Raw genomic sequence first — 72089 nt, 5'->3', positions numbered from 1 at the left:
ATACAAGTAATAAGAGCTTTTAGATATCGACTGAAAACACGGTAGAGATTTTTTATGTACCAAACACCGAAAACAATTCCATCTTGACACCTAATGGGCGTCCCTCTTGACACCTACTTGTTACAAATCTTTTCAAATTAAAATGTTGGGCAAATGAAATATTTCAATATATGAAAAATAAATGATGCGTTTTGGATACATATCATATTAAATTATCACAAAACGAGCCAATTTTTAATTCAAGGAGACCCTCATAGGAAGCGGAAACACAATAAGCTCCCTTTCGAAATTTAATGTTTTCTAGCAGTTTTCAGTTCTCTACTTTTGGCAAACTTGAACAATGTGGGTTATGAAAGCATATTCGGCATCATTTTTGATGAGAAAGTCCAAAGTTCGAAAAAAAATGGCAACAATTTACCAACAAAAACTCGAATCAAAGCATTCAGCAACCCTCCTCTATCCTCAGAGGTAAAACTAATAACACTATTGCTGAGAATTTGAAACAAATTGTAACAAAATTAACGAGAATTTGGGCAAAAGTTGCGGAAAATGTGAAAAAAGCAACGGAAATTGGTCTATTATTCACGAAAATTTAAACCTTAATGTCTTTCAAGAAAACGCCAAATTCAAAAAGAATTATTTAAGATCCAAATTCTACGCCGGACGGTCTTTTTAAGCAGGATATTGGGGTAGATCTCTTTGGTGGGACCGCTAGTATAAGTTCTTGCCCTTCAACCCTTCCGAAGTTCAGGAGCGACCCCTAGTTTCATGCGAGTACAAGTTTCCTCGAGACAACTATTTCCTGATACAATGATAGGACATATAGTTTCACGAGTTGTTACTTTATCTTACCATATCAAAAGACTGCGTTGACATCAATTCTAACACCTAGGGCGATTTAGAGCAGTATCCTATAACTTTCGAATTAATAAAAACACAAATAAACACTCGCATGGAATTGAAGTGCAATTTTATTCCAGAGACACCTGAGTCCAGATTTTTGGTGGTGCAGTTATGTTTCACACATCTTTCAACTGAGGGGAAGATCATTATTCTTTTTTGTTTATACAAGTAAATTGAAAATATAACCCAGGGGTTAAATATTACAAGTTTAAAAATATACATATAGAATTTTGTATATATCCTCAACTATTTTGTAGTTCAAAATGTAAATTGAGGAGGAAAACAAATCGTGCCTAATGGAACGAGGTAGAATTCTGTGCAACGCGTTGTGCAGAATTCTACAAATGTTGATAAAACTCGAGCTGCTCTTTCAGTCAATGGTCAATAACTTTGTGTTAATATTTTCTGCACTTGTTCTCAGCTTTCATTAAATAATTTCTATTCTGCACGTGTCGTTTATGTCTAGCGAAACGTTTCACGTTATTCAAAAACTTAGCTGTCGCGACATATTGTGACCTGACTGTCTAGACATAGCTATCTTAAATCTAACGCAAGTTGCGACTCGCGCTTTTCATTGTCGGCCGTATTCATTCAGCGCAGGTCGTGAAATATTTATGGCTTCAGTTTGCTCCCAAATGTGATAGCTAAACCCGGAGGCCCATCGAGGTAAATTGGCGTTGTGTTCCGGTTTTCCAAGCTCATGAATTTTACTCAGGGGTTCACCTACTTCTTTGTCAACTAATTCTGAGTACAGCACGGCTTATGGTTGACAGTTCGAGGGATACACATGGATCTCGAATAGCTCGTAACCAGTCACCCATTGAGGAAATTCCTACCGCAGTGAGAATCTAGTAGTTCATAAATTTTGACAGGTTCTCATATTTTTTTTCTGAGAAAACATAGATAATGATTTTAGGATGCCATCCCAGATGATGTTCCGTAACATTGCCACAAAAATCTGTGCAGAAGACAAAAAACAAAAAACATTGCCACAGTCGCCAGTTTTTATCCGGATTTGTGAGCTCCTTGCCACTCAATGATAACTATTACATCGTAGTCAAGCCACAATGGTGGTAGCAGAGGTGTGAACGCTCCCAAATTGGTCATGGTACAAACTGTTCAACGTTAAGCATTACCTGAGCCAAATAAACAGGACAATCTCAAATATGGATAGGTACGTATTACGTGATGTTGAAAACAATAATTTCGTATATGTCATACTTTGAAGATTATACAACCGCACGAAATATGCATGGGCCTTCGCGAGCAGCAGTAAAAAAAATCAAGCTGTTAAATTGATACTGGCCATGAACACTTTTTGCACATTCATGTCCATTCGCTCGACGTGGAAACGGCTTACAGCCCATTAGCTTGCCACGAGAGCAACGGATGTTATCCAAATTGACCATTGAGACGAATTGGACAAGCAATTCTCTTGCATTAATTTTCGTCGATTACCATCCAGGAGAAAACTGCTGTTGTCATTGTTCTATTCATCACTGGCTGCTTTTTAACATTCTTCTTTCAACTCATTATTCTAAGATGCTTAAAAATACAACCATCTTTTTGCCATCGATTACAAAAAAGTTTATCCACGGAACTTTTCTATTGTAGATATTTAGAATTTAGATATTTAGAGTTAGTTATAAAAAAGAGAGTTAAGAGTTAGTTAAATATCACTAAAAAATTTTTGAAGTCAAAGGGTGTCAGGCAGAACGGCAGATACCTGCCCAGGTTGAGGTGCCAGACTGAAAGTCGATATGTCCAGACCGTCCCAGACGGAAAGTGTCTATGTCCAGACCCTCCCAGACGGAAAGTGCCTATGTCCAGACTTTCGTGCGTTCAAAATTTTTCGTGCGTTCGTCTTGCGTTCAAAACTCCCTATGTCCAGACTTTCGTGCGTTCAAAATCTTATATGACCAGACTTTAGTGCGTTCCAAATTAAAATTCGTGCGCTCATTTGTGCGTTCGAAAACACCATGTGTTTTGAGGATTAGAGAAGTTCTATTCAAGAAAAAGTGTTCAGCTATAAAAAAAACTTGTTCAGTTATAATAAAGTTTTGTTTTTGAAAACCAATTCTCCGTGATACAATCAAAACCATTTGTCAACACCAGATAACAATATTTGTGAACAGAGACTGCTTCTCAATCTGAAAATTAACCAAGGGAAATTGCGATGTGTTAGCTTTTATTCCACTTACCTTTTAAATTGCAATGAAGAATTGTAAAATTGTTCAAATGCAAAATAATGTCTCTTTACAGACGCTTCATGGGCAGGAAAGAAATCTTCCCAGTCAACTCTCGTGTCATGGAGAAAATAACCACTGATGATAAAATAGTTTGAGTTTTCCAGATTCTGTTATAAATAAGACATTAATCGCCCTCTCTTCGTTTGTCTCAAGTTATTTGTCAATAATCTAGCGCTCAATTTGGGAACAATGGCACCCATGGTCGATTACTATTCTTTTCATGGAGGCAAGAATAAATAAATTAAGCCTGATTTTGATATAATTGTTCTCTGTTTGAGAACCAGAAGTAGAGTTTTGGAAGGAAATCAATTAATCTTTCGGATCTAAGCCGAAAATGTATTCCGCCCGTAAAATAGGGGAGTGCACAAGTTCTCAAGCAAGCTGAGAAAAACCTTCCTTTTCTAAAAATAATTATCGAGCTGCTGGTTGACGGCGCCGCTCAAAAGAATTTTCGAGAACTTTCAGAACAGGTTACCTATCCATTCAAAAAAATTTGCTTGTTAAAAATTATTTTGAGCTTCAGGTATTACACTGGGCGTAGAACCTGGAGAGACATGGTACTAAATATTCTCGTACTATATCAGAATATACGAACCACCCGTGCCGAATTCACAGAGCTCACCAGGCCTGATTCAGAAAAAAAAATCAGACAAGGTCCCAGGCCTGATTCAGAGTCTGCTCATGTCAAATACAAGGCTGCTAAGAGAACACTCCAGAGCCGATCTCTGAGGTTTCTATTGACAGAGAAAAATCAAGACATGGGGATCTCTGCCCAGAGTCGCAAGTCTTGGGCCTCTCTGCCAAAAGAAGGTCCAAGTCTTGGGTCACTCTGAGCTGCGTACAATCAAAACTTGGTGACCTCTTGGCAAGCAAGACGCAAAACTTGGGATTTCTCTCGGCAGAAAGGATCCCAGACTTGATTTTTTCTGGACAAGGCTAGAATGGTGCAATTTTCTAGGTTTGTGGGCACTCTTAACATAAGTTTGAGTACCCTATTGTACAAATAAAGCACCAATTACGATAATGAATGCTATTAACACTATGTTCGTGGATCTTGGTAAGGTATGGACACCTTTTCAAGGCCTAAGAGGTCCTCAAAAATACAAATTTGGTTCTCACTATTGAAGAGAAATGAAGAGCTATAGCTAACAAAACCATTACAATACCAAACATATTCATAAACATAAATAGTCATAAAACAACACCCCGAAGCGAAAACAAAATTGATTTTGATTTTGAGGATATAGGTGAATTTTGATTTGAAGTAACGCTCGATATAAATAATTCCATGACCAGCTTGAAATAAAAATATTTTAAAAATACATTTGGCAAAACAAAGAACAAACCGTTCGAAAATCTAAGTTTTTCCTGTGCAAGCTTGGTTGAAAACAAAATGTGGTTCTCTTTATATCAAGAACCAATGAAAACTCAGCTCAACTGTAAACAATTAATTGAACCGACCGCAAATCAATTACACTAATCTCTTCCTTACTTTTTCTTATCAGGTTAGGGCTTTTTTGGGATCTAACCGCCAGTTGTGTTTCTGGTACCGACAGTTTTATGTGTGAAACAGTCAAAACCTTTTTTGATCCACTCAAACCGCAAACGTTTCCTTTTTCTATTGATCTTCAATTTGTAGCTAATTAGTTTTTGAGACATAATACATAGGCATGGGTCTTATTTGGAAATAAAACACTCAGTTTTCACTTCTTATGGGGATATCTGTAAATCAATTATCGTGAAAAGAAGAAACTGATTCTAAGACTTGCCAGAGAAACCCACGACTTGGATTTTCTCTGCCCAGAGAGGCCCTTTGTCTTGGGGTGAAGTTCACGAATTTCATCGCAAATGATTTTTTTTACAGAAAACGTGTAATTGAATGCCAAATTTATAAGAAAGTTGCCCTCATAAAAAGAAAAACATAGGATCTTCATGATGTCAACCTTAACTCTGCTCAGAGAACCCAAGAATTGGGTTCTGCGCTACCCAGAAAAACCCAAGTCTTGGCTTCTCTCTGCCCAGAGAGGGCCCAAGTCTGGGCTCTGCTACCCAAGTCTTGGCATCTCTCTGCCAAGACTTTCTCTCTGGAAAATCTCTGAATCACGCCTGAGGAGCTCTGGAGGTTCGGTACGGACAATTAATTCAAATACAAAAAAAATCACGAAATTCACTTTTTTTAAATGTTTAATTTTGAAGATTGTTTTCATTTGACAAATAATCCCCTGAAAATTGTCGGGACATTTTCAAATAAATCTGTTGAGGAAGAACTTTGCTAATTTACTAAATCCTCTTTGCGAAGGAGAAATTCGACCCAGTAAAATTACTGTTGAGAAAACTTAAGAAAGATACATTCAGGTATTTCGGTATATGGAAGAATTTTCAAGGCAAATGGTTACTCATTATCATCCTAACTGAACTACAAAGTTTTCCATGGCGTACTTAATGTTTCGCACCATCAAAGGATTAATAAAATGTTAAACAAAAGTTGAATACTAACAATGGTGACAGCTAAAAATATATTTATTTTTGAAAGGCTCCTAGACTTCAAAATGACTGTTACAGCCTGTATATGAAAAAGGCAAAGTTTTCACACCAAATTAGAAAAGTAGTCCTATAAAAAAGGCTAGAATTTGTTTCCTTATTTTTGAGACCTCCCTAGTGGGGGGAGGAAATATATACTCAACTAGGTTTTTTGTTCAGACAACTTTGACTGATCGATATATTCATCAAAAATAGTTGTGAGTGGTATGATTAAAAAGCACTTACAACCTAGAATATATAAAGAAAAAGCTTTCTTGATTTTTGTTTTGGTACAGGAAGTTAACGAGGTTTAAATTTTTGTGAAAATTTGACAATTTGTGTTCAAATTTTGAGTAATTTTTGCTAAAATTTGGTAAAGTTTCTCTAATATAATTCAAAATAAGTAATTTTAAAGGTAGAGTTTTCTTCTTACCCGTAGAGACAGGGGAGCGTTGCTGAATTGTTTGATTGAAATGTTTTTGGCTAAAAACTTTGATAAAAATTTCAAAATTCTAAATTTGTTCATCAAAAATGGCACAAAATATGCTTTTTTGGTCCACTTTGTAAAGATTTGCCAGACGTAGTGCCCTAGAAACTTTGACACAGACTCATTAATCTCCAAAAGAGCGCTAGTTGCAATTAGGCGCCCTATGAAAGTCTTCTTGATTCAAATTTTCGCCGTTTCCTGCAGATTTAACTTGATAATTGTACGAAAAGCAACGTTGTTTTTTTGAATAGTTGAAGAATTTCACTTAGCAACTGTACTAATTCGTAAACACCTGGAACACTTTGGTGGTTTATTGGGCGCTTGGCAAAATCAGAGATAGTTCTGATATTATCATGGACTCTTACAATCTGAATTTTTTAAATTTTTATTTGCCGCTGCCTTTCTTCAAAATATTTTGTTTTTGTTTTTTCAATGTTAATTTCTGAAAAAAATTTTTATTCATGGCTCCATTACTGATAGCTCCAATTTACAATTTACGTAGAAAGGAGGTCGAATAAAGATTTAGTTTGTTTTTAGAGAACTTAAGGGTATTTATGGCTTCGAGGAAGTGTTTTAGTAAATTTTAACTAAAATCTCGTGTTTTGCCTTCAATGGTTATACTTTTATGGGCAGTCTGATTACTAAGTCTAACATTCAAAGATTCAGATGGCTTCCTCAGTTGTTACCTAATGTCTCCTATTTCAGTGAATGTATGTGTTTCAAGGAACCTTCAGTTATTTTTTGAACGTGTCAATTTTTTAAATTATTTTAATTAGCCTCGTGCTTATTCTCAGTAAATACAGATCAAACCTTCTTTATTGAATACAAAATAATTTTGCGGTGAATTGTTTTCAAAGAACGTTTTCTCGCTTTTGGTAATACGAGTTTGCAAACAATTTTTTTTTATTTCTGGCATAATTGCCCATTTTTGCTAATGTTTTTGGTAACCAAGCTTTAAGATTCCTGTTAATTAAACGTTTTGTCTGATATCTTCAGTGCTTAGACAATTTGTTTTAGAAGAATTTTGTGGAATATAGATACTTTTCAATTTTTGTGGTTCTTTTTGCTGTCATTTCGTGATAGTAGTTTTACATAAGGACTTTATGATAATGAAAAGAGACCCAAATGAACATTTTATGTACTCGCGGTTAATATTTTATAAGTTAAATGGCTGAAACACTGGCTTTGTAAAGTTGTTTGTAAAATTTTTTCAGCTTGTATTAAATTTTATTTTATAATCTTATGACTTAGTCTCACTAACAAGAGTCGGAATTAGTTTTGCAAGAAGTTACAAGATAAATCATGATATGGTTAATACTGGTTTTCAAAAATAGAAAACGAGTTTTGGTCGTAATTTCTTTTTTGTAATTATTGTTCCGACCCCAATTGTAGGTAAAGGAACTATATACTCAAATGGGTATTTTTTGTTCAGACAATTTCGGCCGATCGATATATTCATCGTCGAGAAATGTCAGTGGTATCATTTAAAAGCTCGTCTTTTATAGAATTCAAAACTAGAAAGATTCCTTTTAATTTCGATTTTTTCGAGGAGTTATCGAGGATTGAATTTTCGAGTGAACACTGGATATTTGGCATGACTTTGTTCACTCTAAGTGAAACTTTTCTTCAAATTAAGATTTTTGTTGGAACATAAATGACACAAAATTAAACTTCACGCCACAAAATGAATCAATTTAAAGTTTCTAATAGACAAAAAGGCGATAGAAAACACTAGTTCTGGTCTCATTGGGAAGTATACTATCAAAAAAGTTCGAATTTTTTATTTGAGAGCTCTTTTTTATAGAAATTTATCTTTTTTTTATCTAAAGTGACGTAGAGACTACTCCTCTTTCATATCGAAATTCCATTAATGACAAACCTGAATGAAGTCCAATGAACAAAGAGTTCGTTTTCAAGGAATCGCTCGTGTTTTGTTTTGATTTCAACTCTGAGTTTTCGTAATTCTAAATGGAATTTTGATTTTCTTTTAGAGGTTTTACTATTTTCTTGGAGAACTATAGCATAGATTTGATTAAACGGTCAATAGGTTTTATAATGAGCGTGAAGTGAACCTATCTAGGGTCTTGAGTGGAAAGCTAATGGCTGTTAACTATTTAAAAATGATTTTTCGAGAAATTTTTTTCAACATTAACCGATAATAAACTTACTTTTGTGAATTGCAAGTCAGTCTCAGTAATGACAGGACCCATTCTTTTCTACCGCAACCAAATTTAACTTGGTTAGCGGTTTTATCTGCTAACTATTTGGAATATGACTTCAATGCCACAAGATTTCAAAGTTTTCTTTCTGAAATTTTTTGGATATATTCGTATTTTTGGTTCATCTTGAAATCTTATCACATTATCCTAATACTGATATCTCCTGTTGGCCAAGAGAAGGCTTAAATGGATCATCAAAAAAAATTTGAGAGAAAAGCTTACGGTTTAAATTGCTTCGACACTTTCTTCTCGCACCTTTCTACTGAATTTTTGGTTTTTGCCTGTATTTGTTGTTGTTTTTATAGTCATAAGACTTTTTCTGATGTCTTATTGATTGCCTACGCGTGGAAAAAATCCTTGTTCTTCAGTCAAGGCATAGTTGAGTGTATAGATTGAATTCCGAGAAAGCTATGGAGTTTAATGGTTGTTCAGACTTAAAAAATTTTCGCAATTTTTTTTGAGAAATAATCAATATTAAACTTATTTTCATGTACTGTAAGTCGGTCTCAGTAAAGACCGGACTTCTTCCTTTTCTATTCCAACCAAATATATTCTAGTTAAGATTTTCATCTTCTAATTATTAGTGTTATGACTCCGATGCACGAATTTTCACATTTTTTAAAAAAATTTTTTAAATTTTTTTTCCGTAATTTTGGTTCCTTTGGGAATTCGAATACATTATCCCAATATTGGTTTATCCATTGGCATAATAAATACATTCAATTGATCTTTCATAATATTTACAGTGCAAAGCTTATGGTTTACATGTCTTCGACGACACTTTCTTCTCCGACATTTCTACCTATTTTTTGGATTTATCTTGTACTTGTTGTTGTTTTTATAGTCAATGGCTTATTGTAATGTCCTATTGATTAGCTAATTATGGCAATTATTCATATCTTCCAAATAAGATATAACTGAGCCGTATTTAATCACTTCCGTTTCAGGCTTTTGGTTTTAATGGCTGTTAAGACTTAATAAAAAGAAATTTCGAAATCCTTTTTTGAAAATTAATCAATCTTAAAACCTTTTTTCGTTAACTGTAAGTCAGTCCCAGTAACTGCCGGATCCACTTCTTTTTCTACTTCAAGCAGATTTATTCTAGTAAGTGGTTTCATCTTCTAACTATTGGTGTTATGTCTTCGATACGCGAGATTTCATCATTTTTCAAAAGAATGTTGGTTTTTTTGTAATTTGTTTACTTTCAGAAACTGCACATATTATCCTAACATTGATTGTTGTATTGGTACAGAGAACACGCTCAATGGTTCATATTTAAGATCTCATTGAAATGCTTATGATTTAAATGGCTTCGACACTTCTCGCAGTTTTCTACTTAATTTTTTGGTTTTTCCCTGTAATTGTTGTTATTTTCTTAGTCAATGACTTATTGTAATGTCTTCTCGATAACTTGTGAATGACAAACATCATTTTTGTAATATCGAGGCACACTTTAATGCATTTATTCGCTTGCATTGAAAGCTATTGAATTTAGTTGCAATGATATTACTGGTTTTCTCAAAAATTTCCTTGTTTTAATGTATTTTTCGTTTTGTTGATTTTTTGCAGTCAAATTGTCAAAGTAAAGAATCCCATTGCTGTTAAAAGTTAATTGAAAGCGGAAAAATTCACCAAAAAATTCTTTTTTTATGGCCTCAACACTTCTCGCTCACTTCATTTTTCAATTTGCTGTTTTTTATTATTTCTCTTATTCTTTAGGAAGCCAAAAAATGGTGAACGATCCTATAAGCCTGTAATTGATGATTGAATGATTGATTTTACCCAAAGCAGTCAGTTAAAAATAGCTAGCAGTCTGAGAGTTTTATGATATTATACTTTTTTAAGATTTTAAGGATAATTAAATTTTTCAGTTTTTGTTGTTCTTTTCGTCAACTTATATCTTTTCCTCATCATTGAGAGGTCCCATACAATTCTTTGCATTTTAAAAACTAGCATGTTTTTTGATATTATGACGTAACTGTTGTTTTTTGGAGGACAAAAAGCGTTTCCATTAAAAGTCATGTGAGTTGTGTATTTGTGTTTCTTTAGCACAATCGCGTAATAACAGATCCCAAGGATTTTCAAATGTTGCCCAATTGAATTTTGTCTTCATTCAGTATAATTTTAGCCGAATTAGTATATACAGAAAGTGAAATAAAAATATATGATATTCAGATAACAGCTAAAGACTTTAGTGGCTTTACTAATTTGTGTTTTTGCAATGTTTGTAATTTGATGTTCGTAATTTTTTTGAGTTTTTCTGCATCTTTAGTCTGTTCCTAATGGTTTCATTTTGACTTTTTATTAAATTTATCAAGAAATAATTTGTTAAAGGCTGATGATTTTTTAGACTAAATTGATTTGGTTTGAACAATGTTGATTGGTTTTTGAATTTCGCCTAATTATTTCTCATTTTTGTCGACATATTTCCCAGTCTCATTAAGGAAAAATTTCATCTGCTGCTTAGTTAAAAAGAGGTAAATTTGTGCCCTTAGGATTTTGGTCTGATTTTAATATGACGTTGTTACTAGGTGCTTTTAACTTTAGATATTGAGTTTTCGCCGTGAAATTTTTGAATTTTCTTTTTTTTTGTTGTTGTCGATTCTTTCTCGTATTCTTTTAATGGCAGATCTCGTTTTAATGAGGCAGAGCCTTATTTATTTAAATATTTAATTTGTTTGTGTTAGGATTTTTTTCAAACTCTTTGTCAAACTCTTTTTTCAAACTCAAATCTCTTTGTCAAAAATTTGAGTCAAAAGACAGTTAAGTCAAAAATGTAGGTGAGCGCGGGTCGGAAAATTATGTGCAAACGCACATTAACAAGCCTCTTTGTTTGATTTTTATCGCCATCTTTTCTTGCTGTGATATTATGATTGTCAAAGGTATCAAAGACCCTTTAAGGTAGATTGTTTTTTTCATTTAGTAGTTTGTAGTTTGTTGAACGATATGTTGATATGTTAATTTTTTTAATCTTTTCCTCATTTGGTTGACAAATAAGTGAAAAATCTAGATGAGCGGGATTGGAACTTTATGTAACGCACATTAACGAGCCTCCTTGTTTGATATCAAATTCATTGAAAAATGATAATGGTAATCCCACTGTTAAGAATGAGGATATTCAAAAAAAGCAGTTCAGATATCAAAAAAACATTGTGCAAGTTTGTACCATATAATGAATTGTATAATTGCCTAATGAAACCTGATGCATGTTTCAAACTCGTGGAAAACCGAACTGTCCGTTTTTTTTCAAAATTTCCAATTATTTTGAAAGGATATATTTGAGTTCTAATTGAAAGATGTACCCCAATTTTTGCAGAAATTGTCTTAAAAAGACAAATTCAGCTTCAAACTGTGTAGAATTTTTTAAGATTCTGATAGAGCCGAACTTTGAGAAAAACGTTGTTGCAAGTGGTTCAATTATTCAATTTGTCAATCTAAATGACAAGGTAGTCAAAATTTATCGAATCAAACGATTGAAGATTTTATGGTCGCTTACAATTTTGTAAAACTTTGTAACAATTTCCCACATAGTTCAAGGTTGCCATTGTTTTTGCACAACAACTTCAAGAAAAATAAAAATTCCAGGAGAATTGATTTACGCATATTGACTGCACTTAATAGCGTGAACATAGAAAAAACCTTACTTCGTTGGTTTTGAAAAACATTCAGAAAATCAGTGGTCTCGTTGTTCTTTTAAACTCATTAGGTTGCTGAACTACTGGGGGGTTTTATCAAGTTTTCAAGTTTTTTGTTTGAGTTGGCAGTTTTATGTCAAACTGTATATGATGATATGTAAAATAATTGTTGAAAATGCTTTTAATCTGAAATCAAGGCCACAGAATTTTGCGTTACTGTTCCGTCGTTGCACTTTTACTTAATTATTAGAAGTATTTTCATAGAATTTATCAATGAAACTACATTTCGAGGTATATCAAATTTCTGCCAACACCAATTTATTTGAATCGATTTAAATTGCTTGTTTTTTCAAAATTAATAGCCTGATTAAATTGACTCTTCGTTGGTAAATTTCTGAAGTTCAGCAAGCAGGTGGAAGAGCTATGTACTGAAGTACAAGTTAATTCTTATATAGAATACTTAGCTTAACTAAGCTAAGTATTCAAATTACATCATTCCAAAATAGAATGATGCAATTAGCTGAACCATTCACATTGCGTAAAATGTCCAACGGACATTTTACCGTCCAGCCAGCAGCACGGGAATTATCCCGTTCTGAAAATTATAAATAGCAAAGCAAAAAGTACAACATAGAGAAATTAAGAATTAACAACTCGGAGAAACTGAGAATTTAATATCTCCAAATTGAGAAAGAAATCTCAAACGAAAAGCAATTAAAAGAAGAATTGCTAAACATTTTCTCAGCTATTACAACAAAGATTAGTTAGAGGTGTTCTTCAAATCTGGACTTATCTAAAAGAGATATAAATAGTTACTGATAAAAATTTAAGTTAATAACGTTTTTACAAAGATTCCGGCCCTTTCCCTTTTTACAAGTTGGCTTTAATAACTCTAGGTGCAACTCTTACAATCATACCATTAGTGCTGTAAATTATCTATGTTAAACTTTTACAAATCTTATACAAATCTTATAACTAGAGTAATTAGTCAAATTTACATATTTAAATCTTTAGGTATTTTTGTGAGACTTATAAGGCTTAGAAAGATACTAGGAGTACGACCATCGAGTCAGAAGTTCAAGTTTATTTTTCGTACCCCCTACCCTATAGTATAAACTGGTGCGAATAGTGAGGCTCGCAAAATATTTTCTATATTTCTGAAGCAAGAAAATAGTAAAATAAATCTAACACAATGTCCTCCGGAGGAACGCCAAGTAGCGCAGCTTCCTCAACTGCCTCCGGTACTACAGGTACAACAACTGTAAGCTCCGGATCAGGCGGCACTACTACAGTAACAAGAACATCATTTGATACCCCCGCTCTCATCCTAATTTGTCACTTGTCACTTTCTCGGGAAATGACCCAAGACAAAAAGCAAGTGATTTCTGGAACTCCGTTGAACAAAAAATAATTTTCTCCCTAGGTACTACGTTACCTACAGACTCCACTGTATTAACAAATGACCAAAATAGACGCAAAGCGCTATTTGGATCACTAATAACAGAGACCGCATTAGAGTGGTTCAATACTGTAGACCCCACAAGAAATCCTAACCAAATTAAAGGAGATTTCATAAACAGATTCACTGATAGCCGTGATCAATTTAAATATTGACTAGAAATGGAAGGTGCCACTAGACAAGAAATGGAATTAATTAAAAATTATTTCCGCCGCATTAAACATGCTGTTGATAGAGGATGGCCTGAAAATATACCCGCAAGAGTAACTAACACTGCCCAAATTACCACCGAACGAACAACACAGCAGAGACAAAGAGAGCAAAAGTACATTGACTTTGCTATAAGAGGCCTGCAGCCCCATCTCTAAAGCGCAAAGCTCATGAATATAGAATAGAAAATCCGGATAAATCATGGAGTTAAATACAAGACTACTTAATAGCGAAGGACTTAACATTTACTGTTAGCACTGACGGCACAGTAAAACAAAGAAATGATAAAATTAGTAGTCTTGAAGCACAAATTAAAGAGCTTACTACCCTAATAAGAAATAAAGAAGTTAGAGCTATTAACTAAGGGCCTTTTAAAGACCCCAATGTAAAAGAACGGCAAAATAATACACGCTTTTGCAGTTATTGCGTTATCATGGGCATTCTATTTCTAAGTGCTCTAAACATAGGATTGATGAAAGATTTAAACAAATGAAAAGAGCAGTTACTGAGGAAAATGAGAAAAAGATATGCTTCAGTACTGACTACAAAAAAACAGACTAACAATAAGCCGTATTTTAACAATCAGAATTGCCCAAATAATACTAATTGTGGATATGACACTCGTAGGTACGGAAATAAGCACTATAACAACAACTATAATAAATCCTATGAACAAAAGTCCCCCATAACAACCAGTTTAGTCCACATGAAACTGATGCGAAACAATATTATGAACGAGAGAATCAAAATTTTCGACGTTCTCATCCCCCCCATTCGCACACCAATCAATTGCAGGAATCAAGTAGTAATTATCATAATCAACAACCCCGCTCGCCCCACTCTGTCCACTGGTTAGAGGATCAAAACCAACAAACAAAAAACTATGACCAAAATAATTACACCGATGCGATCACAGATTTCTTTCCTTTAAACTTCTAAAGACTCCGAAAGTTAGTACAAATAGCAATCCAAAAGCTAGGATTTACCTAAATATGTACTATTTCATCACCAGAGACATAAATAAGAATAGTGGATTAGAAATTGAATACCTAATCGATCCAGGCTCGACGTGTGCCATAATAAATTACCCCACATTTTTAGAAATGCAAAAATTGAATCCTAGTATGAGGATTTTCTCAGCCATAAATATTGCAAAATCCTATAACGGATCACAAATTCGTATGTTAGGCTATACTACAGTAACATCATACTTTGACACTGACGGAAATTATGAAGCGAACTATAAAGTATGGTTTACACAATAAGGAAAGTCTAATCTGATTGATGTTGATTTCTGTCATATTTTCTTTAAAGCTCGGTATTTTGAAATTATTGCTGTAGAATTAAAGGAACACACAAGATTAATCAGTTATGGAACAATGAATAACGAAAAAAAGTATCCGCAAGTATCGGAAATAGAAGCTATAGTCTTGTCTCAGCCACCTTACATACAGGCAAGGTCAACATACCTGTATAAACACCAAAACACTGATTTATGTTACCCCAAAGGCACTTCCGTTCTACCGAACAAAAATACAGTAAAAACAGATATTGTGTTTATTAACAAAGTCTGTACACAAAAAGAGAAAACACTACCTATACTAATAGAAAACCACAAAAATCACCCTATTATACTCATTAGAGGTATTATCGGGTGCGCTGTATGTGATATAATATTAAGTCGTGATACGCGAAAATTCAACATGCGTGATTGTAGTGAGTTTGCATACTCAAAGTATGAGGAACTCGACAATTGTTTCATGCTCAGTACAGTTGTTAACTCAGTACAAGAGGCTGAGTCAAACGAGTCTGATAATTGCATAAATTATATTAACTACGAAGAACAGTCAATTTTCAATAGACAGCATGGCTATTGTACACACAGTCTCTAAAGACTGCGCCATGAGCAAAGGCTTTGCACTTATGCTGTATAAAAAGTTCCACGACTTGAGAGAACATTGTAAGTGGCAAGTAGAAGTGAACGATCGTGATGGAAATACAATTAACCAAAATGTATTACAATACATCGCTCCTATCCTCGGACACCAAATCTTTAGTCTGATAACTAAAGAGAATTATAATAGTAGACTGACGCTAGAAAGTATTACCACCGCACTAATCGAACTTTGCAATATACTTCTCACGCAGAACATTAGATGTATAGCTATGCCAAAAATTGCATGTGGATTAGACAAAATGGATTGGTCTGAGATATCGGCATTACCATACAATGTATTTAATTCTTCGTGAATTAGAGTATATGTTTATGTGAGTAAAGCCAAAATTAAAAAAAAATGCCATCCTATACGCAATATACAGATGAAAGCATTGAAGAGATATCTGGAATTGTAGGTGATAAAATTGTGAACCGATGCAAAAATGATGCTGAAATAGCTACTGTATTCTCAAATGATGCCAAGACGTTATGCAAGCCCAATAATACCGAACAATTTCCGAAGTTCAGAACAAATGAACAAAACCACTTCATTATTCATGAAGTTGTTCAAGAAGGACTCGACGAACGGACAAAAGATGCAAGTAAAAACTTTGCACACTATATTGAGTACCTAAAAAAGTTTGATTTGACACAAAGTGATTTAACGGACAAAGAATTCCGAGTGCTTCTAAAAGTTCTGTTAGATGATGAGGATGTATACTGCCATCACAAATATGATGTCGGCCGCACCAAACAGAAATTTCACATACCCCTTAAATTGGATTGTGAATTTAAAAAGCAACGTCCCAGCAAAGTTCCCCTACATTTGCGTGAGAAGCTAGAAACAATAATGGACGAAATTATACAAGCCGGAATAATACGCGAGCTAAATGAGCAGGACAATTTAAATAGCTGGTTTGTAAACCCAATTATTTTATTGCCTAAGAACGATTATGTAAAACTTGCAATTGATGGTCGCTACCTCAACTCAATCACAGATACAAGTAACTCTAGCTGGCCACTCGAGCCACTACAAGTTTTGATGACCCGAGTAAATGGAGCAAATTTTACAAGTAGTGATTTGTCGTGCGCTTATCTTCAAGTGCCCCTTACAGAAGAAACTCATAAATTAACTAGTTCTATTGTAGGTGGACGTCAATATAATTATCAGGTCGGATTTTACGGCCTAAAGCCCCTTCCGAACTCCCTTAGTAAACTTATGCGTTATGCATTTGGACCACTTATAAATAGAAAGCCAGCTTTTGCTTATATTGACGATACACTACTACAAGCTTAGGATAAACAGGAAATGTTCACAGTAATACGTGAATATCATGCACTACTGCGTAAAGCAAATCTAAAAGCTGCGTCGGATAAAACAAAATTCTTCTTACAAAAAGTGAGATTTATCGGGCATGTAATATCAAAAGGGACACTTAGCCCAATATCTTCATTCATTGCAGACATACATAATTTAAAAACGCGAAAATCAAATACCGAAGTCCTCAGCGTATTAGGGGCGATGGGATTTTATGCAAATTATGTTAAAAATTATCATATTGACTTGAAGAATGAAACTTGACGAATGAAACGATTTTCGAACGGCTGGATAGCCACCAGCAAGTATTCGACAAATTAAAAGCAAAATTTGCACACGGTATTTCCGTCGCTATTCCCAATCCAAAATACCCCTTTCATATACACGCTGATTCCTCTAACTTAGTAACTGGTAGTATATTATACCAACAGTTCCCCGAAGGGAAACGAAGTGTATCTGCAAACTCTCGTGTATTCGATAAAGCAGAACAGAAAAAGTCCCCCAGCATTGAGAACTGTGTGGGATATTATCCGCATTACAAACTTACATTACAGTCTCCCCTTACATTACAGGCTCCCCTTACCCAATATATCTATTTCGCGATCACAGACCTATATTGTTTCCTTGGTCTCGCCGCGGACAACTATTCCACAGATTCTTTAAGTATCAAGTACTACTTACTAAATATCAGAATCTAAAGATAATATACACCGAAGTTAAAAACCTTGCCTTCCCCAACTTACTTAGTAGACAAGTCCCTCAAGAAGAAGCGAGAAAGTTCCAAATTGAACATAAAACAGTTCCAAAAGACATTCGCTTCGACAAATCGGATTACAAACCGATAAATTATTCAATAATACATTGTGACGGAAAGAAAGCACCCCCGAAAACTATCTATCCGGTAATTGCAACTATACCCGGACAGAAAAAGAAAATACTAAGTATAACTGACGAAGATTTTGGTATTAACGACGCAAGTGACGATATAGAACAGGCATGTAGTGCAATATACAATATTGCAGACTCGTTCAGATATGGACAACAATTAAACCAAATCAGAAAAATGTCTTCGGAAAATGTATCTACAGAAAGCCTTAACGATCACGCATATGAAGAAATACCCGAAGAGGTACATGCAGTAGACGACAGTCTTGACGATGAAGACTGGTTAGAATTGCAAAATGGAAATGTATATATATATAAATATATAGATAAATATATATATATATATATATATATATATATATATCTTTAATACTAGAACTAGAACAAGCAAAGGAGAAATACAAGCAACGTACACACAAATGCGACATTGTAGAACCGACAACTCCACATACAGAAGTAGTTAAAGTTTCTTGTAAAGACTTACTACTAAAATTAACAGAGTTTACTAAACAAGCTCAACTAGACACAGATACCCTTCTGCGCGAACAAATAAATGGTCCAGTTTTACAAACCGTTCGTCAATGGCTAAAGGCAGGCAAAGAACCGCCGAGCACAAGTACAACTAAGCATTGTAAAGGTCTACGTGAATAAAAGAATGTATTTAACCTGCTACTAACTGAGGAGCAGTATGACTTGCTATGTTACAACAAAGCGGATGAGAACGGTTTATACGACACAAAAATATGTGTTCCACTATCATTATTTGTGAAATGCTTTCAGTTGGCACATAATAATCAGCTAAGTTGACATCGCGGAGACACATGTATATTTAACAACATTAGTAGATTCTTTTATTGGCCCGGAATGTATAAATGGATCACAATGCTAGTACATGATTGCTTAGATTGCCAAAGGAATAAACCACAAAGACAAGATCTGAACGAAGCGCCCTTAAAACAATGGGGAGAATTAGAAACAACCCCGTTTCACACTATACACATAGACAACAAAGGCCCATTTAGGCCTTGTAGTAACCAGAAAAAATTTTGTCTAGTTATAGCAGATAGTTTCTCTCGCTTTATAAAAGTGTATCCATCAAAAACCTCTGCACCAGAAACTTTTAAGTTAATGGAAAAATACACTACCGGTTCGGAATTCCCCAAAAAATAGTACATGACAACGGTACAGCATTTTTGAATAATGATTTTGTACACTGGACGCAAGAATTCGGAATTACCTTAATACCACGGACCTCATACTCACCTTGGACAAATGGCAAGGTTGAAGTACAAAATAGGAACTCGGCAAATTGTTTGCGCATTTTTATTAACGACACCGGATCTAACTGGGCTGGCCTTACAAATAAATTTTCCTTTGCGCATAATACTGCAAAAAATTACAGTACAGGGTATACTACAAGATAACAGACGAAATTGTATTTCAGAGTATTGTAAAGACCTTCCCTTACACACTCACTGTGAAAACTTTTGTAAAAATGAGAAGGTAGATAAACTATTAAAAAATCGATTGTCTAGTACTATACTACAACGCGAGAACGAATTCAAAAATTTATATAGTGAGACATATACTCGCTGTCGGCAAATTACAAATGAGGCACACGAGAATAGGAACAAATTTAAATTGGGTAAACCAATCAAAATCGGTCGTAAAGTTTTACTAGAGAACCACGCTAAGGGATTATTAAAATCCAAAAAGCTACTAGAGTTGAGCTCTGGACCCTATACTGTTACTAATCAAATTACTAACACTACATATGAAAATGTTCACGAATTGACTGAACAAAAGAAAGTACTGCATAGAGATCATTTAGTGCAATACTTTCCTAAAGAACAAGAAATAAACAAGCTAGTACAGGACTATAGTACTAACTATGATGATTTAAAGGCCTACTATGATAGGTTCAACCAGTAGTCAGAAAACTGATTCAACGACCAAACAATTGATAACCCGGAATATATGCCGCGGCCTATCATTAACAAAGCAAATTATCAGGCTGAACAAACAACATCACCGCAACCAGTTGAATACTCAGCTACTGTTAACACGTGCCGTAGTGCGCCTAACAGCCCATACAGAATAAATAGAAATGACAGTGAAAGTACACTACATATCAAGAACTTGTTAAGCCCCCAAAGTAGTTCACAAAGTTCAACATCCATTTCTCATACATTTAGCCCTATCATTAGTTCAACCCCCCACCCAGTAAAAACGAAACCTAATCCTAACCCAACTTATTCTGATATCAGACAGCAGAGAACACGGACTGAACCTAAACGCTATGGTAATACAATTACATGAGATTTAATTTCCAAAGAGCCAAAGAAATAATTCTTTCATAGAAAACAAATTTTTTTATATACAAATTACAAAAATATTTACAAAAATTACAATAATCGAGCCATTGCAACTTTAATTAGTTTAATAAACTGTCCTGTTAGAGTCAAGTCTCTAAAGAGAAGCCCGCATCCAAAAACAACAGCCAACCCATATAGTTGCTGAGCAGCTCTTGCTGTCTCAGGCGTCCAAAGCTCGAATACATAGTTTATAGTAGCTTCATGGCACTCATGGTTCGGTGCCGTTAACTTTCGCTCGAACTCTAAACTCAAAAATTTCTTATTGTAATCCTATATATTCCCATAAAAATATTTGTATCTTCAAAAATTTACCTCTCACCCCATTTGAGGTACTGCACTGTAGCAGGACATATCTTACCGTTTTTCAATAAGCTCCTATCTTTATTATTTACACAATACTCCTGCGCAACCCGCAGCGAATAAAACAGAAAAATAATGCAGAGAAGGAAAATTTTGTCTCTCTGGCATCCAATTCTAAATATAAGTTCTCAAAGGCAGAGTAAATCGATTCGTTAAACATTTTTACTGCAGTTTTGTGCATTAATATTAGAGTTAGACTAATATTACTCTCAGAAAATTTCTCTATTTATATAGAAACAGAAATATACTCCAACCAGTTAAACATCTTATTCACTCTGTCTTCACGGACAACCCTCAATCAACCAATCAGGATTGAATACTCCGCCAGTTGCGCGAATAATAGTCCGCTCTCAATAAATTATGTAAATACGCTAATCAAAAATTCAAAATCCCCCATCCAAAATGACAAAATGCTGTTGGAAAAGTTAACCAATCAGGGCTTAGTATTTTGCCATCCGCACGGACGGACAAGTTGCCATTGAGAAAACTATAAAGTCTCAACCAAACTGAATCGATTCATTCTCTCGTCTACACACTACATAGTACAAATTCTTCAGCATTCATTTTTAAAAATGAATCCAGAAATTGAATCTCTGTTCCCCGAGGAGGGAGAGGTTATTGAAACCGAAAACCCAAGAGGAAATCTTACTGAGGTAAATCTTTTGCTTCTTCTTTTTCTGTTTTGTCCGTTTCTGCTATGCAAAAACAAACACATAGAAAATATCACAAAATCAATTGTGACTCCAACTTTAGTTTTATCTACGCCCCATACAAATTGTGGAAAAAACAGACACTGAAATTTTCACAGATTTAGAAGCCGCTCACCATCACTTATATGCAAAAACCTGCAACATCATTAAAAGTCGCTCACTACGATTGTTCACTTATGGACTCTAACAAAATATACTCACTAAACAGAGTCGCTCCTTAAAAAATTGAGCCACAAAATGTTGAATTTTCAAAAGTCAAAAGACACATTTTCAATCGTTTCTTTAGGGGAAAATTAGAAGCTACAATGATTAGAGCAAGCCACCAAAGCATTAGGTGGTATTGCGGAGTTTTCGACGCTAGTGGGAATGATTCAAATTGTAGCACAATTACCACAGACGTAGATTTAACTCCAGAACAGTGTAGGCAGGCTAGAATAACTAATAAGTTAAGTATTAACGGAAAAGAAGTTCCGATTAAATTATATGTAAGAACAACTTACAAAAAAAATTCCGGTCCCAATACTGGAGAAAATCCAAATGAATGTGACGATTCTGGCTGGATAATTCACGATACGTTTGACACGTATATTCAGGATATAAATTTAAATGTTAACCTGCGTGGAGGTTCAGTAAATGACTGGCAAAATATTCCCCTGCCTTGCACATTATCCGAAGGCGGTTGTCAAAGCACTTCAACCGACCCCCATGCTTATAGCTCGGAGAAACAAGATAATTGCTTGTTCACTGTAAAAGAGCAATTTGAAGGCAAAATGATAAAAATAGGAGATAATTATTGTATCTCTAAAGAATCAGAGAAAGAACAAAGCTTTCTAATTCAATTGTACAATAAGCCTCAATCACTTTGCAATAGTAATAATATAGTTTATCCGTCACCATACGACACACTATATGTTGAATTTACAGGCGGATTTCATATGAATACAAGAGAGGCACTCGAACCTCTACCTACTATAAATAGAGTAACTAAACTTCCGAACAACTCAATAAATTCGCTTAAAATCTCCCGAACTGAGATAGATTATGAGGCGCATTTGAATACTAAATCCAACTTTTATCAGTACACTAATTCACGAAGGCTACAATTCTCTGAAATAAATACTATACAACAAATTTGTGAACTAGAACGTTCACTTAAAAGTACACAACCTTCATATTCACGTCTCAGCCCTAAGCTGGCTGGTATTCTGTTAACTAATAACAGATCTATGTTTCTAAAGACAAATGGCATTATAGCCTGGCTCTATCACTGTGCAAAATTTTATTCACCTTCGCATGTAATGGATACTTGTGTTATATAAAAATGAAGTTCGCTTTATCGATCCGGTTAGCAGGCAAACCTTTACTACTGCTAAACAACAATCATGTAACAACAAACAAAAGATCTTTTTCAACTAGATATTGAAAGTGATAACTCTTGGATCGAATTAACTCCAAGTAAAACACAAGTCACTCGGCTAGCATTATTTGCGCCCAGAAAGCAGAAACACAAAATGGTTTCGATGAAATTAAAAAAAACACAAGAAGTTTCTTTTCATGTCAAAGAAGACATGATTGCATTTTGGAACGATGTAACAATAAATTCCGAAATGAAAGACGCAGCGCAAGAGTTTTCTCGTGAATTAGTTGAAATTCAACATAATAAAAGCCAGCCTAGTGGTTATAGCAACTACTACACTACAAAAACCATATATTTAGATTCTCAAATCACGTCACAATCTTCACACAACCTGTTTATAAAAGCCTTCGGCCGAGTACACTATTATTTAGAGCAATTTGGAATTACTTTCGCTGAATTCCTTTTTGTCAAATTTATAATTGACATTGTAGAATGCATCATTCGAGCAGTACAAAAACACAAAAATAAAGGAGCCTCAGTGAAATTTGGAAAAGTAATACTATCAGCCACTTTCAATATACTTTTCCAGTCCATAGTAACTCTTGTATTTCGTCCCACCAAAGAGACGACTCAGAACATTTAGTTCAAGCCCCAACTTATAAAGAGCCGACTATAAACTTATATCCTCCTATACAAAGTGCGCTACAGGCAATTAGACAAGAGAGAGAAAATCAATCTAGCAATGATGATTTCCCCACCTCTCCAGTGTAATTAACTCTATTTAATTGCAACTATAAATAACCTTTCGTATAAAAATTTTTAGAACATAGCACTAGACGAAGATGTCTTCCTCATGCCTGCCATTGAAGAACTCCTTGACGATCAGCCCCAATCGGAATCACCCATTGAAATCATAGAGCAATACTTGCTCACAGCTGAGGAAGAACAAAACACTCAACAACCACCGGAGCAACCCTCAGGACCATCGCAAACACTAACAATACAGGATAAGATCCATAGACAAATCAAGACAGAGAAGCTTGTATCCAACCCCAGCTTCAAAGGACACCCAAAGTACGACATGAGCTTGAATTATAAGCTCCAGAATCATGCCAACTTAAACAAACTTGTGTCATACAATCCTAAAACTAAAACTTATAGGGCAAAAACCTAGGAATTGATAAACCGATTTTATCTGTCCCGTTCCACCTACTCACCGCAAAACCTAGAAAGCTCAGAAGACAATTATATTCGTAACCTTGTGCAGAGCTTTCTGAAAGAACGATACAAAAATTTCCAGCTCCATCAGCGCAACGAAAGCCTGCTACAAGAACTGCGGGATTATCGTAATGACGACTTTCGCAACCAGGACATTTTCTCCGCCATATAGCCCGGAGGAGAGTCACCAAATGCCCTTTTACTTTTAAAATTTCTGAATACTGTATGTAAAACTTTATATTTTACCCTTAAAACATTTTGTAATTTTTTTTTTCTAATGTAGTTGCTTCATTCTATCATCATTAAGGTCCGGGTCGGGATGTACTGAAGTACAAGTTAATTCTTATATTGAATACTTAGCTTAACTAAGCTAAGTGTTCAAATTACAACATTCTAAAAATAGAATGATGCAAATAGCTGAACCATTCACATTGCGTAAAATGTCCAACGGACATTTTACCGTCCAGCCAGCACCACAGGAATTATCCCGTTCTGAAAAATATATATAGCAAAGCAAAAAGTATCAGTTTGAGAAATTAATAATTAACAACTCAGCTATTACAACAAAGAATAGTTAGAGATGTTCTTCAAATCAAGACTTATCTAAAAGAGAGATAATATTTACTGATAATAATTTAGGTTAAAAACGTTTTTACAAAATTTCCGACCCTTTCCCTTTTTACAAGTTAGATTTAATTACTCTAATTGCTACTTTTACAATCATACCATTAGTGCTGTAAATTATCTATGTTAAACTTTTACAAATCTCATAACTACAATAATTAGTCAAATTTACATATTTAAATCTTTAGGTAATTTTATGAGACTTATAAGGCTTAGAAAGATACTAGGAGTACAACCATCGAGTCAGAATTTTAAGTTTAACCTTCGCACCTCCTACCCTCTAGTAGAGCTAACTCAGTAGGGCTCCCTAGTTGAAATGAACGTTCGGTATTTAAACGTAAGAGATTGTCGGTTATTTCGGTTTTAGACTCAAGAAAAGGTCGGTCTTTTCCATTGGAAATTTTGTTATTTTTCTGTATATAATGTATTTAAATGTTATGACACTATTTTTTGAAGGCATTTCAAGTGTTCGTCTTAGAAAATAGTTTTGAAGGAATGTTTAAAAGGAATGAAAATTCTTTGTTTAGCTCATTCGCAAAAATAAGTGAATGAGTATAAATTTCTTGGTTAATTTTGAATTTAAAAATGTAACGTACTTGTTGAACAATGATGAGAACTCTGTTGATTAATTCGACTTCACTGAGTGTTGACATATTTTCTTGTAGTTGGCAAATAAACTCGCCAGCTGGCTCAGAGAGGTATTTGTTTATTGGAAAGAAATTTTTTGTTAAACAACGATGGAGATTTTGAGCAGCTGCGCAGGATTTCCATTAAATGAAAAATGAGTTTATATGCAGTTTTTGTACAACACTTCAGCAGACAAACACGTCGCTATAAATTTTACTGTATGAGAGTTATCAATCAAACATTATGGTTCTCAATTATCACTCTCTCTCTCCTCTCTCTCTCTCTCTCTTCTCTCTCTCTCTCTCTCTCTCTCTCTCTCTCTCTCTCTCTTCTCTCTCTCTCTCTCTCTCTCTCTCTCTCGCTCTCCTTCTCTCTCTCTCTCTCTCTCTCTCTCTCTCTCTCTCTCTCTCTCTCTCTCTCTCTCTCTCTCATTTAATAAAATTGGTTTCAATTTTTTAGCATGAACATTTGCCTTTTGAGTCCCGCTCTATTGCCAATCTCCAATTTTGCTGGAAGCTTGTAAGTAGTGATGGAACAGGTTGTGGTTCCAAAAAGAAGATAGTTTGCGGAATAACATGGCATAGCCATTGTCAGCCAAATTAGTCCAAACATTCTGACTTGCTGGTCCAGATGACTGAGTAGGAATAAGTTGGACTGGTCAACAGGATATTTTTGAATATTTTCAACGGTTTTTCTCCTCACAATGGATGTCCCTTGTTATAATAAACGCTGTTTCCATCGTTCTTCAAAAATCGTAACTTGAGAGTTCAAATATTACTGCATGGGGGTACTTGCAATTGAAAGTCCTCCTCCTTCAAGTTCAGGTGCTTAAGTAGAGATGTGGAACACACGTTTGTTCACTCATCTCCCAAGGTTTTTCGCAACATTTTTTTCCTGCATTTTGAGTTTTCTTGCATTGCAACTCCCAATACAATTTGAGTAGATATTTTCTCGCATTTCTGTCTCTTTCCGTTGGCTCCTTAGGGTTTTCCATGGCTTGTTTGTACACAGGTTCGGGGGATAATCTGATGGCATTGGGTTTGGGTTCTAGATTTATCTCTAATGTTACATTTTCTACGAATAAGATCGCTTATTTAACTATTTTTCTCCAATTCACCCAGCGTGGAGTAGGTTAGTCTGTTGCTTTCTCCGAGAAAGGATCTATTTAAAGAGGCGTTTTCGTTAGTTTGTGTGCTGGCCTCGCCATGTCACGTATATCGTAGCTTTATTGTTGGTGTAGCGCGAATGAATCCAAGTTGGCTTACACTTATGTTTTTCATTTTGCGGGGCAAATATTGAGCTTTAACTTCTTATCTGTGTATGCTTATCATTTGGTCTATATTCTTGGTTTTAGACAGGACAAAGATGAATAAATTGGGAACTGTTGTTCAGAAACTTAGAAACTAGAAAAAAGCAACTCTTGGATTTGAAGTAAAGCTAAAACAAACTAGAGGTTCATGTTTTCTGAGCAGCAGTCAAGATACAAAACTGGGGCATTTCTTTTGTTCACATAATGTTCACAATTAATCTAAGAAATTCAAAGGTGATCACATATTGTGTAATAGCTCTCTGCAAAAACGAAAACTCAATTAGACAATTAGGTAACGTCAATTTCAATTCCGCTCCATCGTTTTCACAGAATATTATTCCTTAAAACGTTCAAATCATATGAGATTTTGTTTTTCATCATTGATGATTTATTCAAAATTGTTAAATAATTGAAGTATGTAACAAAATAACTGAGCTTGTCTTAGTCTATAGCGTAGCTTTATTGTTGATGTGATTCGCTGTGCGAATGACTCTAAGTTTAATTACACTTGAGATTTTGTTTAGCGATGCGAAAGTTGAACTTTATCTTGTTATCTGAATACTCTTGCTATTTAGTTTTAGTTGTCGGTTTTGGACAAGACAGAGAAAAAAAAATTAGGACCAAATATTCATTTTTGTTCCGACCCCCACTTTAGTGGGGAGGAATGAACTATATACTCAACTGGGTTTTTTTTTGTTCAGACAATTTTGGCCGACAAAAATATTCATCGTAGAGAAATGTGAGTGGTATCATTAAAAGGCACGTACATCCTAGAATATGAAAATAAAAAGATTTTTTCTAATTTTGTTTTTTACAGGGAGTTATCGAGGTTTAGAATATTGTGAATATTCGACAGTTTTTGTTCACATTTTCAGCATTTTTTGCTAAATTTTGGCACAATTTCGCTAATATAGTTTAAATTAAATTGAAATTTTTAGCAGTAGAGTGTTATTTTTCCATTAGTGGTAAAAAAGCGTTGCTGGATGGTTTGATTGAAGATTTTTTTGGCTAAATTTTTTATTAAAGCTATCAAAATTCGAACTTTTTTATCAAAAATGGCACAAAATAAGCCTTTGGTCAACTTTTTTAAAGTTTACCAAAAGCAGTGACCTAAAAGACTTGATACAGACTATCCTCCCGAAAGAAAGCTAAGGGAAATTAGGCGCCCTAACAAAGTCTTCTGCAAGTAAAATGTTGCGTTTTTTGAAGATTGAACTCATTAATTATACAAAAGGCATCGGTTTTTTATAAATATGAAGATTTTCACTCAACAATTGTCCTAATTCCCATTTACTCGGACCACTTGGGCAATTTGTTTGTGCGCGCGGCAAAATCAGGGATAGTTTTGATATTATCATGGATTCTTACAATCAGAAAGCTTCAATTTTTATTTTCGTGCTGCGTTTTTCAAAATGTTTTGCATTTGTTTTTCTAATTATATTTACTGAAAAAAACTTTTTCATGGCTCCATTAATGACAGCTCCCATTTACGTAAACCTGAGACTGAATTTGGATAGAGTTATTTTTCAGAGAACCTGAGGGTTTTTAGGGCTTTGATGGAAGAGTTTTAGTAAAACATTAATTGAATTGTTGGGTTTTGCCTTCAATTGTTATTTTTTTTGCAGTCCGATTATTAATTCTTACCATTGAATGATCCAAATGTCTCCCTCAAGATGTGTAAGTGAACATGTACCATGCATTTGGTTGTCACCTAATGTTTCTTATGTCATAGAATGTAATTGTTTTAAGGAAATTTCAGTGATTTTTTGAACTTGTCAATTTTTTATACAATTTAAGTCAGTTTTTGCTTATTCTCATTAAATGCAGGTCAAACCTTCTTCTTTTACAATACAAATTATTTTGTGGCAGATTTTTTTAACAGAACGTTTACTTGCTTCGCTTCTACGAGTTTTCATACGAAATTTTGCGATTTTGTGCAAAATTGCCTTTTTTCGCTGTTGTTTTTGTTTCTTTGATAAAATGTGTCATTTCTCACAAAATTTGAAACTGGACATATTTATTGTTTTCATAACATATGGTTCTACGGACACCGCTCCGTTGCTATATTCTGTTGAGTTTTTTAATTTTTGCCTCTATTTGTTGTTAGTTTTTTTTGTCGTATGGCATATATGGGGTTAAAAAAGTCTCAGTGGCCAACTGAAGATAAATAATAGAATTTATTAATTGATATTGGTATATAGTTAATAGTTTTACTGACTTTCAAGTTAAGTTTCTATAAAAAAAAGAGAAATAGTATTCTTCAACTTGTCCCTTTGTTCTGTTTTGCGTTTTTAAATCGTATTTTATAATGTTGGATCATTTTCGTAACTTCAACTCAATTTAGAGAGCCGTTTTTAATGTTTCGTTGAATCAAACGATAAATTTTCTGTTGTTTAAACGTTTTGACTGATGTCTTCAGGGCTTAGACATTTTGATTCAGAAGAATTTTGTGAAATTTAGATACTTTTCAATTTTATGTGGATCTCTTTGCTGTCATTTTGTGATTGTCGTTTGACTAAAAGATTTTACGAAGACAAAAAGAGACGCAAATGAAAATTTAATGTTCTCGCGGTTAATGATTTCAAAGCTGTGGCTTCGTAAAGTAGCTTGTGAAAATTTCCTTTCAGCTTGTATTTAATTTTATTTAATTGTCTTGTTATTTAGTCTCCCTAATCACAGAAGCAATTAGTTTTCCAAGAAGTTGTAAGATAAACTGACTACTCTTTTAATCGAAAGTTCATGTTGGCTATGAAATTTGAAAATATTTGTTTTTTAAAAAATACAGTAGATTTTTGAGATCTGCCAATCGTAATACCGTTAACTTGTAGCTTAGCTTCTCTATAGACAGGTCACAACTCCTACTTATTGAACTACAATTTGCTCTTTATAATGTTTTTTTTCCACAAAAGGTTTTGTTCTTGGTAAAACCATTTTTCATAATATATTCGTGATTTTTGCATATGCGCCGCTTTTTTGTAGGTTTTTGTTTTGTTTTCACAGTATCACAATAATGGGCGTCAGTTGAACCACATTTGAAAACAAAACGAAATCAAAATTTGTTAATGATTTTGGTGAACATCTTAATATTTATCTGGATGGGACATCGTTTTCGTGCAAATTTTGCTCTGCAATTTTTTCAGTGCAAATTTTTCGTTTTTGCCTGTTTTCGTCGTTCTTTTTGTAGTCATATGACATATACTAGATAATGAAAGGCCTCAATCGCTCTCTATGGAGGTATAAAAGAATCTCTCATTGATTTCATATGATGTATAATGTTTCTAATTAGTTTGAGATTAATTCTTTTGAGGAAAAGATCAATATTTTTTTCTAATAAAGTTTCGGTTAATCTTCTGAGTACAAGATTTTATCTGATGGCATTTTGATTTTGTTATTAATGGTTTTCCAAAAATGGACTACGAGTTTTGGTCGTAATGAATATTTGTAATTGTTTGATTTTTATCGCCGTCATTTCTGGTTGTCATATTATGGCACTGGCAGGTTTCATAGGCCCTAAAAAGTAGATTGTTTTATTCATTTAGGAGCTTGTTGAACGATATGATGATATGTTATTTTTTTTATGTTTTCCTCATTTGGTAGACAATTATGTGAAAAATGTAGCTGAGCGGGGTCGTAACTTAATGTGCGAATGCACATTACCGAGCCTGCTTGGAGAAACTAGAATTAAAGGAAATCTTGGATTTGTACTTCAGACAAAATGGTCAACTATGGAACAGAATTGCCCGTGTTGAGAAATTCTTCGGATTTAAACATAAGAAACCGTCGGTTTTCGTCGCTTTTACTTCGCCAAAACCGATCAAAGCCCTTACGTTTTTCTCGTCGTTTTGATCGGTTTTCGTCGGTATTTTAACGTAAGAATCGTCGGTTTTTGCCATTCTAAAAAACTCACAAACCGGACAGTCCCTGCCAGGATTCGAACCTTGGACCCCTATTTTACTAGGCACCTTCTTCTCCACTGCACCACTTCTCACTTAGTGTTACTCTATTTCTTTTGTATTTAAAACAAATTGAGACTGACAATACCGACAAAAAACGATGACAATCGACACTTCTTACTGCCAAAACCGACAATAGCGACGAAAACTACGCTAATCGACACTTCTTACATCAAATACCGACAATACCGACGAAAACGTGGATAATCGACATTTCCTACATAAAAAACCGACGAAATCGACAAAAGTCGACCAAAAACGACAGTTCTTGCTTCGATTTCGTCGCAATTTCTCAACCCGGGTGTTGTTTGAAAAGCAGGTTTCAACGAGAAATATGATTAACCTGCAGAGGAATTACACATACGAACTGATTTTTGAGGGTTGAACTGATGATTGAAAGCAAAGATGACTAACATAAACAAATTATGATTAGAGACACTAACATAAACAAATTATTATTATTATTATAAAACGTGAATAGTAGATGGTACGAAAGATTTAGTGTACCCCGGTTTGTGTGAAAAAATTCAAACTTGTTTTTTGTCTTTTTAATCCTGTGATTACATGTAAATTTAGAAAACATGCTTTTAACTGAAAATTTTTAATTTTTTAAGTCTTTTGGCTAAGTCAAATGAATACATAAAATCATTTTTTGAATTTTTATAGCATGATTTTGAATTACTCATAATCATTACACAGCTCTTTTTTATTTTTGGTCGTATAAAAATCAATGTCTGATGTGATTTCAGAAATTTTTGGCATCAAACAACTGCTTGCAAACTTTTTCTGATCTCTTTTACTCACGCAATATTTGATTCATTGTTTTCGATCACCTTCAACTTGTTTCCTATTTTTTCGCAAAGAATTTTATGCGAAAGTTAGAGAGAGAATTCAAATTTTGTTTTTTTTTTGAAAAGGCACTGTTTTCTTCATATGGCAAGGTAGTCAATTGAAGACAGTCTTCAGAGTTCGACTGTTGAACTAATCCTTCTTAGCATGTTTTGTAATGAATGTTTCAATTGTCTTCAAATATCTTTGAAAAACTGCCGTTTAATTTATCAAGCGTTTAATTATTAGTGTTTATCATGCAATATTGGGTCACAATAGTTCCAGACTTTATAATACAGTCATCCGTTTCTCAGCAGGGTTTGTACGTTATTAAAGAAGTTAGGGCAGACAAATTATTGATGCGAAAGTCAATTCAAAATTTAATATTTCTATTGCAGCTCAATGGGAATCCAAGTTCTCAATTCATTTTTTTGGAAAAACAATTACAATAAATGGATAATGTGTTAATTGAAGTCCCTCAAAATATGACTACATCTAATCATGCAGCGTTCTTCGTTAAATTTGGTTACACTAGTGATATGGAAAACAATACTCTGCTAAACCAAATCAGATATTGGATCCTAATTGTTGGTTTTAGACCAATTATTTCAGAGAATTTATTGAATATCTGGATTGCTGAAGGTTGCTTATACAAAATTTTTCTAGCTCGAATAGGTATTGATGCTTTGAAGGAATTGATGGTCGACACAAATTACTGCATGTTAGAATTCTTGAATTTGTTAGCTAACAGAAATTATTTGACATGATTGGGCGATTCTTACGTGGAACACCTATCATTGGTGGTTTTAATACGAGGTAAGCTCATACAGGCTGGTTTATTACGGGCTAATCTGAATCCAGATAATCTTATTAGTCTTCAGTTGAAAAACTAAACAAATACTTCGACTGTTTGTATTCAGCGGAGGTGCTGCAGAATATCAAGAAATCTAATTTGAATCATTTCTCCATGTTTTCTTTGCCGCTTTTAATTCTAGCTCGTCAGTCAGCTCGATAGTTCTTTTCGGGAATTGCAGAGCGTGATTGGGCTGCAACTGAAGTTTCATTTGACGAAGAATGTCTGCACAGCATTTGTCTGAACACACGTCTGTAATTTGGGTTGAAGAAACCATACAAAAGTGGGTTCAAGCAGCTGCAGGGAATAATGAGGATATTTTCATCGAAGTTTACAAATCGGTTTCCATGACATCGCTGCAACACTGAGAAAAATGAACTTTAGGAATGATATGATGAAAAGCACTGAATTTGCTCTTAAAAGAAAGATATTTTCCTGCAAACTGCAGAGTAAATGAGAATAATAATAATAAATTGTTTAATGGCGTCTTTACAGAATAACGAGAGCACTAGCAAGCTTGATCAAATCTTATAAAAGCAGAGCACCAGAGAGATTGCCATTAGACCAGAATAGTCAGGATTTTTCAAGCGTCTCATAATCTGAAGAGAAAAATCATTATATTTATTTCAAAAGTTATCCAGTGGAGATCAAAATTCAAATGAGTTTGAAAAACAAGGAAGGCCACATTTGAAAACGATTTCAAACTGGCAAGATCTTTGATGAGAGAGGTTTCGAATTTCAGCCAAAAATTAATCTAGTGAGTTGATCATTCAGTTGAAAAATAATAATTTCTAGCTTTCCATGGGTAACATTTTTCAACTGTGGTCCGCTCAAACTTTTAATTTACTTAATCAAATTCCATTTTGACTAAAATGTCTTAAAAGTTTTCGGATTTTATCTGATAAACTGTTTTCAGGAAAGGATGAATTAAGGGGACAGCTTTTACTCGTTCTCCGCTTGAGCACAGATTTGAAAGATGATTTTGTGTAGTGAAGTAATTTGTGCCTATGATACAATTTTCACGTCTTATGCATCTAGTCGTCAAATCAAACACTTCGTACAGGTGAAGCACCTGAGCGAAAAAATGTATTTCTCTCTTATGAAAGAAACTCTGTCAAAATTTGAGTCAAGCTGGAAAAAAAGTTACTCTCAGTATTCTATCAATTTATGTGTCAATTTTCGGCATCGTAGCTTTACCGGCGGTGCCAGCGATCAGAATCCCATATTGTAGACTTATTTGACATAAATGTTGCATATCTTGATCAACTGGCTGTGGGTTTAGTTTTTCTCAATTTTAGAAAATTTTAGAGTGTTCTCTAATATCTAATTTTTTTTGAATTGCTTTGCTCAAGCAAATTAAAGAATTTATAATTTCGAGGGCCTCTTTTTCATCGTAAGGACATCATTGCTGTCTTACAAGGCATTATTTTACTCATTCCCGAGTTTAATATAAAATTACTCGTTTGAGCCAGTTTTCTGTTTGAGTTAAAATCTGTTGGTGTTCAGCCGTTTGCTTTATTTCATTTAGTGCAAACTGCAGTATTCTTGTCATATAAGATGATGCTTGGTTTTGTTTGTTTTCAGAACATTTATTTAATTAACGAAGAGAAGTGAGCCCAACATAGGCGCTTGTCATTTCCCGTAATTGACGTCTATCATTTGTGACCAAATTGTACAAAATGTTTTCCATTTTTGAAATAAGATTCTAAAATTTTTATAACAGAACACCTTAACCCATGAATTTTAAACTTTCGAAGCTGTATTTTTCTGTCCATAGTGTCGAGGTCTTTACTTAAATCTGAAAAAGTACAACAAATTCGTTTTGAATTGAGCTAGTGTGATTTTTGTATGAACTCAATTAAGTTGATAACTGCGTCGACTGTTCCTTTCTTTCTCTAAAACCAAATGGTTTATTGTTTAAAATTTCGAAGTTCCGAATTTTTTGAGAAATGCGAATTAAAATAACTTTTCTATATTTTCGCCAAGAGTCTTTGAGAGATTTTGTACAAAAATAGTGGGCAATTGAAGCCACTACAGATTTTATAAAGATGTAGTTCAGATCCATATAGTCTTTGCTGAATGGCTCTAAGCACTTCCCTGTCGTTCATTGGTAAAAAAACATTGATTGCACTTTTTGATTTTTTAAAAAAAAACACCTCCTTTGTCTATAATTTTGTTCATATTTTCACCAATTGATCAAAGAAATGATTAAAATTATTTACTTCTCTTTGGTTGAGATTATGTAATTTTTCTCGCTTGTTTCCACTAATATATTTTATTATTTGAACAAATTGTCTGCTTGGTTTTGCTGCATGTGAGAAATGTTTGTGCTAAAACTACAACGGTTCGGGGGAGGTGACAGTTGTAAAAGTTGCTGAATTAAACTTTGCTGTTGATGAAGTCAAGTTTTTATATTCACAAAACATAGCCGGAAGACTCCGAAACTGACTGGTAGTATGGAACTTAGTAATGAACTGTCTCTAGTGGTCAAGGACACTAAAAAGCCCACACTCAAGCTAAAACTAGATTTCCGGACGCTTATCTTGTACGATTCTTGAAAGATCGTCGCTTATCATGCAAGAAGCTTCATGACTTGGACGCTTATCTTGTAAGAATATTACAAGAGTTCGACTCTTATCTTGCAGGAGTCTTACAAGCTTTTACATGATTTTTGCATATCCGACGGTATGCAAGAGTCTTAAAAGGATCTTTCAGGATTCTTGCATATCCGACAGCTATCTTTTGTAAGGATCCTTTGATAGCAACATTTTGTAAGGATCTGGCAAGATCTTGTAAGATGGTGCGTTATCTTATAAGACTCTTGCAAGATTCTTGCAAGATCTTCCAAAATAGCCTTCGGTAGTAGACTAGGGCTTTATTTAAATTATGGTTACATCTCAAAAATTAAAGCAATTGCAATGTGATTGAAAATATCCGGGTACTTGTTGAGGTATCCGAGATTGACAACGACATGGTAAGTCCAGCTGCCAAGGGTGATGTTTAGTGAGGGCAGGTTGAGGGAGAATAGGAAAAAGAAGATCTGATCTGGGATCCAACAGATGAAGAAGACAGTCAATACTGCGAAACAAGAGAAAGTCACTTTCTTCTGAAGTCGCTTGCCTGTTTGTAAAAACAATTATTACAAATTAATATTGTTTTTCATAGTTTTTCTTTCCAGCAAAAGAACAAAACCCAGCCCAAGATCAAACCTATTACAGCTATTGTGAAAAGGGAGAACTTTAGAGAATGAGTTGTTATAGATGCTACTTACTTAGCTTTATAAATGATCAATTGCAAGGAAGCCTTTAGAAGACTAGCGATCAATTGAATATAAACCCAGTTCATTTAACGCTAATAGTTTTTATATATTTTTTTGCTGGCAGATGACACAGGAGCAATTCCAGATTAAAATTACGAGGTGTGGGCAGCTGTGCAAAATTGAATGTAAAAATCTGAGCCCTTGCTTTAAGATATACACCGCATTGATAATCCTACCTTTTGAATTCTCGGGCATCTTTGACAGAATGCGGCTGATGTGTGCGTATGCTACAAGCATGAGGAGGGTAGGGACCACTAGCATCCCAAATAGAGACCAGTATCCTCCCCAGAGAAAGAACCAGGAGGGAAGAGAGAAGTCTATCTCACATATCTCCCCGTTCACTACCCAGGGAAGAATCATGTACGATGAAGCTACGACACAATGAAACTATGAATAGGACTATATGGCAATGGTAAAAATGAACAATCTATTACTACATTTTACTCCCCTCATAAAATTTTAGAGTATTCTGCTGTGCATGCCTTTCAGCGGGCTATATAAAAACCTTGAAAGCGAATTCAGTGCAAATATACGACTTAATGATGACAAACAGTAATGAAAATAACGCAGGCTGAGATCCCAGGCCGAAACGTCCTCTGGTCGGACTCAGTCGAGAGCACATCTCTGCATTCTGCGCTCAAAATTACATGGTCTGGTCGACCTCAACAACACAGGATTGTCTGACCAGTGTCTTTTCGTAAGTCGAGGTCTAAATCTGGGCAGTCTGGAAAATTTCGTTTACGGGAAAAAAAGAAGTTCAGCAATGGCTGATCAATTCTGAGTATAACATTGCGTGGATCATGTAGAGATGAAATATAAGTTTTATAAAAAAAGTATTGATAGCAAAGTTTCATAATCTAAGTTGATATCATTTGGAATTAAATTTTTATTTTGTTGGCTTGGCCAAAAACCCAACTCACATCGTGTAGGAAGCGTTCATTGAAAGAAGCTTCAATTTTGGGTCAGAAATTGACACTACGCGATTATTTGCAAAAAAATGCCACTCATTTGGCCGGGTTATCTTTTGACCGAAAAGCAGGTGGGGTGTTATCTCTCATGCAAATAATATAATGATTTAAATAGGAATGATAGCAGTTAAACATTGAGTTCGTTACAAAAAAACTCGTTTCGTTCAAAGCAATAAATTGTTTTTTTTTCTTTGTCATAAAAATGTGAAAAGCAAATATTTCATATTAGAACACATTTCAGAAAACATTATACTTATAATTCCTAGATTCCACGTCAACACAACGGCAGCTGTCAGCACCCATCCTTGGCTGAACTTGTTCTTGTGGAAGAAGGGTTTGATCACACTCAGGTATCTGTCCAACGTCACTAGGAGGAGGTTGAACACTGAGGAGTTCAGCAATGCCCAGAGGGGGTAATCCGAACAGTAGAGTTTGCAGAAGAGTAGTGCCCGGACACCAGATCCAGGAGGTTTGGGAAATGTCGGGAGGGTTTTGAAGATAATTAGAGCAAGTCCAGACACTACAGTCAAATAGAAAAGTCACCTCAATGGTAGAAGGAAGATACAGATACCGATTAATGATTTATATATGGAACTGTAAATGAAAAGCAGACATATTTTTGGTCAAAAATCGTTCATCTCAATTTCGTTTGTCAGAAAAAATTAAATCTCTGCCGAATATTAAAATATTACAAAATGTTGGGTATAAAGTTTAGTTAAACTAAAACTGTCCACACTTTCTTATGACTCGAAGAGGAATATTGGTTATGTACAAATTCTTACGAATCAAAGCCAAGTTTTGGTTCTCTATCGGTCATGACAACTCGAAGAGGAGTTGCGCTATTCAACAGTTTCTTTAAGCAGAAATAAGTTTGTTCATCACTTTGAACATTAATTACATTTCAAAACGTCGACTTCTGTTTTGAACGTTGGACTTTAACAGTAGCATAATTGTTCCGACCCTCTTGAGGGGGGAGGAACTATAAACTCAAATGGGTTTTTTTTTGTTCCGTGAATTTTCGCCGCTCGATATATTCATCGTAGAGAGTTGAGACTGGTATCATTAGAAAGCTCGTCCAGCGTAGAATATGGAATTAAATAGATTTTTTTAATTTTCGTTTTCTACAGGGAGTTATCGAGGTTTAAAATTCTGAGAAAAGTAGAGTGAATTCACGTTGTTTTTATTCACATTTTCCGAAATTTTTGCCTAAATTTTCGTCAATTTTTCTAAAATTTGTTGAAATTTTTTATATAGTGTCGATGATTTTATTTTTAAAGATAAACAAGCCTTGTTGATTATTCTCATTTAAATTTTTTGGTCAAAACTCTGAATAAAAATTTCAAAATTCATCCTTTTTCATCAAAAACAGCCTGAAATAAGCTACTTTAGTCCACTTTGATTAAATTTGCCGGCACTACACCCCCAAACAACACTCATAAAATCTTTGTAGACTCAGAGGTGGGCTATTTCTACTTCAGAGTCCACTGAGAGTGCACTGTAGTTAAAGCTTTGCCGTTTTTTGCTAACTTTACTCGTTGATTATCAAAAATGGAGAATTTATTTTGAGTTTTCAACTAACAAATTATCTCTATCTACAACATTCGAAAAAAAAATTGTTCCTAACGGACAATAAGTATTAGCAGGGCTAGTTTTGGGCCATTCTTGGACTGTTACAATCCAAAAAAATCGGGTTGTAATCAGTCGGTTTTTTTTTTAAAAAAAAAAGACTTTTTTTTAATAATAAAGAACAGAACATATCAAATCAAAGCTCAGGAGTGATAGGTCCAACCAATTCTCTTGCTAAGCAGCTCCAAGCTAATGCATTTAGTTTTTTAATTGAAAGTTTATAGTCGTTTTTTTTTTTAAAAAAATAATTGACTTTTCAATAAATAATGGCTTAATTAACTTTTCCTCTATTTTTTTTAATTTGTTCAACTTCCAGCTGAGTTTCAGCAAAGAAAGACTGCTTCTTCTTTCTGCTGATTTAACATTTATTCTCGGTTGCAGTTTTAAGCCTGAAGTTATTGTTTTCTGGCTTTGATACTACAAGATTTCAGATTTTTGTTTGTTTTGATATTTGACAGTTTTTCACGTTTTCTAATTTTTTTCACATTATCACATTTTTGACAGTTCTCATGTCACCTTATTAGCATTCAGAATAAGACACAATTAAGCATATTAAAATCCTGAAAAATATACATCATCGTTTTAACGGCCTCGACTCCTCTTTCTTGAAGAAATCAATTGAATTTTTATTAATTTTGTCTCTAACTGTCATGTATACTTTGTCGTTTCGGTCGTATGAAATTTCCTGTATAGTGATAGCTTTCATTAGCTTTTCATGGAAGAATAAAAGAACCGATAATCTGATATTAGTAGATGGCTGATGGCTTTCATGAATTTGAAAACAATCGTTTTCCAAAATTTAAAAAAAAACTTTTTAACTTCGCAATTTTGTTCTTTTTATGTTTCTTTTTGTTACCTAACCTCGTTAGTTAATTACAGGTCAAATATGAGCATATGGGTGTCAAAGGAATAAAAGGGATTGGTGTCACAGTATCTTTTTTTAAAAGAATTTGTTATGACCTTACTGGCTTCGACACCGGTTTTTCACAAAAAAAAGTAAATTAATTTGATTTTTGTCATATTTGACGTTCTTTTTGCAGATGCAAGAAATATTCTGGATAATTACAGGTCTCGAGGGCTTCCTTTTCATGAATAAACGAATTTAAATAGCTTTTTTTGTAATTAATGCCTTTCATGACATTGAATGTAATTTTGTTTCGAAAAAAAAAATTAAAAGTATTACATACTTTAACACTTCGCTTTTTTGTCTACTTGATACCTAGTCTTACTAATGAATGGCCACGTACTACATTTTAGCTGTTTGAAGAAGGTGTAATCAAATATATTTTGAGCGCCAAAATTTGGCTGGACTGTTTTGACAGCGTTTTCTGGCAAGTTTCAATTGAAATTTTGTTTGTTCTTTGTTGTTCTTTTTAGCCGCTTTAAAAAATGAATAAGGACAAGTTCTAATGCCCTTCTATAGGAACAGTGGTAATCGTAATTTTGTGGTAATAATAATTGATTCCTAATGGTATTTGTTACTTTGAAGTTAACTGTTTCAAAAAAATAAGTTGACTTTTTTACTTTACTGTTTTTGTTCTTTTTTGTATAATTGTTACCAAACCTTTGTAAGGACTGATCGCATATGTTTTCTGGTGATTTATAAGTTATTTTTGTTTAGTTTTAGGTTTATCTGACGATATGTTGGCTTTGTTATTAAATTTAGTTTTTAAGAGGTACATAAATTTTTTGATGTAATTGATGTTTGTTGTTGTTGTTGTTGTTGTTGTTGTTTGATTTTGCTGTTCGTCTTGACTCGCTTTCTTAATATTGACATATTACAGCAACCTAATGCATCAATTTTTACTCCACTGAGTTACTTGCTTTGGAGGCTATCATATCGTTCATACAGAATTTTTTGATAAAGACTTTGGCTTTTTTGGGATTCGCAAAAAAAAATTTTTGGGTTTTTCTATCTGTTCCTCATTTGGTAGACAATTATGCCAAAATTGTGAATGGGCGGGGTCGGAACCTTATGTGCCATTGCACATTACCGAGCCGCCTTGATTCTAATATATAGCAATCAGTAACTGCTTCTACAACTTACGATGGAAAAGTCATTTTAAATTGTTTTCTCATAAAAGCAGTCCCTCATCCTTGTTCAGTCTACAACGTTTCCCAACTCCTTATTCCTCCCCATCTCCAACTAGCTACCCTTTCACCCCTCCCACGCCTCTCCCAAAATCTACATATTAAGCTAGTTAATTTCTGTGAGATCTTTGCTTAAAAATGCCAAAATTAGGTAAAATCTGCTATCAGAAACGCAAAATAATGTACGATCTACGCTTAGAAACGCACAATTATACCAGATCAACGCTAAACTTAACGCACGGTTATGTAAGATCTGCGCTAAGAGATGAAATTTTTCTTCAGATCTGCGGTTAGAAACGGCAACACTTTTTCAACACCTACCAACCCCCCATCCAGCTGCTGATCCAAACCTACCTATCACCGTCCAAGTCTACACCCACCGACAACTACCTCCCAACTCCCAACCCCCGATTTTGCCGCAAACTCCCCCATCTTTATGTTACCCACACTCCCAAACAAAATATTTCAGCAAATTTGATAAAGCTTTCTCAATTTCAATTAGGCAGGCAGTCACTTTTTGTTTTTTGTCCTTTCTTTTTCATGATGTTTTTATTAGGTAAACTTAGATAAAAGTGCGCTTTCAGGTACCCTACTGGTTATATTTTCATCTTTTTTTACCATAACCTTCCTTCAAGAAATTCAATTTTGTCCACGGGTTAGAGAGGGAGTGTTGAAGCCATCTGGGGATATTAAAACAAGACGATGTCGGCCAATTCATACTTCAACTTTCACACGGTAATACTTTCAACTTCTTTGAGAGGACTAAAAATGACACAAAAACTGTCGCATTAAAAATTCGTTTCTTGTGTGTTTTTTAGTTTTTCGGCCCGACCGTTTCTGATAGTGAGAAAACAATTGCATGACTGGTTCCTTGTTGTAAGAAGCGTGATGTCATTGGTTCAAGGAGCCAAGTGAAACGTTTGCTTGTTTGGTTAAAAATGTCGGAATTGTTTAGTCGCTCAAGTACAAGAGGAATTCTAAGCGTTTATCTGTCGTTCAAGCGCTCATTTTAAGCGCAGAAAATGTCATAACATTCGTATTAAAACGTAATGCAGACTTTTTGAGTACAATGTCTTGGAGAACGTTTGCAGTTCCTCAGATTTTTTGGACTACCTGGACTAATAAGTCTTGATGTCTTAACTACCAGACAAGCTTTGGCCAATTTTATTGATTACTTCTACAGCTCCTTGATAACTCCTGCATGCTGAAAACATATAAATATATATATATATATATATATATATATATATATGTATATATATATTATATATATATATATATATATATTATATGTATTATATATACATATACATATACATATACATATACATATATATATATATATATATATATATATATATATAATATATATATATATATATATATATATGTATGTATGTATATATACATATACATATACATATACATATATATATATATATATATATATATATATATATATATATATATATATATATATATATACAAATACAATAGTAATTGAATAACTTTCATGTTTTGCAATATAACATTAATTTATATTGAAAAACTGATTAAAATTTAAATATTTAAAACTTAATTTTTAATTTAACAAGGAGGCTCGGTAATGTGCGATCGCACATAAGGTTGCGACCCCGCTCATCCACAATTTTTGCATAATTGTCTACCAAATGAGGAACAGATAGAAAAACACAAAAATTATTTTTTCATAACTCAGTGGAGTAAAAATGATGAACTAGAATGATGAGATTTGCCAATATTAAGAAAGCGAGTTAAGACGAACAGCAAAATCAAACAACCACAAACATTAATTGCATCAAAAACTTTATGTCCGTTTTAAAAAACAAAACTTAATAACAAAGTCAACAAAGTATTGTTCAAAAAACTGGTGTATGAACGAAAAGATAGCCTCCAAAGAAAACAACTAAGTGGAGTAAAAAATGATGCTTTAGATTGATGAGACATGCCGATATTAAGAAAGCGAGCAAAGACGAACACCAAAATCAAACAACAACAACAACAAACATTAATTACATCAAAAATTTTACGTCCTGTTTAAAAAACAAAACTTAATAAAAAAGTCAAAATACCGTCACATAAAACTGAAACTAAACAAAATATATTGTAATTCACCGGAAAAAAAATGAGTATTGACCAGTTCAAAATAAGGCTTGGTAACAAATAGACAAAAAAGAACAGAAACTTTAAAGTTAGAAAAATCGCTGAGTTTTTTTAAACAAAAACAATTAATTTCAAAGTGATGAAAACCATTAGGAATCAACTAAAATATCCCATAGGTTTACAATTACCAATGCTTCTATAGAAGGGAATTAAGAACTGTCGGTATTCAATTTTTTAAAAAAGTTACAAAAAGAACAACAAATAGACAACAAACAAAAAATTAAATAAAACTTGCCAGAAAATCCTATCGAAGACCCCTCAAAATATGTTCGATTGCACCTTCCTCAAACACCGATAATATATTACGTGACTGCTTTTAATGAAACTAGGTAATAATGACACAAAAAAAAAGAAAAAAATGCAAAATTATATAATTCTTTTTTTTTTCAAAAAAATTTTTTTTCCAAAGACATGAAAGCCATTAATTACAAATTAAAAGATTGAATAGGTTCGTTCATTCTTCCAAAGGAAGCCCTTGGGACATTCAATTATCCAGAAGATGTCGTACGTCTACAAAAAGAACGTCGAATATGACTAAAAACAACAATTCATTTACACTTTTTGTGAAAAACACGTGTGGAAGCCAGTAAAGTCATAACGAATTCTTTCCAAACATTAGATTATGTGGCACCAATCCCTTTTGAAACCTTCGCTTGAAATGTTTTATATGCTCTCTCTATAATGAAACTAGGTAACAATTAGACCAAAAAAGAAAAAAAGGCAAGATTAAGTAACACTTGTTTTTTTCGAAAAAAAATTATTTCCAAAGACATGAAAGCCATTAATTACAAAATGGAAAAAAGAACAGGTTCGTTTATTCTTCCAAAGGAAGCTCTAGATACCTGCAATTATCCAGAATATGTCTTAGGTCTACAAAAAGAACGTCAAATAAGACAAAAATCAAAAATTAGTTTACTTTTTATCTTGTAAAAAACCCGTGTCGAAGCCAGTAAAGTCATAACGAATTCTTTAAAAACATTAGACTTTGTGACATCAATCCTTTTTGACACATTCCCCTGACAAAATTAATTTCATCTTTAAACGTTAATTAACGAGATAAAGTAACAAACAGACAATAAAAGGAACAAAAAAGCGAAGTTAAAGTGTTTTTTTTTCATTTTGGAAAACAATTGTTTTCAACGTCTTGAAAGCCATTAGCTATCTACTATTATTAGAAAATTGGCTCATCTACTCTTCCATAAAAAACCAATTAAACCGGTTCATAGTACAGGAAATTAAATAGACTAAAAAGACAAAGTAAAAACGACAGTTGAAGACAAAATTACAAAATTCAATTAAATTCTTCGAGAAAGTATTGTCGAAGCGGTAAAGAACCACAATCTATATCTTTAAGGTTTTAAATATTATCAATTGTGCGTTATTTTGAAAGCGAATAATGTGATATTTGAACTGCCAATAACGCAATAACTTAAAAAAACTAGAAAACATGAAAAATGGGCAAATAACTAAAAATTTTAAAAAATTGCAAAATCTAGTAGTATCCAAGCCAAAACACAATAACTTAAAGCGTAAAACAGCAATGAAGACCGCTTTTGAATTCAGTGGAAAGAAGGAGCACTCTTTGATTGCTGACACTAGCTACAAGTTGACAAAATTAAGAAAAATTGGAGGCAAAGTTCAATAAGCCAATTTTATTTAAAAATCAAACATTTTGAAAGTCATGACGACCATAAGCTTTCAAGCAATCAACTAGATAAAACAATTTGAAGCATATTAGGAAGCTAATATGACCTATCACTAATGAGCTTTGATTTGAGATGTTCTGTTATTTAATTATTATAAAAAAGATCGAATTTTTTTTTATAAAAAACCGACTGATGACAATCCGAATTATTTTTAGATTGTAACGATCAAAGATTGGTACACAACTAGTCCTTTGAATGCTGATTGTCCATTAGGAATATTCAATTTTTAGTGTCATTGATATAGATATTTTCTTAGTTAAAAAATCAAAAATAAATGTTGCGTTTTTGATAATCAACGGATAAAGTTAGCAGAATGTGCCAAAGTTTTAATTATAGAGCACTCTCAACGGAAGTTGAAGTAAAATTAGCCCCTTTTCAGTCTACAAAGATTGTGTTAGTGGTGTTTGGGTGTGCACTTCCTGCAAATTTAATCAGACTGGACTAAAGAAACATATTTCGTGCTGTTTTTGATGATAAAGTCTGAATTTTGAGAAATATTTAGCTGGAATTTGTGACAAAAAAAATCAATAAAAATAGTCGACAAAACATTTTGTCTGTAAAAATAAAATCAACAACATTTTTTTGAAAATTTTTTTTAGTCAAAAATTCCGAAAAAAGGTGAATAAAACAACGGAATTCACGCTATTTTCTCGAAAGTTTAATCCTCGATATCTCCCTCTAAAACCGAAAATCAAAAAAAAAATCTTTTAAATTTTTATTCTATGCTGGACAAGCTTTCTAATGATACCAGTCTCAACTCTCTACGATGAATTTATCGATCGGCCAAAATTGACTGAACGAAAAAAAAACCCATTTGAGTATATAGTTCCTCCCCCCTCAAGAGGGATCGGAACAATTATTCCAAGTTGCAAACTAGACATACTTATGTTCACTCAAATAAGCACACGTTTGTCAATGACCTACAAAATCTTGATAACAAATTTATACCTAAGGGTTTTCGGTGATCATGCTGGAGTAGAGCCGACGATAGCCATAATTTTTCTCTTTTCAATCCCAAAACTCATCGACTAGAGTATTATCAGAACAGCAGGAAAGCAAAGTAAAAAAAACGGACAATCAAATGTTAATTATGCCTATAATTTAACAATTAAAATGATATTGATGAAAGTTCTTTACTCAGAAGATATTATCTGATTTGATTCATATTCATCACTCACATGTTGTGTAGCCTTTGGTTATAGCCGTGGAATTTACATGTTTGGAAAAAAATACATAATGTACTAACAAAAATCGACGGTGGCCAGATTTGTAATGATGAAGTTTGTCGCGTTTCTCTCCACCTTTTTCAACACATTGGCCATAATGACCAGTCCATTGCCAGATATGGCAACCAGACCCAACAAAAGAGTCACCAGCCAGTACATGGGCGGGGCTTCGGTGGACGAGCAGACGTTATCAGTCTTCGATTCAATGTAAACGTCTGTTGTCGATATATTTGACATTATCATTTGTTGTTGTCACCAGCAGTTGATTAGCTATCACAATGAAATATTTGTCGGGAAAATAGAAAACAGGAATGTCTCACAATAACAGAAACGTCAAAACCGCCTTTTCCGATCCGTTTGATAATTATCTTTAATAGGATTGCGTAATATTCACTTACAATTTCTGTCAGAAAAACAAAACATCAATATTTTTTTTTTAATTCAGAGAATACTGCAGGTATCAGTACTTATCGAAAATGATTGCAGATTAACTTTGTTTGTGAGATTTTATTCAACAAACCTGTAGAAATAATTTTCGATTCAAAATCAGTTCAACAATGCAAAACCTTGCGAAACGGCCGAAATGACCGTCTTCGCCAAAACATTTATTAAAGAAAAGAGTTTTTATGCAAATTGTGCTTCACACTGTCAGTTTTCTACGCTGATTTTTTCAGATCTGTTCATCACTCAATGTACATCTTATATCCGTAATATTAGGATTTGAAAAGAACGCTGGAACTGTTTCAAAGTGAATTTTGAAAAATGCGAGCAGAGAGAACCTTTTTTTTTAAAAAAAAACAACTGTTTATTTAAGGAAAATTTTTGAATCATTTTTTAAAATCGTACTCTAGGAAAATCATCCCAGAATCAACTCGCCGCTCCTTAATTTCAATACTATAATATTGAATCTCGTTTCATAAGACTCCGACATTTTGAGCAGATTTTATAAGAGCTGATTTTTATCCCAGATGATAAATTCGATCTGCCAGAAAGAGTTTGACATGGTAATACACATTAAGCTTTGGCGTTTAGAGACATTTTTCGGTTTTACAAAATCACATCGGAAGCTAAAATAGAAACAATCAAATATTTGATGCTAGATAACCACTTCGCAATCTTGTAAAAAAAGCTTAGATGGCCGAAGGGACCCAAAATGACTACGAAAGTGTTTGTTTCATTATAATAACTGAGATTCTAATTTTTTGCTTCAAAAAATTTGTTGTCATTAAAATTATCATTATTACTGATTTATTACATAGCAATCTTAACATGCGCAAACAGTCTCAACTATGAATGAGGTGAATGATAATTTGAATATTTACTATAGTTAATATAATAAATTAGTTCTCGAGTTTATTCCATTGCTTGCATTTATAAATTTACAAACAACAAAACATAACCCGAAAGGACATCAAAAGGTCGCTAGACCTGTCAAGTGATGCCTTTTAATTCTTCTCGAAGTCTACTTATTTGTTAATTCAAACCCTCTAAAATCATATTTTACCCTGGTAATACCACTTTCCAATCAAACTAAAAAAAAACCCCTAAGAAAATGTTTAATAAGAATGCCAATTTTACAAAAAAAATGCAGCTCGCTTTATTCCTTACCAAAAAAGGTTAACAAAAAATCTGTTATCTATAATAAAGGAGTCTCTGAAACAATGTAAAAAGTTTGCTAAATCCTGTGCACTAAATGAGCATAATTTTTGAATAATACTTTCATCCATTTTAGTTAAAACATTATATAAGCGTCTTAATCTATTTATGAGTGACTTGTTTCTTTGCTTTGTTTGCAAATATTTTGTTTTGACTAGATGAGTTCTTTCATTTATTTGGATATCTTCTTCAATTAATTCCGGAAATGAGTTGTTTAATAATTTGCTTGGATGTTCATGGCGGAGAATTCTTGACAGTAATTTTATCAGTTCATATATGTGTAACTCTTTAACAGAAAACAACTTGTGTTTACATCGCAGTTCGTCAATGCTTTGTAATCTTTTAGCTGAAAATAACAAACGAAAAATTCTGCTTTGCCGCCACTCTAATTTTTGAAGATCTCTTTTATTGGCCACTCCATACAACAAAACCCCGTACTGTAATACTGATTGAACGTAAGCTTTGTATAATCGGACTAGTATGTGTCTTTTGAAAAAAATTTTTATACTGATAGATTGCCGCTGTTAATGAATTCGTCCGGCTAATTATTTTCTCAATGTGTGATTTGAAGCTCAGTTTACTATCTATGTATACACCCAAGTACTTAATGTGGTCGACAAATTCGATGCTGTAATCATAAATCTTTATTTCAGGTGTCTCATTAGTAGCACCAAAACTTAGAGCCTTGCATTTATCTCTATTTATTGCTAACTTATTTGATTCCATCCAAACTGACACATTTTCTATTGTACCATTAATTCCATCATCAGCGAAAATGTCTGATAATAATCAGTCCCTATTTATAACAAAATATGCTCATTTCGTTCTTTTGTTCCTCTGGATTGGGAGGTGAAAACTAACTCAAGCAGGCTATTCTTTTTTTCTCGATATGATTTTAAAATTCTAACGTTACATCTGAATGCAATTTTGCTAACATTTTAACTTATTGTATATAGTTTGGGATACAGATGGTCGCAAAAAAATATTAATGGCATGTAACTTGCTAATATTCAGTGATAAACACAATTGATATCATAATTTTATTACGAATATCGTTAAACGAATATAAGATTTTTATTTCAACTTGTAGTCTCGACTATACCATAATACCAAAATTTTTCAAACGAATTTAAATCGTAAACTTAGGTAATAATTTTTGCACCCTAAGTTGCAAAGTTAATATTTGTTCCGACCCCTCTTGAGGGGGGAGGAACTATATACTCAAATGGGTTTTTTGTTCAGACCATTTTTGCCGATCGATATATTCATCGTAGAAAGTTCAGACTGGTATGTTTAAAAAGCTCGTCCAGCGTAAAATATGGAAATAAAGAAATTTTTTCTCTTCGTTTTTGAGAAAAGTAGGGTGAATTACATTTTCCGGAATTTCTCCCTAAATTTTCGTCAATTTTGCTTGTTAAAATTTTAAGAATAGTGTTGTTGATTTTGTTTTTAAAGACAAAAAAAGTGTTGTTGACTGTTTTGATTTAATTTTTTAAAAAATAATCCGCGCTAAATATATCAAAATTCAGCCTTTTTCATCAGAAACAGCACGTAATAAGCACCTTTAGTTCACTTTAAATAATTTTGCAGGAAGTACATTCCTAAACAACACTAATAAAATCTTGGTAGACTCAAAAGGGGGCTAGTCCTACTTCACTTTTTGTTGAGAGTGCTCTGTCATTAAATCTTTGTCGTTTTCTGCAAACTTTACTCGTTGATTATCAAAAACAAAACAGAATTTATTTTTGAGTTTTCAACTAACAAATTATCTATATCTATAACATTCAAATAATTAGCTATTCCTAATGGACAATAAGCATTAGCAGGGCCATTTTTCCAAAAAAAATAGGATTGTAATCAGTCGGTCTTTTTTTTTAAAAAAAAATGAGTTTTTTTTATTATTTAAGCAGAACATATCAAATCAAAGCTCAGGAGTTATAGGTCCGATTGACTTCCTAAGCAGCTACAAGCTAATGCATTTAGTTTTCTACTTGAAAGCTTATGGTCGTTTTGACTTTAAAAATAAATTTTTAAAAATTTAAAAACTTATAAAAATAAGTTTTTGATTAAATAATGGCTTAATGAACTTTTCCGCTCGTTTTTCTCTTAATTTGTCTTGTACTCTAGTGTCAGCACGGAAAAAAGCTTCTTCTTTCTACTTATTTAAATTTTAATCTATTTTGCGGTTTTATGCCTTAAGTTATTGTTTTCTGGCTTGGATACTACAAGATTTATTTTTTTTTGATAATTTCCACTTCTTCACTTTTTCTAGTTTTTCCACACTACAACATTATTGACAGTTCTCATATCACATTAATAACGTGCGTTCAAAATACAGCACAATTGAACATATTAACATCCTGAAAGATACAGATTGTTGATTTAACGGCTTCGACACTTCTTTCTTGAAGAGTTTAAATGAATTTTTTTAGTTTTTTTTAACTGTCGTTTTTACATGTCGTTTTAGTTGTATGAAATTTCCTGTATAATGACAGGTTTCTTTGGATTCTTATGAAAAAACAGAAGAGCCAATATTCTGATATCAGTAGATAGTTGATGGCCTTAATGACTTTGAGTAAAAATGTTTTCCAAAAAAGAACTTTTTAACTTCGCAATTTTGTTCCTTTTATTGTCTTTTTGTACCTAGTCTCCTTAATTTTAAGTCGAATATGACATTATTGGTGTCAAATGAAGATGTCAAAAGTGATTGTTGTCACAAAATCAAATATTTTTTAAAAAATTCGTTATGACCTTATTGGCTTCGACATCGGTTTTTCACAAAAAAAATTAAATTAGATTGAGTTCCGTCATACTTGACGTTCGTTTTGTGGATGCGAGACAACTTCTGGATAATTGCCAGTGTCATGGGCTTCTTTGGACAAATAACTAAATCTATTTAATTATTTCATTTTGTTATTAATGGCTTTCATGACTTCGGAAGTAATTTTGTTTCGAATAATATCAAAAGTATCATTTACGTTTGCCTTTTTTTGTTTCTGTCTACTTGTCAACTAGTCTCATTAAAGGAAATTGCATACTACATTATCGGTGCAATCAAACAGTTTTTGGCTTCGAAATTGTTTACTGGCAATATTTAATTGAAATTTTGTTGAATAAAGACAGGTTTTAATTGAATTTTGATTTTCATTGAATAAGAACAGGTCCTAATGTCCTTCTATTGAAGCACTGGCAAACTTTTGGGAATTTTTAGTTCATTTCTTATGGCTTGTATTACTTTGAAGTTAATTATTTTAAAAAAAATATAAGCGAACTTTTAACTTTACTGTTTTTGTTCTTTTTGTCTAATTGTTACCAAACTTTTTTATGGACTGGTCCCATATCTTTTCTGGTGGTTTATATGTTTTTTTGTTTAGTTTCAGTTTAATCTGTCGGTATGTTGACTTTGTTATTAAGTTTTGTTTTTTAAAACGGACATAATGTTTTTGATGTAATTAATGTTTGTGGTTGTTTGATTTTGCTGTTCGTCTTGACTCGCTTTCTTAATGTTGGCATATGTCATCAATCTATTGCATCATTTTTTACTCCACTGCGTTTTTTGCATTGGAGGTTATCTTTTCATTCATACACGATTTTTTTGAAAACTGCTGGGGCTTATTTTTTGGTTCTTTTTGGGTTTTTGGGATTCCCATAAATAATTTTTGTGTCTTTCTATCTGTTCTTCATTTGGTAGACAATTATGCCAAAATTGGGATGAGCGGGGTCGGAACCTTATGTGCGATCGCACATTACCGAGCCTCCTTGTTTTTGAAAACACAGAAAAAACGTCATCGTGTGAATTTGTCATATTTTAATGACATTGAACAATTTATTCTAACAAAATCAAAATTAGAAGTTTCCGTTCCATTTAAAAAAAAAGAATTTTCAAAATGTTAGATACAAATATTTCTAAACCAATTGCTTCGGAACTATCACACTAAGATTTTTACATGCCCACGTTGAGTTCTCAGGCGGAGAAGACCAGTGATCAATCTGTAAGAAGCCAAAATCAACTATTATATCTGCGCTCAATTTTAGGTTCATATCAACCTCTGACCGAGCTGAAGGACGGTGAAATTCTACATCGGGTTTAAAACCGATCTGAAATATTTTTGTGTTTCTGCAGTGGTTAACAAAAATTCCTGCTATCATTCTAATTCATAGCTAATTCATGAATTCTGAATTTTTCTCTCATTCAGAGAAATTCAGAGAACCTTGATTATGAATTTTGAACTGATTCAGAGAGCCTTCCGAATCATCAAGTGCAGTGATTACACTGAAAACGTACCAGTTTTACATCTTTAATCATAGGATTTTATAACAGAAAGCTCCTGTTTTCTTTGATATTGATTTTAAGGTTTTATGAGTAGTATTCATAATGATTTATAATTAATAGTTTAAAACAATTTGTGCTGAAAATTGAACAAATTTTGTGCGATTGATTTTGTCTCTGATCGTACCCAGTTCTCCGTTTTTTTATGAAACAGACCCTGTGATTCTTGAACCCAAAAACAGGTTCTGTTTTCAAGTTAACGAGGTCTGGGATCTCAACCTGGGCTATGGTAGTCTCAGAGAAAAATTACGCGGACTCTCAAAAACCCTTTATATCATTAGAGACAAATAGTTTTGTAATACGAAAAGAGAAACGTGAAAGTAAATGGTGTTTGTGAAAGACTTGATAGATTAGTCTACGATGTCACAAAATGATTAAACAAACAGTCAGTTAGAGAAAACAGATAACACACGTGATGTAAACGGATGCTAGGATGCGTACGTCAGAAGTCTAGAACAAGGAGCGAAAGAGTTGCTTGAAATTAATAAACAGCGAAATTAATAAAAATAACATACTCTTGTATTCTCTTAAAACATAAAAGCATTTTTCATTTATTATTATTCGGCAAAGTGTCAGCCTTAAAGCTTTGAAGCGCTTTCATTGTATTTGTAAGGGGACACCCAAAAGCGAATAAGAATTCTTTCAAGTTTCTTAAATTTCAAAAACAACAAAAGAGTTGACCGTTTACATCTTAACAGCCCTTGACTTTGCTCTCTATATGCGATCATAAGATTTTGAAAAGCATTGAACGAAAGATGAATTTCATTTTAAAATCATAATCTATACCACGGCGACGAAATGCCAATGAAATTTTCAGACTACGAGAGTTCCTCAAATTAGATGGAAATAAATTGTGTCCAAATTAGTCAAATCTAATCAATTTCATGCACTGCCTAGAGCAATGTTAACCTTGAGAGGCTTTTGTCAAAATAAGCAGGCGTTCTGTAAATTTTTTAAATTATATGGCAACTAAGTTAAAGTTAAATTAATCTGAGTTTAAATATGAGTCTGTGCCGCTAGGAATGTGTATTAAAAGAAACCGAATTTGTAACTATGTTGAAATGGAGGTTGAAAACCCAAAGATTAAAAACTTAAGTACTAAATAATGCAATATTTTCAATGACATTTGCGACGAGAGACAAACGGAAAATTGTATAAGTTTTGAAAAATCGCAGATTCGGCGAATTTTTGATAACTGCTGATTGAGTATCAGTTTTAATAAATTGAGTCATCTGTGATGAATTGAATCGCCAACCACTCTACGTTTCAGGTCCAGTGGAAATTTAGACGATTTTCCGCCTCTATTCTCATTTCGTTTTAAATAGTACACTACACCAGCAGAACGCCGCAGAGGTATACTCAAATCGTCACGGGCAAATTTTCCCAATCTGTACATCTCTTGTTCGCTTTTCCTAAGTTAATACATTGAAAAAGCAGCAATATTGCAAAAATAAGAAACTTTAGAAAAAACAGGCAAAAATGAAGGGAACTGCGCAACCCGTGTTCGCAAAAGCGCCACAATTTTATCCACGAAATCAAGACACAAGCCCTGAATACTGTTATTGCGCACTATGAATCACGAATCTGTTTAATTTATGTGTCTCTTTTTTGCAACGTAACTCAATTATGCACTAAAAAAATTTTCGAACTGCATATATCTAGAATCCGCAATTAGGCCTAATATAACGCACGTTTTTGGGCATGTAAAAGTGGTTTAGAGTTTTATTAATAGATAGAATTAGGCGATTAAAAGAGGTTTACCAATTAATAATATACTAAATCATACCAACTTCATGGTTTTTCGGGATTTTATTTGTGTTCAAGCATCATTGTTTGGGAAAACTTTATGGAAATTTGACAAATAAATTATTTTCCAAAATATTCCTTAGTTTCATTCTAGGGTAAAGGAAAAGGAAATTACCGCCAACTGAGGTTTTTGATCGTCGCCTCATTACTTCCGTAAATTTCTCCATCTATAAAAAGAAGGTTTTTCCTGTAGCAGGTTCTTAGTTCCTCTTATTTCTCCATAGCAAAATGAAATTGGACAGAAGGAAATTTTAGAAAAAGACCACTTATAAAACGACTAGTGTTTTTTGAGAAATTTGACATAAAGAGTGTTTCCCAATTGCATTCAGAAAATGAGATTGTTAAACTGAGCTCAATCAATTTTTTGTGCAATTACAAGTTCACAGGAGTCTAATATTATTTTCTACAAAATTCTCAAATCTGCGTCTGTTTCGTATGTTCAATATGGTTTTTATGAAAATTCCTTTTATACCGCGACTACATTTTGCGTCTCTCTACATGTTTACAGCTTTCTATTTGCTTTTTTTTGTGCCTATTTACAGGTTTTTAGGTGTCTGTTAAACTTTTTTTCTGGAAAATCCCTACATTCTGCTCTCTCTCTCTCTCTTTCCCTCTCTATAGATAAATCTCATAAATATTCAATTCAAAAACAGATAATTAGACATGCTTACAAATATTTACAACAACGATCACAATTCAAATTAAAAATATTTCGTCGTGTCCCTGATTCAACCTTAAAATCACTTTAAAAGCTTTAAATAAGTTTTGGGTTCTACTCTGTTTTGCCCCCCCCCTCGAGTGTTTCTGTGACCTCAGTTTCAAATTCTATGTTGTTATATAGCACGTTACTGTTCAAGAGAATAGCACTTGCGTCTGGGTGGTCATAAAAAATTTATGCTCACTGAGCGGGGGGGGGGAAAGAAACAGAAGAGATTCAAATTTTGCATGCTCATATAATAAATCTTCAAATCGATTTTGCGTGCTCAACTAATAACGCTTTAAACCACGTTTGATTGCTTAAAAAACGCGTATTTAAATGGGCTCAATTGCGGATTAGAGATACATTTATCGCAAAAATTTTACGCCTAAAATGAGGTAAAACGTTCTACAAAATTTCTAACCAATTTTACAAATTTAAAGTACCTCAGTTTCGCAAAAATGTAACCACTTTTGCGAAAATTAAAATACAAAATTTGTCTCCTAGTTTTGTTCATTTTTATATCTATTTTTCAAGCGACTTTGACAAAGGGAGAAAATTTGCGGTAAACCTTTGCGGCGTTTTGAGTTGCATGGTCATTTTGCAAGATTCTGGTAGGTAAGCATCCGGTCTCGCCTGGGGCATTTTGAATGTTTTAGGCTTTTGGGGCCTTTCGTTATTAACATTAAGAATACCTCCTCTGATCAATTCTTTTTAATTTACTGTTGTCTACAATGAAAAATTGGTAAGTTAAGCATAACAAAAAAACAGCGACGAAGAAAGCATAACTTTTTTCACGGTATTCATGGGTAGCGAAACCATTGCCCACAATTTTAGCATTTAACTGTTCTCAAAAAAAAATTAACCAAAAACCTTCAGTTGGGATATATTATTATATTACGCAAAGACTAGTTCAGAGATTTATTTTGCTTATGATCCTTGGTATTATTAAACTCAAGGCCGCTGATTGTCTTCTTCATCAGCGAATAGTATTGCGCGGGACTTTTCTCGGCTGACGTACAGTCTGGTCTGTTTACATTAAAAGGATACTTTGGCTATTCCTTGAGAAATTGTTGGGAGGTGGAAGCCTGAAGCGTTTTTTCCTACTTGTTGCAATGAGTTGAAGGCAGCCAAAAACAACATAATCGAAAATAGAGAAAAAAAATTCAATTACTTTCAGATCCATTCCACGCTGGATCTCAATGCTTGTGGAGCGGTTTTACTGTTTTTAAACTAACTTCAAATTTAGGAAAATCGGTTGTTCTGATTTGCAAGTAATAAATTTTTTTATGAATATTGGGGATTATACCTTTGGACTCACTGCGTGTGAGTTATAGTTCTACAAAGTCTGCCAATAAATATTACAGTGAGGAAAATCTTTTAATTATGTAACAATTTGAAAATTGTACTTTCTACTTATTTAAAAAACTATCGTCCGAGATTTGCTAGTGAAAAAATGCCTCCCTTAAAAAAATTAACGTCTCAAGAATTTTGGAAAAAAATTTCAACATGGTTTACTGTCTTATAAGATTCTGTCATAATTTTGCAACTTCTTGCAACATTAATTTTTCGATCAGTCTCATTTCTATTACAAGTACACCAAACCTGCAATTATTCTCTATCATCTAACTGAATGAAGTCAGCTACAAAAATCATTTATAAAGGCAACAACAGCTGCTCAACTCTATCATTAGTATCTGCACGGAGCTACCTCGAGAAGCCTTTTTATGACTAGAATACTTTCTGATCAAAAGCAAGACCACGAAAATTAATTTATAATTCTTTGAGCCCTGATTTGCTTTTCTCATAAGAGAACCCATAATCTCATCCATGAACAATTATTGACCTTTAAATTATCCCTCATTATTGTTGTTTCGTTTTAAAAAAATGTCTGATGGTTTTAGAAATGCCAAGAATGTTTTAGTGCATATCAACACATTATTCGTACTCGGCGTTAATTATAGTTATAAACTAGTTAATTAGAGCAATTCATTTGTTTAGCGTGATATGCGCTTTAACAAAAATCTATAAGATCAAGTGTTTACTTTTAGCTGAATATGGTAAAGAGAAAACACAGACTCAGTGTTCTTTTTTTCGAGACAGCGACATGAACAAAATCAAACTCTAAATTTAGAGTTGGCTCTATTGCCTGGACTGAGGTCTCAATTATTTTCAGGGCTGAATCATAGTAAATTTAATTCTTTATTATAATCTGCCAAGTGTCATGATCATGTTAAAAATTTCAATAATCAGCTGAATTCAATTTAGTCTCTTCTCTCCTCCATCGTCGCAACATGTACCACCAATCCCAATCCAGCAATCCAGCCCGTTCCCCTCCTACCTTCCCACCTTCCTCCTCCTCCCCCCCCTCACCAACCACCAAACCCGGCAACCAACAACAGTTCAATATTTGAGACAGGTTTTGCTGTGAATATTCCTAACGATACAATATTTATTTGAACATGTTGTCGTGGTCGATAACACGGGTCAAAGAATTCAATAAGTTGAATTTTAAATTAAATTTTTAACTGAAAATATACAAAAATTAGCTTGTATTTATAGTGGTTATCTATTCGAAAATATACAGAGAAAATTTAGATTAGCTAAAAATATTTTGCATGATTGGCATGTGAAAAGATCTTAACTCCGAATCCCGGAGGTGATTTTCTATTTTCATCAACATTTCATGAGAATCATATATGGCTTGGGTACAATCGAGTTCATTAGTTGGAGGTCGGTGGATGTTAAAATCAGGTTTCTGTTGGTGGGAGAATTTGCTTCTGACATATGATTGATAGGTCAATAAGATAATGATAGCGCCAAAACAAAATTAGAATTGAGTTTAGTTTTGTCGCCATTACTTATCGACACAGCAATAAAGTTCGTCAGGTAAGTTCTTCTTTCGTTCTTTGAAAGTTTAATAAAGAAAACTTCTAAGTTTCTTGATGTTTCTTTGAAGCCATCACATCCTTCCTCCTTTTTTAAGCAAGTTTGTGGGTATACGTTCTCCAAATCTGTCGGGTTGTTTTCTGTTTCTTGTTGATGTTTGTGAAGGCTCTGAGGTTTCGGGTTGTTGGTGCTCTGCAGATGATGTGGCTGCAGGAGCTTCATCTTGAAGTTAAGGTCCCACATCTGTACTCTGAAGTTGTTGTTTTGATTGAGATATGGTCTCCTCCACTGCTGGTTCAATTTTCACATTGTCCTCGTCTAGTCTCGCAATTTGGTTGTCGCTCACTAGAATAGTCCGTGCTGAGTTTTCGGTCTGTATGAAAGATGTGTTCAAGCCCTTCCTGATGATGAAGGTAGCAGGAACTGTCTTTGTGTTTTCGTTGGCCTTGAATAGAATGGGTTCGCACAAGTCGAAATCTGCTATTGCTGGTAGTCCCACTCTGCGTCCCAACAAGAGTTCAACTGGAGTTTTGCTCCTCGTCTTTGAAGTGTTGCGATGTGTCATCAGTGCCCATTGCGGGAATGCTCCAAATGACACATTAAAGTTGGGACTCCACGCTTGAAGTTCCCGCTTCACTGTCTGAACTGCTCTTTCAGCAAGACCATTAGCTCTTAGGTGATAGACGGGTGATTTTATTTTCTTAATTCCCAGTGATTCACACCACTGTTTAAGGTCACCACTTACAAATTCGGGACCATTATCAAAAACTAAAAATATTGGTATTCCGAATCTTGCAAAGATTTGACTAAGATATATTTCAACTGTTTCTGATGTTCTATTTCCCGAGGGGAAGGCTTCTATCCAACCAGAACCCGCGTCAACAATTACTAATATATTGCCTTGGTCCTTAACATAACCCCAGTCCATGTGGAGCCGTTCCCAAACGTCAGCTTCTGGCCACGTAGAGACCGTTTTTCCCAGGCTAGGCCTGTTCAATTGACAATTCTTACATTTACTAACAAAGTGTTGAACGTCTTGGGTAATGCCAGGCCACCATGCTATCATTCTGACTGACGCCTCAGTTGCATTCTTTCCGGGATGTGTCTCATGCGCTTTTGCCAAAACCAAGTGTCGTAGTTTGGGTGGAATGAAAAGAACAACACCTCTGAAGATGATTCCATTATGTAAAGTAAGTGCATATTTCTGTTGTTCGAATCCTATTTCCGCTTCTGAGCATTGTTTCCAATTGCCGCTTTTGATTCGTTTCATTATGTCCTGGAAGAGTCTGTTTGTTCCAAGTTCAGTTTTGATTTCTGCTCGGGTCACCGAATCACTGTGGGCGAAGTAGATGTTATTGATTGCGAAGCACACTCGATCGTTGTCCGATTCGTCTTCGCCAAAATCCATTCTGCTCAAAGCATCTGCATGGGGTATCTGCTCTCCTGGTGTGTACCTCAACTCATAGTCGAAACCCATTAGAGCTATTGCCCATCATATGATTCTCGCTGATGCTGTCTTCGGGATCTCCTCGTCTGGTGCAAAGAGATATTTGAGTGGTTTGTGGTCAGTCTGTAGGGTAAATTGTCTTCCAAGAAGGAATTTTTTATTCTTGTGACCACAAACACAATTGCCAGTGCTTCCCTTCTATGTTCGAGTAGTTTTGCTCCGCTAGAGTCAATTTTCTTGATACATATATGACTGGATGTCGTTCTTGCGAAAGAATCCCGCCAATGGCTTTTTCAGAGGCGTCAGTAGTAACTGTTGTTTCTTTTTGTAGACTATATGGCTGTACTAGTGGTTTAGCACATAATTCATTTTTTATGTCTTCAAAGGCTTTTTGTTGCATTTTGCCCCATGAGAAATCGCTATTTCTCATGTTTTTTAAGGGTAGCATTTTTGTTGCAAAATCAGGAATCATTCTTCCGTAAAAATTAGCTAGCCCAACAAACGATTCGAGTTGTTTATTGTTAGTTGGTGCTTTTGCATTTTTTATTTTTTCAACATGTTTGGGATCTGGTGCTATTCCCTCCTTTGAAATGGAGTATCCCAAAAAAACTAACGCTATCGACTGGTTTTGAGTTAGATTTTTGCTCATTAATAGTAGAGTTTTTCTCACGTAGTCGACTCTTGACTGCAAGCATTCTCTTGTCGAACTGCTCCTTGGTAGTTCCATACACCAATACATCGTCTTGAAAGATCACAACACCTTTAATTCCTTTGCTTTGATTGTTGATTCGATGCAATTCTGGAAGATTGAAGAAGTGTTGAACGTCTTGGGTAATGCCAGGCCACCATGCTAGCATTCTGACTGATGCCTCAGTTGCATTCTTTCCGGGATGTGTCTCATGCGCTTTTGCCAAAACCAAGTGTCGTAGTTTGGGTGGAATGAAAGGAACAACACCTCTGAAGATGATTCCACTATGTAAAGTAAGTGCATCTTTCTGTTGTTCGAATCCTTTTTCCGCATTGTTTCCAATTGCCGCTTTTGATTCGTTTCTTTATGTCCTGGAAGAGTCTGTTTGTTCCAAGTTCAGTTTTGATTTCTGCTCGGGTCACCGAATCACTGTGGGCGAAGTAGATGTTATTGATTGCGAAGCACACTCGATCGTTGTCCGATTCGTCTTCGCCAAAATCCATTCTGCTTAAAGCATCTGCATGGGGTATCTGCTCTCCTGGTGTGTTCCTCAACTCATAGTCGAAACCCATTAGAGCTATTGCCCATCTTGTGATTCTCGCTGATGCTGTCTTCGGGATCTCCTCGTCTGGTGCAAAGAGATATTTGAGTGGTTTGTGGTCAGTCTGTAGGGTAAATCGTCTTCCAAGAAGGAATTTTTTATTCTTGTGACCACAAACACAATTGCCAGTGCTTCCCGTTCTATGTTTGAGTAGTTTTGCTCCGCTGGAGTCAATTTTCTTGATACATATATGAATGGATGTCCTTCTTGCGAAAGAATCCCGCCAATGGCTTTTTCAGAGGCGTCAGTAGTAACTGTTGCCTCTTTTTGTAGAATATATGGCTGTACTAGTGGTTTAGCACATAATTCATTTTTTATGTCTTCAAAGGCTTTTTGTTGCATTTTGCCCCATGAAAAATCGCTATTTCTCATGTTATTTAAGGGTAGCATTTTTGTTGCAAAATCAGGAACCATTCTTCCGTAAAAATTAGCTAGCCCAACAAACGATTCGAGTTGTTTATTGTTAGTTGGTGCTTTTGCATTTTTTATTTTTTCAACATGTTTGGGATCTGGTGCTATTCCCTCCTTTGAAATGGAGTATCCCAAAAAGCTAACGTTATCGACTGGTTTTGAGTTAGCTTTTTGCTCATTAATAGTAAAGTTTTTCTCACGTAGTTGACTCTTGACTGCAAGCATTCTCTTGTCGAACTGCTCCTTGGTAGTTCCATACACCAATACATCGTCTTGAAAGCTCACAACACCTTTAATTCCTTTGAGTGTTGATTCGATGCAATTCTGGAAGATTGAAGAAGAGTTTTTCAATCCCTGAGGTAGTCGGCACATCTTGAACAGTCCCTGAGATGTGTTGATTGTGCATATATCTTTAGCTTCTTCGTCAAATTCAATTTGATAGTAGGCGTCTGAGAGGTCAATTTTGCCAAAGTATGAGGCCCCATGTAGGTTGTGGAAGATCGTCTCCATGTCCGGTATTGGGCAGTCCTCATCCATGACCTTGCCATTGATGTGCACTTTCAAGTCCACGCAAAGTCTCAGTTCTCCACTCTTCTTTCTCTGCCACACCACTGGAGATGCATAAGTGACTCCTCCTGGCTGTACCGGTTCAAGGATGCCTTGTCTGACCATTTGTTCCAGCTTCCCTGTGACCTTGTGTTGAAGAGGTAGAGGTATTTTTCTGGCTTTGCAGAACATTGGCTGTTTTCCTGGTATCAAGTTCACATGAGCTTTGTAACCCTTCACAGCAGGTAGGTGCTGGGCTGTGATGTTGTTCACACCGTGTTGGGTAGAAGGTCTCTACCAAGTAGACCAAATTCTTTATCAGACTGCACAACTGCAAGTTGTTTTTGAGTGAGCCTGCTTCCGTTCCACTCAACGTCACAAGTAAGTGATTCCAGAAGCGTTAATTGATGACCATCATATACTTCAAGATGTCTTATCTTACCATCCAACTGAGGTTTACCAAGCGCAGTCCATATTTTTGATGATATCACTGTGCTATCTGCACATGTGTCTACCTGCATTTTTACTTTGCAGTTATTTATTGAGATAAATTCCAATGTCACAGACATGCTAAAGATTTGTTCTTTAGTATAAAACATTCCCATCTCTGATGCTTGAGATGCTCGCTCTGAAGAAACATTTTCTTCTTCGCAAAAGTTATTCTGTTTATTGTACTTACCTGAATTTGGTTGGGGTCTGCTTCTACACATTTTTGAGAAGTGTCCCACCTTTTCACAGGTGTTGCATTTTTTACTTAGCTCTAGACAGGGTCTACTAGAGTGTGGCTTACCTCCACACCTAGTGAACATGTTGTTGTTTTTATTAGCCGTAGTTTTTTCATTTGGTTTTCGGAAGGTCTTTTTGAAGTTGAACCCAACTTCTTCTTTCACATTAAAAGGCTTATTACCTGATGAAGAACTTGCAAAAGCCATTGCTTGACTTCTGAAATGTAAACTCTCGGTCATTTCAGTAACCGACATTGCTGGTTTTGTTTTAATACCGTCTAGTAGTCTAAGTTTTGCTTCAGGGTCCCTCAAACCTGAGATAAACTTTATTTTTACCAACTCCTCTTCGGGGTTGGCCGTTGTTCGCAGTTTTTCGAAGTCACAATAGCGTGCTGCTTCTCTAAGACGTGCTAGGAAGTTGGCGTCTGACTCCCCTACAACTTGTATAACGGACAGAAACTTAGCCCTTTCTGCCGTTACTACTCTCTCTTTAGGAGAAATATAGTTTTGAATCGCCAATCTGATGTCTTTATACGGAGTGTCTATCAAATTCCTAGGACTCATTAGGCTCCTAATTTTAATAATTGCATCTTGCCCGCACATACTAAGGAAGAGATTGGTTACCTGTAGTTCCTGTACAGTACCGTCGTTGTTGACCTTGTCCTCTTTCTTCTCTGCGCGACATTTCGCCACAAAAGACATAATCCATGCAGTAGCTGATTCTGCATCCTGTAGATACAAAATTTTTCTGTCTATAGCTGGTCTGGACACCATTGTCGTGGTCGATAACACGGGTCAAAGAATTCAATAAGTTGAATTTTAAATCAAATTTTGAACTGAAAATATACAAAAATTAGCTTGTATTTATAGTGTTTATCTATGCGAAATTATACAGAGAAAATTTAGATCAGCTAAAAATATTTTACATGCTTGGCATGTGAATAGATCTTAACTCGGAATCCCGGAGTTGATTTTCTATTTTCATCAACATTTCATGAGAATCATATATGGCTTGGGTACAATCGAGTTCATTAGTTGGAGGTCGGTGGATGTTAAAATCAGGTTTCTGTTGGTGGGAGAATTTGCTTCTGACATATGATTGATAGGTCAATAAGATAATGGTAGCGCCAAAACAAAATTAGAATTGAGTTTAGTTTTGTGGCCATTACTTATTGACACAGCAATAACGTTCGTCAGGTAAGTTCTTCTTTCGTTCTTTGAAACTTTAATAAAGAAAACTTCTAAGTTTCTTGATGTTTCTTTGAAACCATCACACATGTCAAATTCGAAATTTTCTCTACGAGGATTATGGACAGTATGTGTTAGTATCAAGTATGCTCAGAACAAATTCAGCTAACGAAAAGTCAGGCACCGAAAAAATGCAGCCGCTGATTTTTCATGGCCAGTCTGAAAATTCTATGTACATTCGTTTGGTCTGGATTTACGATGGTTCAGTCCTGTTTGTAATGGAATTCCAATGGTTCATTGATGAAATGCAGTCTAAGCAAAGTACGGGAGAGTAAATAAAAATCAAGACGACCGAGTTAAGCTGAACTTGTTCTCAACTGGAATCCAAAATCATACTGCGCCATAACTGCTCAGAGAAAAGTGACGCCAGTTCTTTAGTCTTCATGATGATACCTTCGGACACCTTCACCTTCTCGTGTTGAGTTTCGAATCTGTTGTGTGGAGGGGGACGGTGACATGAGGAAATGGAGAATGTTTACAATGGAGAATCAAATGGTCAGATTCAGTGCACATGGTCAGATTAATTGCGAATTGCGACAGAACCAGATGGTCAGATTCATCGCACATTGTCAGATTAATTGCGAATTGCGACAGAACCAGATGGTCAGATTCATCGCACATTGTCAGATTAATTGCGAATTGCGACAGAACCAGATTGTCAGATTCATCGCACATTGTCAGATTAATTGCGAATTGCGACGAATGGTGAATTACGACAGAGAATACAGAGAAGAACACAGAGAATACAATACAGAATCACAATTATAGAGAACTGTGCAAAACATTACTTCTATAAAGTCTGTTTTGAATAACCACATGATGATGATTAATTAATTTTTTGAATTGCCTATCGAGTTTTTTTTTCGAAATTAGGGCCGTGATTTTTCGTGATTTTTCATGCTGTTCAGTTGAAAAACAGGCAAAATTTCATTATGTCCATGATAAATACAGAATTGAATTCCATTATGTTCAGAGTAAATTCAGAATTTTACTATGAATTTTACCATGAAATGTCTATAAAGTGCCATGATCAGAACTCTGGCCATGAAAAAATTCATAATGGAAATTCTATGATTCATTACTGAAATGCTATGACACACAGGTCCGGGATGCAACTTCGTCATTCTCAAAAATTTTTGTTTCAATAGAACATTTCAATATCATATGATTTTTGCCTGATCATGATAAAAATCAAGTTTTAATCTGTCAAGTACAGTAGCATGATTTTAAAAGCTCTCCTGAATTTGTCCTATCGCCATAAATGCGTGTAATTGTTGACTGCATATATACTGATTCAGAACTGATTCTTCCATTCACCAGGTGAATAAAAAATTCATCTGAAATGTCCTGGGTCTGTGGTCCGGGTGGGGATCAAGCTCTTTATGTTCAATTTTAGCTATTGGTAATTAGGCTTTCTATGTGCAAGCTTTCTTCCAACAATCACTTTTCAGCGAACCACAAAGTCCTTGCAGAGAACAATTGAGGAGAATAAGTAAACAACTCATCACGAACAGTGTAAAATTATTTGTCATTCTTGAAGAAAAATTATTTATTTTAAAGAGCTCTGTTTTTTAACTTTTATGATTTTTTCAACATTTACATTTATCAGAAAATATGTTATTTTGTTACCCATTGTGGTTTCACTCATATACAAAATCTAATGGCATGTCCGTCAATGACAGAACTGGGCAAGTTTCAGTGCAGATCAATCTGAATAGTTCAGTACTGAAGAATTCTACTGAAATTCAGAATTGCATTTTGTTGAAACTCAAGCCCAAAACCTGTGCAAAAGATAACATTAATTCCCAGTCTAAAACAATCTTCAAGATTTTTATGGAAAACTTTGAGCTCTCCGGTGAAGTTGCGTAACGCATAACGTTTTCCGATTATTAATAATTATCTACAATTTTCAGTTGGTTAAACGAATTCGTTCTTAGATCTAAACTTAACCACGGGCAAATTTCAAATGACATTATTAGGTTAACACGTATGTTGACCTGTACATACTATTCTCGGTGCAAAATTCAATGACTAAAATATTTTGAATTTCGCTAGAAAATTTTTCATTAAGAGCTAGCGCCCCTATCAAAAAAAAGTATTTTCCAGCCCATTTCATCTCCCGACTAAAAAAATTACGTTGAGGCCACAAAAGCGGGCAATTTTCCTCATATAAGTTCACACCCTGAACATCATTCGTCTCCTCTAATGTCTAATTAATCAGCTCTAAATTTTGCCAAGATTCTATTGATAGAAAAGAAAAGAAAATTATGAATAATTCGGATAAGTCACTGTAAAAATTTTCTGCACAAAAAAAATAATTTCCACTATAAAAGTAACTTATTATTTTTTTTAATTTTCCCTTTTTCGAAACCCTCTTTCAAATTGCCATCCCTGTAGGGGGCACTCTTTTCAGAGCAAATATATACACAAGAACAGAAAATTTGTTTTTTTTTTCGGAAAAAAACTCTCTGAACATGATTATAAACAACAGTAGTCAAAATATAATACTAATTTGACCCGAAATATGAGTAAAATAAGGCAGTTACAAAGGAAGTGGTTTCAGTTTTCTCTAGGTGACTCACTAACCAAACTGTCAGTAAGAGTTTGCTTTCAAACTACATTTGAAGTTTACGTGCTGATCCTAAACAAAGCTTTGAATGCTCAACCAAAGTTATAAATTAAACGGGAACAATAAATTTGAGCTCATTAATTGTGCAATTTTAAGGAACTTGGCAGTGAGAATGACAATCCCTCATATTGAAATAGTTTTTTATTACGCGGTGAAATATATTTGAAAAAGTTTGCAGCACATATACAAAAACCTATAATTTGCCCAATTGTGGAATTGGACGAAAAAGTGGTCTAGGAATAGATCGTTCCTTGGTCCCTAAGTTTTACACCATAAAACTTTTTGTAACGTATTGACTCACGTTTCCTGGAATTAAGTAAATTGTGGGCCAAATAGTCAGACAAACCAAGCGCCAGAAATACAAAAATAAGTTATATTACGCCGCAGAGATATACTGGCCAATTTTGGAGCAACCCGTGTTTGCAAAGGCGTCCAAATTTTAACACCGGAATTGAGATAAAAGCTTTTTTTCCCTGAGAGTTACTGTACTCCGCACTGAATGTATCCATTATCTCAAATTTGCTTGATTTAATGCGCTTTTGAAAATGGAAAATTGGCTTAAAGCTTTTTTTTTCGATAGCACTTAAATTCAAAATACAAACATCAAGTTTGCTAATGTGATTAATAGTGGTTTAATGATAACTAAAAAAACCAATATAGCTTAAAAAAATTATCACAATTTTATTTATTTTGAAATCTGACTATTTGTCCCACTATTTACTTAATTCAGATTTAATGGTGCTAAATGTATCCATAATCTCAAATTTGCCTGATTTAATGCGCTTTCGAAAATGTAATAATTGTTTAAAAGTTTATTTTTTGATGGCACTTAAGTTCATAATACAAACAGAAATTTTGCTAATGTGATTAGTAATGGTCTATTGATTACTAAAAGAACAATTGAAAACTTAAATAAATTTGCCAGAATTTTATTTATTTTGAATTGTAGGCCGGGAAATATACAGAAATACACAACCTGGGAAATACATCACGACAATCCCGAAGCAGTATATTTTGGGGGATTTTATAGAAAAAGTAATCAATCTTGGGGGGCAGAATCCATCCTCACCTCCTCGCGGTGCTCCCTGGATAGGCAGCATCCTTGCTGCTGAACTAACGAGGCTCTGGCTATGGAAGGCAATGGCAAACCACTATAGTAACTGCCATGAAACCAATAATGTCAGCTCCAACTGAAGGACAAGCAGGGAAATATATTGATCGACAACAACGATATATTGAGTCGCTGGAGGGAATACATCGGCGAGCTATATGAAGACGAGTCGAGAACCTGCGAATCCATCAAATTCGAGGGAACACTTACGGGAGAAAATCGAGTCGAACATAACATCTTATTCGAAATTCTAAACGATTTTGATTTTGCAGACAAAGATATCCGAGTGCTACAAAGCTTGTACTTCAGACAACAGGCAAATGTTCGTGTTAACAACGAGTTGTCTGATTATACAGACCTGAAACGAGGTGTTAGACAAGGTTGTATAGCTTCACCCGATCTTTTCTCACTATACATGGAGATGATTATGAGACACTCTGACGACGAACCAGGTGTAAATATGGGAGGACACAATATAAACAACATCCGATTCGCCGACGACACTGGACTGATCGCGGGCTCACAGGAAGACCTACAAAACCTGTTAAACGTAATATATGAGCGAAGTGAAAAATTCGGTATGAATATCAACACGGCGAAGACAGAAGTAATGATAATGAACAACTGGGACAAAGAAAAGGCAGAAATAATGTTGAACGGAGTAACGCTTAAACAAGTCGAGAAGTTCAAATATCTTGGCAGCTGGATAACATCTGACGGGAGCTGCTCCACAGATATCAAATGTCGGATCGCAGAGGCGAAGACTGCGTTTACAGAAATGAGAAGCATCCTTTCGAACTTAAAGATGCCGTTCAAACTGAGGTACAGAATTCTGAATTGTTATGTCATACCAATAATGGTGTATGGATGTGAAAACTGGATTCTAATGAAATCAGACATAAAGAAACTGGAAGCAGCTGAAATGTGGTTTCTGAGACGAATGCAGAAGATAAGCTGGAAGGAAAAGAAGTCGAACGAGGAAATTGTGAAAAGCACTATTGGTTCGAGGAACCTGCTTGCGAAAGTGATGCAAAGACAAACATCGTTCTTCGGACATATCATGCGCAAACAAGTTATTGAGCAGGTTGTGACAACGTGCAAAATCGACGGCAAAAGGAAACGTGGTAGACGCCCGACACAGTTTCTGGATCAGATAATGCGATGGACCAATTCTCAAAGCGTCGCTGATGTCATGAACAGAGTCAGAAGCAGGACATTAACGGTTGCCAAAGTCTTTTGACACGGCACTTCGAGAAGAAGAAGAATCAATCTTAGAAAAAAAGATCAATTATACTGTCCGAGAATTGGCAGTATTTTGATACTAAAACTTTGATATTATATTTCTAAGTACTGTTTTAAGTAAATTTTGGTTAAGTTTTCGACAACACTGAAGATTTTTCAGCAATTGTTGTTTTAAATGTTTAAGATTAGGATATTTACGAAATTGAGTTTATATGCTTCCCTTCCTTCTCTCTCTCTCACTTTTGCCTGCATGAATGCTTTGAGAGCATGTAGTGATTGCTGCAAGGCGCATTGCAAAATATTTACTGACCTATAAATCAAATCAAATTGCTTACTCACACGTAATGTATTGACAATGTAATAACAAATGTTGTGACAATTTACCAATACAATCTCCCACAGTAGCGACAAGGGATAAAATCCCTTATTATTCAACAACTTTTACATGCTCAATTCATAAAGTTTAAAACCACGTTTATGGTCAATTTTCGAAGCTTCGAACCACTTTTACATGCTCGAAAGCGCGCCTTAGAAAAGGCACAATTGAGGATCATAGATTTAATCAGGGTTATACGGATACTTCATTTGAGCGATGAAGTGTTGCAGGACTTGTCACCTAATTTCCAACTAGAAAGTATTTCGATTCGGCAAAAACGGCGAAACTACTTTAGCGAAAGACAGATGCTAAGCTTTTTTCCTAATTGTACTGAACTTGTGGATCTAAATTCCGAGGTCTATTTACCATAACGGATGCTGTTTATTTAGTTTTTTCGAAAGACAGGGTGAGATAATTTTTTTTGCATTTGAATCAATGCTGAGTGAGCCAAAGATAAAAATTAAAACGTCAGCTAACAAAATTGAAATCACCTGGCTACATATCTTAAGAAAGTAACTTCTGTACTGAAATTTTGGATTCAAAGACAGAACCGGATATACCCCTTCTGCATTTGAAGAAATTAGAAATAAAATTTTAATCAAACCTCTTGGAAACTGTCTGACGAATATCCGATTTCTGCATTACTCGAAGTTTGAACACTATAGTAATTGACAAGCATTGGTTTTCTAAAATCTAATGCATTTACAACTCTTTGGCAAGATTTTGTACTGAATTTTGAAAGTTGACCTCAAAAATTAATTTAAATTTAAAGACATGCAATTTTAGAGGAATGAGTTATTTTGGAAAGCTAAAGCAAAATCACTAAAAAACAAAATTTATCAAATTTTAAAAACATTATCGCATTGTTATGAAAACGCCATGTTATCATCTAAACTTCTATATATTCTATTACTCAGAAGAGCGTTCAGCACTCAACAGTTTGACCTTGGCGTCTTCAGAGAAGAATGTCCCTGTCTGAAGGCATACGATGTAGACCCTCTCTTTGACCTCTACGCCCTCTACCTCGATGTCTGCTTCGCATACTGCATGGGAATCAGTGACTGCGTCGCCTTCAGTTTCTGTGTATGTGTAGCCTCTCAAAACTGCGAATTATTTCAATGTTGAAGTTCAAAATATATGTCAAAAATGTATACGATACCAGGAAAAGTTTCTTATTCATAATATCAGGAAAAGTCTTATTCACAATTTATCATGGAAGAACACGTCATTTTCTGACACATAACAGAACTGATCGTGCATTCGGAAAAAATATTCTTTTATCCGAGAACAATAAGACAGTTTTTAAAAAATTTCTAATTATCTAAGAGGCTTTTATGCTATTATCTAAGGATTCTCATATGCCGTATTGTATAATCTAGAGTTAAAATGAACTATTTGTCCACGTCTAAATGTCGTAATTTACCTCAAGTAAGTTTAACCTAATCAGTATATACTGCACAAATTTCGTTAAATTGAAAATTTTTAGTTCCAATTTCATTTGATAAAAGAGCACAATTGAAATAACCGTATTAAAGAAGATGAAATTGTTGAAGATAAAATTGAAAAGTCAATTTACTAACAAATATAACCACACCAAGAACCCACTATAATTGAATTGCAGAATAGCAAAACAAATTACGTTGGATAAAACAGGATCAGAGGAAAACAGAACTCAAAAAGGGTATAAACACTATAAATGAGATTCTATAGACAATTGGCGGATGAGGGATGGAAGCGGGATCCCGGAAAAGGAATAAGATAAAAGCATTTAATTTTGCTCAAATATCCCGCTCGAAAGAGCTATTGGCGACCAGAGTTGAAACAAAAATAGACAAGACAGTGTCGAGAGAGACCATTTCGAAGGAGAGGTTGGAAAGGGAGGGAAAAAACTTAAACTAAAGACTTTGAAACAATAAATTGCAGAGATCATCGTCATTAACTCAAACTTAATTTTGTTGAAATCAGTTTATCGTAATTTTGACTCCAGGTTGCGTACTAGATTAACGTAACGTAGTACCTCGGTGTTTACGGAGAAAGCTAAATAAATGGCGGTAGCAAAAGTGCCAGCATGCGCGCCTGCATATTTCTTTTTGTGACCATCTGATAGTCCGGAAGAACTGACGTACTCATAAATATTAGCAGAAAGAGCTCAGGCGATCATTCGTAGGTCGGTTGAGCCAAGGTCGGAAACATCTTTGGTCAAGTCACTGGAACATACCCAATCAATGATATCGAATAAGTAGGGATCTAGTCACGATTCTCGAAGACGCTTTACCTAGTTTTCAATAACCGTGATGACTGTTCGTTTTTAAGGATCCTCAAAAACGCCAAAAACGCAAAATTGCAATTTTGATGACTATTGCTCCATGTTTAAACAGGGTATTCTCTAAGAAACCTGAGCTGAAAAGGACATTAGAGCTCTATAATTAATAACGCTTTCCAATTTCGATGTAACATTTTACCCACATTCGGATCAATTAAAAGAGTAGATTATTTCCATTCGATAGCAGACTTATTTACTTACATAAATGCAAAGCCCATTGCTTAATCAGGCGAATCACAGGACGTGTTTCACGCATGCCATTACACTGTTGACACTACTGGCAGGTGGATACAATTTTTTGACACACTTGCCGCAACTTATCGTCTTTGTGCTAACAAACGGCTCACCACTTAACATTCTCTCTCAATACTTCCCTGCTGTTTCTTAGTCAATAGAATATACATCCTTGCCGTTCTGTATTCTTTTATCGTTCTTAAAGAACTTCCAGGCTCTAAAAGTGAAGAAGCAGAGCTTGGTTCTGAAGACTAATTTATTTCTTTGAGGAAGACTAATTTAAAAAACTTTTCAAAGAGTTTTTTGTACTTTAAATTTTCATTAAATTCTTTGTCATCAAATCTATCTGAAAGAAACAAGAAAATTTCAAAAATTCCTAAAAATTTTTGCAAGTTGTTAGTTAATTTTTTTTGCGTCCCCGGATCTGAGTGTCATGATAATTCAGTACTGAATCATGAAAAATTCATTATAATTTTTTCCATTACCAGAGTTCTAATCATGGCACTTATTAGACATTTCATGGTAAAATTCAGAGTACAATTCTGAATTTAGCATGATCATAATGAACTTCTCTTCTGCATTTACCATGGACATTATGAGTTTTTGTCTGTTTTTGAACTGAACAGAATAAAAAGAATGCTTCAATCTGAGACTTAGGGGCAAAACTCTTTAGACAGTTTTAAAAAATAATTCACCAAAATTATGGATAACTAAAAAAAATTTAAATTGATATTCAAAATCACAAGAAATTCACAATGATATTCATAATCGCAAGGCATTCACATTAATATTCACGTTTACAGTTTCCCATTTTCACAATTTCACGTTCACAGTTCAAAATTAAGCATTGGTGCACTGTCATAGCTGTTACGCTGAATTACCATCGCTGGGAGAAGACACTGAAAAATAGTTTCCTTCCCCATGACAACCAGGCAAGTTGTGCCATGTCATTCTAACTGGCTCTGAACATTTTCCATCACCAACCGGTTGCCCAATGTGTGTCCGGGGATTCTTCACCTGCCGCCAACTTTGACTTGGCGACGTCACATCTTGAACACATGTGTTCCAAACGTTTGGCAGAGATCGAATAAGAATTTCCATGTCGTATAAGAGATCCTAAAACAAATCCCTAAAACAAATCTGACACAGAACAAAGTTTTTGAAAATGCGTTAAAAAAAAGAACCCAACTGATCAAATAACTATATATTATATATATATGTATATATATATATATATATATATATATATATATATATATATATATATATATATATATATATATATATATATATGTATATATATATATATATATATATATATATATATATTTATATATATATATAGATTTATATATATATATAATATATATATATATATATATATATATATATATACTTATTTATAATTATATATATATATATATATATATATATATATTTTGTGCAAATTTGGGCAATCATATTTAAAAAAAGCACTAACAACTTCCTCTGACTCCTGTCATTGTTGAGATGACAATTGTACTTGATCTGCGGACACAATTTGAATTTTTTGTGATGCCATTTTGTAGTTTTTGGTTGTACAACATCTAAATTGAAAGAAATTTGACGTTTAATTTTGACCCAGAAAAACATCGTATAGTAGATACATATAGCAAGAGAAGTTGCTAAATAAACAAGAGCTGTGTAAAGGGGACTACCTGCTCACAGGAAAGAACTGATGAACTTATGATGAAGTTGAATAACAGAATCAGCGCCAGCAAATCTGAAAAGTACGCTGGTTGACATTGTTTGAATACTATTAAAAGAATATGACCTCTGATTGGAGGCCCCCCGCTCCGGTACCCATCGAAAGGAATGAACATGACACCCTGATTAGAGACCACCCCGCTCCGGCACCCACCCAAAAATTTACTTATACTACTACATCTATCATTATTATTATTATTATTATTACAACTACCTGACATTTCATTTGTGC

The 72089-nt window shown here is 34.3% G+C and overlaps 1 protein-coding gene across 5 annotated transcripts; it reads right to left on the bottom strand.

The window, feature by feature from the left end:
• Positions 1 to 32021: 32021 nt before the first annotated feature.
• On the bottom strand, positions 32022 to 51606 carry LOC142337244 (mu-type opioid receptor-like). Of its 5 annotated transcripts, none has more exons than XM_075386392.1 (6): positions 51551 to 51606; positions 45173 to 45555; positions 36576 to 36842; positions 35531 to 35725; positions 34978 to 35155; positions 32022 to 32332 (listed from the first exon to the last, which is right to left on the bottom strand). In XM_075386392.1, the coding sequence occupies exons 2-6, from the start codon at positions 45393 to 45395 to the stop codon at positions 32182 to 32184; spliced, it is 1014 nt and encodes a 337-aa protein (XP_075242507.1). In that variant the 5' UTR covers positions 45396 to 45555; positions 51551 to 51606; the 3' UTR covers positions 32022 to 32181. The 5 variants fall into 5 exon arrangements, with proteins under 5 accessions (XP_075242507.1, XP_075242509.1, XP_075242505.1 ...); XM_075386394.1 differs by having other exon boundaries at positions 45173 to 45422; positions 51551 to 51592; XM_075386390.1 differs by having other exon boundaries at positions 51523 to 51561.
• Positions 51607 to 72089: the final 20483 nt, after the last annotated feature.

This window comes from Convolutriloba macropyga, chromosome 3 (genome assembly GCF_964194025.1).
Source record: "Convolutriloba macropyga chromosome 3, txConMacr16.3, whole genome shotgun sequence".
In the NCBI taxonomy this organism is placed as follows: Eukaryota; Metazoa; Xenacoelomorpha; order Acoela; family Convolutidae; genus Convolutriloba; species Convolutriloba macropyga.
Note: the sequence above shows the minus strand (reverse complement) of the source record. Positions and strands in the feature narration are given on the sequence as shown.

Coding starts and splice junctions, on each gene's coding strand:
- LOC142337244 (XM_075386392.1), bottom strand. CDS start 45,395: ATGATAATGTCAAATATATCGACAACAGACGTTTACATTGAATCGAAG. Junction 35,156..35,530: donor GATGCCCGAGAATTCAAAAG/GTAGGATTATCA, acceptor TTTTACAAACAG/GCAAGCGACTTCAGAAGAAA. Junction 32,333..34,977: donor AATCTCGGATACCTCAACAA/GTACCCGGATAT, acceptor TATTCCCTGCAG/CTGCTTGAACCCACTTTTGT.